This window comes from Panulirus ornatus, chromosome 28, assembly GCF_036320965.1.
Source record: "Panulirus ornatus isolate Po-2019 chromosome 28, ASM3632096v1, whole genome shotgun sequence".
In the NCBI taxonomy this organism is placed as follows: Eukaryota; Metazoa; Arthropoda; class Malacostraca; order Decapoda; family Palinuridae; genus Panulirus; species Panulirus ornatus.
This window is the reverse complement of record NC_092251.1, coordinates 8,874,027-8,934,974: the sequence shown is the minus strand read 5'-3', so window position 1 is coordinate 8,934,974 and position 60,948 is coordinate 8,874,027. Positions and strand designations below refer to the sequence as shown.

The 60,948-nt window shown below is 41.1% G+C and overlaps 2 protein-coding genes across 4 annotated transcripts; both read right to left on the bottom strand.

Moving 5' to 3' along the window:
* Positions 1–4,111: 4,111 nt before the first annotated feature.
* LOC139757827 (mitochondrial 2-oxodicarboxylate carrier) lies at positions 4,112–34,006 on the bottom strand. Of its 3 annotated transcripts, none has more exons than XM_071678714.1 (8): positions 33,905–34,006; positions 27,275–27,361; positions 22,697–22,902; positions 22,215–22,265; positions 17,203–17,294; positions 11,590–11,770; positions 9,712–9,893; positions 4,112–8,356 (listed from the first exon to the last, which is right to left on the bottom strand). In XM_071678714.1, exons 2-8 carry the CDS (start codon positions 27,339–27,341, stop codon positions 8,233–8,235), a joined length of 903 nt encoding a protein of 300 aa, XP_071534815.1. In that variant the 5' UTR covers positions 27,342–27,361; positions 33,905–34,006; the 3' UTR covers positions 4,112–8,232. The 3 variants fall into 3 exon arrangements, with proteins under 3 accessions (XP_071534815.1, XP_071534814.1, XP_071534816.1); XM_071678713.1 differs by lacking the exon at positions 33,905–34,006 and adding an exon at positions 33,694–33,751; XM_071678715.1 differs by lacking the exon at positions 33,905–34,006 and adding an exon at positions 29,673–29,809.
* A 1,875-nt stretch (positions 34,007–35,881) lies between these two features.
* On the bottom strand, positions 35,882–41,257 carry LOC139757825 (uncharacterized). Its single transcript, XM_071678711.1, has 3 exons — positions 41,176–41,257; positions 39,212–39,385; positions 35,882–38,435 (listed from the first exon to the last, which is right to left on the bottom strand). Exons 1-3 carry the CDS (start codon positions 41,249–41,251, stop codon positions 36,973–36,975), a joined length of 1,713 nt encoding a protein of 570 aa, XP_071534812.1. The 5' UTR covers positions 41,252–41,257; the 3' UTR covers positions 35,882–36,972.
* Between the last annotated feature and the right edge of the window lie 19,691 nt (positions 41,258–60,948).

Genomic DNA, 60,948 nt, shown 5'->3' with positions numbered 1-60,948 from the left:
TTCTACTTAAATGAAGCAGTGCTGAGAAAAAAACAACTGAACCCTTGAGATAAAACCTTTACTTGGCTCCTTACTCGGCCTGTTTTTTGAGTGATAACACATGAAGGGAAGATTTTCAGCTCTCTGGTCTGTCTAAAGAGATTCTTATGATATAGTGGTACAGAGCTGATCGGCATATTCTCACCTGGCTATCAACCTGTTTTTTTCCAAACCAAATTTAAAGGTGGCTCTGCAAGACATCCAAGCAGTCTTCTGAAGCATAGGACGAATACCAGGATCACGGTTCTAAACGTGATCCTGAATACATGTATAAATCCTACTCTTAGCACTCCTGAAATACACTCTCTAGGCCTTGCTGCCATAAGTTACATAAGTGAAAGAGCTTCTCATTCTATATACCTTAATGGTATCCATTAAATCAATCTTTTTATACACTCTCAACCTTGTTCAAATGATCTAAACAAACCACTTTAAACTTGACTGAAGACTGTTTATGTTTGTTAGATCCTTTGGATTAGGTAGACCCATTATCTGTTTATCACTATAATCACTTACTTTATTTCAAATCTAATAATAATTACTGAGAGAGATATAATATGAATTCTTAAGCACAACATACAATGAGCAAGGCACAGGAAAATCTGAGGGAGGGAGGGATAGATAAACATTATGACTGGGTGAAATGTAATACCGTAGAGTGGTTCGGGCATGTGGAAAGAATGCAAGATGGGGAGTTTACAAGGAGAGTGTAAGACAGTATGATTAGAGGAGTTGATGTTAGAGGAAGACCACTTGTGACATGAGAAATATGAGTAGAAGAGTACTGGAAGGAGAAATGTTGGAAGAATGCTTGGTGGCGGATTCATGTGAGAAACTGCAGAAGCTGGTGACGGAGTTTGGTAAAGTGTGTGGAAGAAGAAAGTTAAGAGTAAATGTCAATAAGAGCAAGGTTATTAGGTACAGTAGGGTTGAGGGTCAAGTCAATTGGGAGGTGAGTTTGAATGGTGAGAGGCTGGAGGAAGTGAAGTGTTTTAGATATCTGGGAGTGGATCTGTCAGCGGATGGAACCATGGAAGCGGAAGTGGATCATAGGGTGGGGGAGGGGGCGAAAATTTTGGGAGCCTTGAAAAATGTGTGGAAGTCGAGAACATTATCCCGGAAAGCAAAAATGGGTATGTTTGAAGGAATAGTAGTTCCAACAATGTTGTATGGTTGCGAGGCGTGGGCTATGGATAGAGTTGTGCGCAGGAGGATGGATGTGCTGGAAATGAGATGTTTGAGGACAATGTGTGGTGTGAGGTGGTTTGATCGAGTAAGTAACGTGAGGGTAAGAGAGATGTGTGGAAATAAAAAGAGCGTGGTTGAGAGAGCAGAAGAGGGTGTTTTGAAATGGTTTGGGCACATGGAGAGAATGAGTGAGGAAAGATTGACCAAGAGGATATATGTGTCGGAGGTGGAGGGAACGAGGAGAAGAGGGAGACCAAATTGGAGGTGGAAAGATGGAGTGAAAAGGATTTTGTGTGATCGGGGCCTGAACATGCAGGAGGGTGAAAGGAGGGCAAGGAATAGAGTGAATTGGAGCGATGTGGTATACAGGGGTTGACGTGAGGTCGGTGGATTGAATCAAGGCATGTGAAGCGTCTGGGGTAAACCATGGAAGGCTGTGTAGGTATGTATATTTGCGTGTGTGGACGTGTGTATGTACATGTGTATGGGGGGAGTTGGGCCATTTCTTTCGTCTGTTTCCTTGCGCTACCTCGCAAACGCGGGAGACAGCGACAAAGTATAAAAAAAAAAAAAAAAAAAATATATATATATATATATATATATATATATTTTATTTTGCTTTGTTGCTGTCTCCCGCGTTAGCGAGGTAGCGCAAGGAAACAGATGAAAGAATGGCCCAACCCACCCACATACACATGTATATACATACACGTCCACACACAGCACATACACATACCTATACATCTCAATGTACACATATATATACACACACAGACATATACATATATACCCATGTACATAATTCATACTGTCTGCCTTTATTCATTTCCATCGCCACCCCACCACACATGGAATAACAACACCCTCCCCCCCTTATGTGTGCGAGGTAATGCTAGGAAAAGACAACAAAGGCCCCATTCGTTCACACTCAGTCTCTAGCTGTCATGTAATAATGCACCGAAACCACAGGTCCCTTCCCACATCCAGGCCCCACAGAACTTTCCATGGTTTACCCCAGACACTTCACATGCCCTGGTTCAATCCATTGACAGCACGTCGACCCCGGTATACCACATAGTTCCAATTCACTCTATTCCTTGCACGCCTTTCACCCTCCTGCATGTTCAGGCCCCGGTCACTCAAAATCTTTTTCACTCCATCTTTCCACCTCCAATTTGGTCTCCCACTTCTCATCGTTCCCTCCACCTCTGACACATATATCCTCTCGGTCCATCTTTCCTCACTCATTCTCTCCATGTGACCAAACCATTTCAAAACACCCTCTTCTCTCTCAACCACACTCTTTTTATTTCCACACATCTCTCTTACCCTTACATTACTTACTCGATCAAACCACCTCACACCACATATTGTCCTCAAACATCTCATTTCCAGCACATCAACCCTCCTGCGCACAACTCTATCCATAGCCCACACCTCGCAACCATACAACATTGTTGGAACCACTATTCCTTCAAATATACCCATTTTTGCTTCCCGAGATAATGTTCTTGACTTCCAAACATTCTTCAAGGCTCCCAGAATTTTCGCCCCCTCCCCCACCCTATGATTCACTTACGCTTCCATTGTTCCATCTGCTGCCAGATCCACTCCCAGATATCTAAAACACTTTACTTCCTCCAGTTTTGCTCCATTCAAACTTACCTCCCAATTGACTTGACCCTCAACCCTACTGTACCTAATAACCTTGCTCTTATTCACATTTACTCTTAACTTTCTTCTTTCACACACTTTACCAAACTCAGTCACCAGCTTCTGCAGTTTCTCACATGAATCAGCCACCAGGACTGTATCATCAGCGAACAACAACTGACTCACTTCCCAAGCTCTCTCATCCACAACAGACTGCATACTTGCCCCTCTTTCCAAAACTCTTGCATTCACCTCCCTAACAACCCCATCCATAAACAAATTAAACAACCATGGAGACATCACACAACCCTGCCACAAACCTACATTCACTGAGAACCAATCACTTTCCTCTCTTCCTACACGTACACATGCCTTACATCCTTGATAACAACTTTTCACTGCTTCTAACAACTTGCCTCCCACACCATATATTCTTAATACCTTCCACAGAGCATCTCTATCAACTCTATCATATGCCTTCTCCAGATCCATAAATGCTACATACAAATCCATTTGCTTTTCTAAGTATTTCTCACATACATTCTTCAAAGCAAACACCTGATCCACACATCCTCTACCACTTCTGAAACCACACTGCTCTTCCCCAATCTGATGCTCTGTACATGCCTTCACCCTCTCAATCAATACCCTCCTATACAATTTACCAGGAATGCTCAACAAACTTATACCTCTGTAATTTGAGCACTCACTCTTATCTTCTTTGCCTCTGTACAATAGCACTATGCAAGCATTCCGCCAATCCTCAGGCACCTCACCATGAATCATACATACATTAAATAACCTTAACAACCAGTCAACAATACAGTCACCCCCTTTTTTCATAAATTCCACGGCAATACCATCCAAACCTGCTGCCTTGCCGGCTTTCATCTTCCGCAAAGCTTTTACTACCTCTTCTCTGTTTACCAAATCATTTTCCCTAACCCTCTCACTTTGCACACCACCTCGACCAAAACACCCTATATCTGCCACTCTATCATCAAACACATTCAACAAACCTTCAAAATACTCACTCCATCTCCTTCTCACATCACCACTACTTGTTATTACCTCCCCATTAGCCCCCTTCACTGAAGTTCCCATTTGCTCCCTTGTCTTACACACTTTATTTACCTCCTTCCAAAACATCTTTTTATTCTCCCTAAAATTTAATGATACTCTCTCACCCCAACTCTCATTTGCCCTCTTTTTCACCTTTTGCACCTTTCTCTTGACCTCCTGCCTCTTTCTTTTTTACATCTCCCACTCATTTGCATTTTTTCCCTGCAAAAATCGTCCAAATGCCTCTCTCTTCTCTTTCACTAATAATCTTACTTCTTCATCCCACCACTCACTACCCTTTCTAATCAACCCACCTCCCACGCTTCTCATGCCACAAGCATCTTTTGCGCTTCCCTAAATACATCCCATTCCTCCCCCACTCCCCTTACCTCCTTTGTTCTCACCTTTTTCCACTCTGTACTCAGTCTCTCCTGGTACTTCCTCACACAATGGAGGCATGTAAGGACAGGGGTAAGTGGAGACTTTTGCTGTGGTCACCCTCCTGATGGAAATTCCTGGAGGGAAGAGGTATCAGAGATAAAGATATATAGTGTAATAATTTCATGTTGTGAATAGCTTATGTGCTCTTACTTGTTAATGCAGATTCTGCACATTCTCACATTAGTAGCTGTGTGTGTTCTGAAAGAATTCATACTGCACTGTACTTTTTTAGAATTGGTTGCTGAGTGATCAGCCAAATGTGCAAACCAGATACTTAACATTCTATTATTCTCTATGTGCTATTGGATGAAATATGATACAAAAATGTGTGATATGATACAAAAATGCGTGATCAAGTAGTACTCAAGTGTATATACATTAGTTGTAATTTCAGTCGTTTTCAACATTCATACATCGTTATAGCTATAATGCTTAACATACATCTATTCCTTGATATCCACAGTTTTAGTAATTCACTGTTCCAACTACTTGCTCAAAATGTTTTGTATACCTCTTTACTACTTGTAGTAACACAGTTTCACTTACTATGACATCGTTCAGTGGTCTGCTTTCCACTTAACCAGTCTACTCCTGTAAGCATACATATATTACACTTCGACACCTACCAAATGGTTTTACCTGTGTAGAGAGCACTTTTTCTGTTACTCATGCCTCATGAAAGAAAAGTGTGTACTGTACCAGGCTACCCCTGCCTCCCTCCATCACAATCATTTTTACGGTCTAACAGAAATATCTTGCTGCAACATCTATTATCATATATATGCACATACAAGATTATTGCAATACTGTAATACTAGCAGACACTCATAAATATGCAAGCCTATACATTGTAAAGTGCAGTTTCTAATATTCTCTACTCACCAGAAAATAAACTCCCTTGTAGCCCTCTGCTGCTAATATAAAAAAGGTAAATATTAAGGTTATGAGTGTTTCATCTCTGTAGTCACCCCTTTCAGAGTTTGGCCTACACCAATTGGGCCTCCCTAGCTTCTTTTGGTCACAACGCAATTTACAGTCCAACAGAATTATCTACTACAGTATCTATGTGACTGTGCAATGTAGATTATCATATACACATATAACGTTGCAATTCCGAGCTAGCAGTAATCAGTAATGAATAAGTAGGCCTATATATTGTACAGTAGAGTACTTTATATTCTATGCACACCAGAAAATAAACTTCCATTATAACCTTATGCTATGTGTTCAACAGTCAAATACCAAATGTTAAGGAAGTTTTCCCTCGGTGTATTTCGACAAACAAATGTAAAATATATAAAGAGTGACAATAGTTAAACAATCTAAACATGAGGTGCATACACAAAAGCTTGATTAAGCCATAGTACTGTCAATATAACAGTGGCATACCGAACAAGTGAGAAACTGGCGTCCCTTACTCCTCATGAACCATGCAGTTTACTATACATATATAGAATAAATCACTTTAAGTATTTTTTCAGTGATCTCATGTGTCTGACCCAGTTACTCAATTGTTTGATTTGGTATTTAATTATTGTCAGTAAGGTACAGAAAATATGTCCATACACATTCCATGACAGTTAGAGAGTGAATATGAGCAGATGTAGCCTTTCTTCATTTGTTCCTGGCACTACCACTGCTGATGCAGGCAACCTTCAAGTATGAAAAAAAAGAAAAACATGTTCCAATAAATGAATATGCATGTATATCTAACTGGAGATGGAAGGATGGAGGAAAAAGATTTTGAGTGACTGGGGCCTGAACATACAGGAAGGTGAAAGGCATGCATTGGATAGAGTGAACTGAAACGATGTGGTACACTGGGGTTGACATGCTATTAATGGTCTGAACCAGGGCATTTGAAGCATCTGAAGTAAACCATGGAAAGGTGTGTGAGCTATGGTTTCACTGCATTACAAATGACATCTATAGAATGGATGTGAGCAGAAGTGAACTTTCTTTGTTCTTGGCGCTACCTCACTAATGCGGGAACAGTGACCAAGTAAAGAAAAACATGTATATTCAACTATGTTTCAGTAACTAACACTAGTGACCTATGAAACAGATGTGTCCATTTCAATTAGGAAACTGAAATGGACAAAGGTATATCAACTTGTCGCATCAATCAAAACTCCCTTGATTACTGCTGTCAGGTGTCTTATAAAATACAATATCATATTTAAAAAAAAAATCACTGAAGTCTCAATGCAACAGCTACAATTAATCTAATGTAAATTTTGACCAATATTAATTATCTAATTCAACATCCAAATAACTTGTATTGTGCTAAATTCTCTAAAATAAAATGATGCTGAAGTGACCACACTAAGCAAAGAATACAAGTAACTTCTAGAAACATTACACATTACCCTCTCCGCAATTCAACTAGAACTTGCTACTACCTTTCACAACCAAGTCCATCTGTGTCTGCATATCTGTTTTTACTGGTGAAAACTTTTGTTCACTTTTGTTCAGTTCATACAGTAAAGTACTGAACACTTATATATCATATTTACAATAAACACTTACAATAACAATAAACACTAAGTAATTTGGTGTTATAAATGTCACAAGCAAGAGAGAGAATTTGGTCAAAGGGTGGCTCGGCCAAAATTCAGAGTATAATACTGGGTAAGATATTGCACGTGATGGATATCATATTCAAATACAATATTGTCCGATCAATGTTTTGAATACTTAAATTAATAAAATACCTGAACTGTGCTGCATGTTTCTGGTCATTTTATTCACAGCCTTGTGTGAATATTAGGCAGGAAAATCTCTCTTGAGAATGTAATCCCTCTTTATCCCAATTAATCTAATCATATGGTAAAATGGGTTATATTACACAGTGCTTCAGCTAAATTGTGTTGTGCAGGAATGCATCTCCAACATTAAGGGGCGATGAGTCTGTAACTGACTGTTTAATCAAATCATAAAATACTTTAGCTCTTAGTTGGTCCCCATTCAACAATACTCCATGCGATATTTCTTCTACATAATATATTGGCCTCTGCAAACTCCATGGATGATCTCTTAACTTTAAACTGTTTTAAGTGAATCAAGAAACAAGAAAAAAAAAATATGATTTAGGAGGAGTCTTGAAAGACCTGGACTCTAACCTTACTTTCTCCACAAGCCTTTAATATTATTATATTATTGCTAGCTGTTTTGAGTACTCACGAGGTACCCATAAACATAACCCTTAAGAATATCATGGAATAGATGTACTGTATCAATAAATGCCCAAGTTATTCCTTTTACCTTTTCTCGTTTCATTTTTGGCTAAGTACATAGCACTGAGATACCTGATTTTATAGACACTTACTCCAAATAAAATACCTTTTTTAAGGTTAGCAAGCTAATTTTGTATTTCCACAATCTGTCCTCATTCATATACCATTCTTGAATGGATATTTTACATCCATTCATTATTTTCTCCTTTTCTAATTCTATTTCTTTTTATATCCATGGAACAGTGTATATATGGTATATGTGGAAATACTCTCATTAGCATCAAACCCTAACTGGACTAAAATTCACAAAACATTCATGATGGAAAAAATTTTGAAGTTAATCTTTATAAACTTTACAAAATTAAAGAATAGACTTATTAGAAGCAATATGTGTCTATAATAATGTCATATCCTCCTGAAAATAATGGCTGATGAACCCAATCCAGTACATGATAAAGGAAGATGATATGAACTGGTGATATCATGTCACTATAGAATTTCTAAGTCAACCTGTTAAATGAGCTTGTCTTATCTCTAGGTTGAATAGTATCTCCTCTTGCGTATCATCTGGAAAGATCTTGAAAGAAGCCTCAAATAATTTTTCATCTTCCTCTTAATCATCAGGAAATCTCTTTTTAAGATAATTATGAACATTTTCGTACACAATCATCATGATGCCAGCACCTGGTCCAAGCCTCAAAACCTTGGGCACCAAACCTTTATAGAGTGCGTAGAACCTGCAACAGACAGATTCAGGTTACTGATATCAGGCATTAAGCAAATATACCATATAAATTTCTTTATATCATATATCATTCATTTATTCATCTATTCATTATACTTGATCGCCGCTTCCCACATCCGCGAGGTAGTGCCACAAAACAGACAAAGAATGGCCCATCCACTCATATACACATATATATATACATAAATGCACATACATATACATAAACATATCAACATATGCATACACATACACAGACATATACATATATACACATGTACATATTCATACTTGCTTGCCTTCATCCATTCCTGGTGCTACCCCTCCCCAAAGGAAACAGCTTCACCAGGCCCCGTTTCAGCAAGGCAGTGCCAGGAAAACAGACAAAAAAGGCCACATTCATTCACACTCGGTCTCTAGCAGTCATGCACATGTATATGTTTGTATATGTTGATATGTGTATGCATATGTATATGTATGTATATGTATGTGTATGTGTGTGTATGTATACATGTATGTATACGGGTGAATGGGTCTTTCTTCATCTGTTTCCTGGTGCTACCTTGCTGATGAAGGAAATGGCAATCAAGTATAATAAAATAATAACTTCATTGAAATAAGAACATCATTGAAAAATTTCATTGAAGGGGGGTTCACTGTCTTTATTTCATAAACCCTCAGAGAAACTCCTGGCTGTGGTGAAAGTTTCCTTGAATTTAAATCTTCATTCTAAATACCATACTCAGTAGGTTTGCAATTTTCTCCATCGCTAAATTATCCAAATACCTGTAAAAGGTGTAACACTGACCACTCAGATTTTTTCTTTCATCTTTTTAGTAATGCACTTGTAAAGTTTGCTTCTTTCCCACCCCTATTCAAACTGTAAGGCATGCTTTTAAGATATGTAAAGATGCTTATTCAACAAGCAAACATAATATGCACTGAAAAATAGTCTTATAGGTGTCAGTTACCCATAAAACACAAAACAGGAATGTACTATCATAAGTGCCTTTGGCTACAGAGGTCCTTCAACAGCTCTTGAGCCTCATGGCCAATGTCCGATACTAAGAACAGTTGCCACTCATTAAACTTTCAACAAAAAGCAATTACATTTGATCCCATAAGTATAGAGTGAGCTCGGCAAAAGCAAAACACAAGAACTTCAGGAAGATTTAATCCAAGACGTTTTTACATGCTCAGATCACTGTAACGTTCTGTAAACTTTGCAGGAATTAGAGATAAGCTGTTTTTTGAGGTCCCACATTTTCTCATTATGGTTGATTTTCAAACCATCTGAGATAGTAAAGAGTAGCTTTAAACAAATTTGAGAAACAAAAATGACTTCAATATAAAAAAAATTTCACTCACCCTTCTTCTCTGTATACAAGTGCAATGGAACCAAATGTTGTACGATACTTGATCTCTCCCAAGACTGGCTGAGGCCCTTGGATGCGACTTTTAGCTACATCAAAGGGAATGTTGATCAAGCACCCAAGTACGCCTGCCACAAACCCAATGAAGAATTTCTGAATATTCTGTTTCCATAGTTCCTGCAAAGTAAGAAACAAATGATTCAACCCATTTTTTCAATGAAGAAAGTAAATGACTACATTCATTAAAATCAAAGTCCACAACAACAGCTGTAGCTTACTTTCCTCATTGATAAGCAGATGGAAGAAAAGAAATAAAATGAACAGGTTGATCGAATGACCTTTGCCATCCACAGAAGCATTATCTTGGAAGAAGTAATGGGTTGGGTTTTCTTCCAGAGGCAAATATCACACAAATCTAGCCTCATATAGCAGCTTTCATCAAAACTGTCAAAGGATTTGACAATTTTGAAAACATGAATCAAATCACCACTTAACCTTCTCATTTCTAAGCTAAATAAGTTTAAAATGCCGAACCATATCTCACAGAGTTTCTTTCTCAGGCCAAGAATCATCTATGTAGCTTGCCACCATACACTCTCTATTCTGCATGTCTTTTATCAAGTACAATGACCAAAACTGAACACAATATTCAAGATGAGAACACATCAGTGATTTGTAAAGAGAGTTAGTTTCATAGACTTGAATTTGAATGCCCAACCTACAAACCCTACAATTTTGTTTGCCATTTCACTGAATCTATGCAGTACTTACATATCTTTTATGTCATTGGAGATTATTGTACCTAAGATACTATTCCACATCTGCTTTTAGTAGCTCAACAAAATTCAAACTGTAGCTTGTCCTTTTGTTTTAACAGGCAATGTGCAAAATTTTGCACTTAAGAATATCAAAATTCATGTCACATCTGTACCCAATTATCACTTTGTCTATATCAGATTGCAGTCATTCATTTTCTGTTGCAGTCTTATTTCCCAACTCACATCATCTACAAATTTTGATATGATATGACACACACCATTATCCATGTCACTAATACATATGAAAAGGAGAATTGACCCCAACATCAATAACTGCAGCACACTGCCTATTGTATAACTATTTTGATGCTTAGCCATTTATTACTACCTTACTCTTATAGTCAGTTAACCAATTTTTTAACCAACTCCTCTATACACATGACTCAACTCTTACTAATTTTTGATGCACACCTTGATCAAATACCTCCCTAAAATCTAAACAGATGAAATCTACTTTTTTACTTTCATCATTTATGTTGATTATATCATAAAAGAAATCAAACATATCTGTTAGACAAGAATGATTCTGCAAAAAGTCATGCTGCGAACTGTTCATTAAGTGGTGATCTAGATGATTTACAATCCTTTATCAAGTATTTGTTTCTAACAGTCTGCCAATTAGGATGATAATTTCCAGGCAAAGTAAAAGTGCTTGGTGTGATGAGTTGTTAGCAGTGAGTTGCGTAAGGAGTCCTGCAACAGTAGGTATACTACAATGAAATTCTATATGGGACATACTGCATGACAGAGGGCTTTGATTTATTGGACATACACAAAATAATTGATAAAAAAATCCTAACTGTGAAAGAAAAGTAAACATGTCTACCATGTACAATGAAATATTTGGCTGTTTCTGTACGGGATTATAATGGTACATAAATTCATAGAGGCTGTATGATGCAAAGACTGAAAGGCAAACATAAAATGGATATTTTTCTTCCACAGCCATCTAAAATATTGTGCATAACTTACTGAAAAAAAAAGTCTTTCAAGATGTTACCCAACCTCACTCTTAATCAAAACATAAGATAAAAGTTACGATACTACCAGCATACCTTAGGCTGAGTTATTCTTGTGTTCACTGTATGAAAGAGACCAAAGTAAACCATGTTAAAAAGGCCATTTCTACCAATAGTGGCAGTAACTCCTTTATTAAGGCCTCTAAATCCTAAACCTTGAGTTCTGACAATCTCTCGAGCAACTGCCCAAGTGCTAGGAGAAATTTTGTGTTGTGATCTGGAAGAAAAGCATCACATTTTACTATCATTTTAAAAAACGGCAAAAATTTTCTCATCATATACACAAAAAATACTAATTATTTTACCTTATTACTGGACTGGTCTTATCAATTCTCAGTCAAATTATATTTCATCACCAATCATCCAACTTTTATCCAAACACTCTTCTCACAGTCTATTTACACATACAAACATCACACACTGTCATTCCTTCTTACCTCATGTCTTCACCTAAACTAAGTCCTCTCAACCTAATTAAAAAAAATTGTAATTCTTCTCACATCTGCATGATTATACCATATAGGCAGTTTACAACCCAAAGTCTAGCCTCATAATATCATACACTGCCATTACTAGTATCAACTAAACCTTCAATTTATCTATTCCCCAGATTCCATATGAACTTGTCATTAAATAAACCTCAACCACTTACATTTCATTACACATCTATGTTTTACTTATAAGAAAACGGTAAAAAAATTGAGCACTCACATCTGGTAGAAAATATTGTCCCTCTTTCCTTAAGAGTCCTTGGAACATTCTTGCCTCTCAAGATACAAATTTGCATCCATTCTAAGAACTTAAAAGAATGTTTTATCCAGAATATACAATACTTTTAAACTCCCTATTCTTTTTTTCTCCAGCCACTTCTGACATTCTAACTCCTTGAATATTAAGATTTTATGCCACAAGAGCTTTGCAAAGCTCTGGTATAATTGTCCAACAAGGAAATTCTGTGGAGATGCATGGCTTCATGAGCCCCTCTGGACATACTCCCTTTGAGTGGGCTTACCATTCTTCAAAAGGTTATACAGAAGTAGGATTATTGACAGTGGTTCAGAGATGGCAAATCAATAGGACAGAACTGAAGGGTCCTTGACTTTGCTTCTTTCTGAGCAATTTGAAGCTGGATTGAGGGGGGGGGTTCCATGTTTTGATAGAAACACCACAAATGTACAGTATTTGATAAATAGAGGTTCATGACATTCTATTCCTCTTTGGAGACAACAGATTACATTCTTACCTTAACAGCACTGAAAAATAGTTAATTCAAGTATTTTTCCAACACAGACTTTGTATCATTTAAGCAAAAACCCCATCAAGGTCAAGAATTATATTGTCAGGGATCAAACTGGGAACAGCTGCTTTCAAAAGGATATTGTCATTAAAAGTGAATCCCCTAGCAAGTCTCTTTGTCTCAAAGGATAATGTACTCTCACTAACTTATATTTTTCTGATTTTTCAATCCAAAGGCTGTAAGGGTCTGTTTGGGCTCATCTTTATCCCATGATAAAGATACTTTAGAGAGAGATAAACAAAATGACTCATTTTCAAAGTTTTTTTTTTTTTTTCATTGTCGCTGTCTCCCGCGTTTGCGAGGTAGCGCAAGGAAACAGATGAAAGAAATGGCCCAACCCACCCCCATACACATGTATATACATACGTTCACACACGCAAATATACATACCTACACAGCTTTCCATGGTTTACCCCAGACGCTTCACATGCCCTGATTCAATCCACTGACAGCACATCAACCCCGGTATACCACATCGATCCAATTCACTCTATTCCTTGCCCTCCTTTCACCCTCCTGCATGTTCAGGCCCCGATCACATAAAATCTTTTTCACTCCATCTTTCCACCTCCAATTTGGTCTCCCACTTCTCCTCGTTCCCTCCACCTCCGACACATATATCCTCTTGGTCAATCTTTCCTCACTCATTCTCTCCATGTGCCCAAACCATTTCAAAACACCCTCTTCTGCTCTCTCAACCATGCTCTTTTTATTTCCACACATATCTCTTACCCTTACGTTACTTACTCGATCAAACCACCTCACACCACACATTGTCCTCAAACATCTCATTTCCAGCACATCCATCCTCCTGCGCACAACTCTATCCATAGCCCACGCCTCGCAACCATACAACATTGTTGGAACCACTATTCCTTCAAACATACCCATTTTTGCTTTCCAAGATAATGTTCTCGACTTCCACACATTCTTCAAGGCTCCCAGGATTTTCACCCCCTCCCCCACCCTATGATCCACTTCCACTTCCATGGTTCCATCCGCTGCCAGATCCACTCCCAGATATCTAAAACACTTTACTTCCTCCAGTTTTGCTCCATTCAAACTTACCTCCCAATTGACTTGACCCTCAACCCTATTGTACCTAATAACCTTGCTCTTATTCACATTTACTCTTAACTTTCTTCTTTCACACACTTTACCAAACTCATTCACCAGCTTCTGCAGTTTCTCACATGAATCAGCCACCAGCGCTGTATCATCAGCGAACAACAACTGACTCACTTCCCAAGCTCTCTCATCCCTAACAGACTTCATACTTGCCCCTCTTTCCAAAACACTTGCATTTACCTGCCTAACAACCACATCCATAAACAAATTAAACAACCATGGAGACATCACACACCCCTGCCACAAACCTACATTCACTGAGAACCAATCACTTTCCTCTCTTCCTACACGTACACATGCCTTACATCCTCGATAAAAACTTTTCACTGCTTCTAACAACATGCCTCCCACACCATACATTCTTAATACCTTCCACAGAGCATCTCTATCAACTCTATCATATGCCTTCTCCAGATCCATAAATGCTACATACAAATCCATTTGCTTTTCTAAGTCTTTCTCACATACATTCTTCAAAGCAAACACCTGATCCACACATCCTCTACCACTTCTGAAACCACACTGCTCTTCCCCAATCTGATGCTCTGTACATGCCTTCACCCTCTCAATCAATACCCTCCCATATAATTTACCAGGAATACTCAACAAACTTATACCTCTGTAATTTGAGCACTCACTCTTATCCCCTTTGCCTTTGTACAATGGCACTATGCACGCATTCCGCCAATCCTCAGGCACCTCACCATGAGTCATACATACATTAAATAACCTTACCAACCAGTCAATAATACAGTCACCCCCTTTTTTAATAAATTCCACTGCAATACCATCCAAAACTGCTGCCTTGCCGGCTTTCATCTTCCGCAAAGCTTTTACTACCTCTTCTCTGTTTACCAAATCATTTTCCCTAACCCTCTCACTTTGCACACCACCTCGACCAAAACACCCTATATCTGCCACTCTATCATCAAACACATTCAACAAACCTTCAAAATACTCACTCCATCTCCTTCTCACATCACCACTACTTGTTATCTTCTCCCCCTTTGCACCCTTCACTGAAGTTCCCATTTGCTCCCTTGTCTTCGCACTTTATCTACCTCCTTCCAGAACATCTTTTTATTCTCCCTAAAATTTAATGATACTCTCTCACCCCAACTCTCATTTGCCCTCTTTTTCACCTCTTGCACCTTTCTCTTGACCTCCTGTCTCTTTCTTTTATACATCTCCCACTCATTTGCATTTTTTCCCTGCAAAAATCGTCCAAATGCCTCTCTCTTCTCTTTCACTAATAATCTTACTTCTTCATCCCACCACTCACTACCCTTTCTAATCAACCCACCTCCCACTCTTCCCATGCCACAAGCATCTTTTGCGCAATCCATCACTGATTCCCTAAATACATCCCATTCCTACCCCACTCCCCTTACTTCCATTGTTCTCACCTTTTTCCATTCTGTACTCAGTCTCTCCTGGTACTTCCTCACACAAGTCTCCTTCCCAAGCTCACTTACTCTCACCACCCTCTTCACCCCAACATTCACTCTTCTTTTCTGAAAACCCATACAAATCTTCACCTTAGCCTCCACAAGATAATGATCAGACATCCCTCCAGTTGCACCTCTCAGCACATTAACATCCAAAAGTCTCTCTTTCATGCGCCTGTCAATTAACACGTAATCCAATAACGCTCTCTGGCCATCTCTCATACTTACATACGTATACTTATGTATATCTCACTTTTTAAACCAGGTATTTCCAATCACCAGTCCTTTTTCAGCACATAAATCTACAAGCTCTTCACCATTTCCATTTACAACACTGAACACCCCATGTATACCAATTATTCCCTCAACTGCCACATTACTCACCTTTGCATTCAAATCACCCATCACTATAACCTGGTCTCATGCATCAAAACCACTAACACACTCATTCAGCTGCTCCCAAAACACTTGCCTCTCATGATCTTTCTTCTCATGCCCAGGTGCATATGCACCAATAATCACCCATCTCTCTCCATCAACTTTCAGTTTTACCCATATTAATCGAGAATTTACTTTCTTACATTCTATCACATACTCCCACAACTCCTGTTTCGGGAGTACTGCTACTCCTTCCCTTGCTCTTGTCTTCTCACTAACCCCTGACTTTACTCCCAAGACATTCCCAAACCACTCTTCCCCTTTACCCTTGAGCTTCATTTCACTCAGAGCCAAAACATCCAGGTTCCTTTCCTCAAACATACTACCTATCTCTCCTTTTTTCACATCTTGGTTACATCCACACACATTTAGACACCCCAGTCTGACCCTTCGAGGAGGATGAGCACTCCCCGCGTGAATCCTTCTTCTGTTTCCCATTTTAGGAAGTTAAAAAAATACAAGGAGGGGAGGATTTCTGGCCCCCCGCTCCCGTCATTTTCAAAGTATGGAAATAAATAGCCCCTTCAAGGGTAAAACAACCCTGGTGCAAGAAATTACTACAACTATGCTAGTTCCTCTATCCATATCTGGGTCCAGCTTCTCTTAAATGGAAAATACTGCCAAGAATGCCTCCTCCCAACACTGGTGAAAGTAGAAAATATCAACAGCCAACAATACTAAGGAGATGATTTCTTCTACAAAGTACTAAATCTCTCTATACACATCAAGTAAGTTCTTTCTGCAAGTTCAAAGCAGGGTGATAATACAGAACCCAACAACCTGTATCATATTTGAAAGGTGTTTATGGTTGTAATGCAAGATTATTTAGCTCAGGTGTGACAAGAGAAAGCAGACAGCCTTGAAAGCAGATGATAAGTAACACCTGTCCCCGGCAGCAAAAATGAATTCATTCTTCACATGCTTTCATTAGAAGTACAAATACATTCTACAAGCAGAATATCACAAAACTATTTCATCATTTTCTTTTTGATTGTGGATTTGTTATAAAGACATCAATCCTGGACAAATGTCCTCATCCTGGCCTGGCCTTTTGAGAAAAGAATAATAATCTCAGAGTACTTGAAGACATGGAAAACCTTTTTAAACTGGGGTATGTCATAGCTATATGGAAAAACCTGTGATAAGTCTACCTATCTGAAAACTTAACTTGCGGCAGAGCAAATGATTATAAAGGTTAAAGATGAATGGGCTTTGGAGCTACATGCACCTAAACAACATACAAAACAGGGGAAAAAGTTCAATATGGAGACAAATAAGGACTGTATAAAATTTCAAATAGTTTTACATTTAATCCATCTGTGCTTCATCATAACCTACCTGTTTGCTTGTTGTGCAACTTTTACCACCTCAAAAGGATTGACAAGAATAGCTTCGGTTGTCCCTGATCCTAAACCAGCCAAGAAGAATGTCTGGAAAATATAATCAATATTTTTCAGTTCAAAGATACAGCTTCATCTAAACCATTATGCATATAATAAAAAAAAGGAAATCATACAGGAGGGTATTAATTGAGAGGGTGAAGGCATGTACAGAGCATCAGATTGGGGAAGAGCAATGAGGTTTCAGAAATGGTAGAGGATGTGTGGATCAGGTGTTTGCTTTGAAGAATGTATGTGAGAAAAACTTAGAAAAACAAATGGATTTGTATGTAGCATTTATGGATCTGAAGAAGGCTTATGATAGAGTTGATAGAGATGCTCTGTGGAAAGTATTAAGAGTATATGGGGTGGGAGGCAAGTTGCTAGAAGCAGTGAAAAGTTTTTATCGAGGATGTAAGGCATGTGTACGAGAAAGAAAAGTGATTGGTTCCCAGTGAATGTCGGTTTGCAGCAGGGGTGCGTGATGTCTCCATGGTTATCTAATTTGTTTATGGATGGGGTTGTTAGGGAGGTGAATGCAAGAGGTTTGGAGAGAAGGGCAAGAATGCAGTCTGTTGTAGATGAGAGGGCTTGGGAAGTAAGTTGTTGATCACTGATGATACAGCGCTGGTGGCTGATTCGGGTGAGAAACTGCAGAAGTTGGTGGCTGAGTTTGGTAAAGTGTGTAAAAGAAGATAGCTGAGTGTGAAAGTGAATAAGAGCAAGGCTATTAGGCACAGTAGGGTTGAGGATGAGTCAATTGGGAGGTAAGTTTGAATGGAGAAAAACTGGAGGAAGTGAAGTGTTTTAGATATCTGGGAGAGGATTTGGCAGAAGATGGAACCATGGGAGCAGAAGTGAGTCACAGGGTGGGGGAGGGGGCGAAAGTTCTGAGAGCGTTGAAAAATGTGTGGAAAAGGAGAACATTATCTCCATCTTTCCACCTCCAATTTGGTCTCCCTCTTCTCCTTGTTCCCTCCACCTCTGCCACATATATCCTCTTTGTCAATCTTTCCTCACTCATTTTCTCCACAGGACCAAACCATTTGAAAACACCCTCTTCTGCTCTCTCAACCACACTCTTTTTATTATCACACATCTCTCTTACCCTTACATTACTTACCCGATCAAACCACCTCACACCACATATTGTCCTCAAACATCTCATTTCCAGCACATCCACCCTCCTCTGCACAACTCTATCCATAGCCCACGCCTTGCAACCATATAACATTGTTGGAACCACTATTCCTTCAAACATACCCATTTTTGCTTTCCGAGATAGTGTTCTTGAATTCCAAACATTCTTCAAGGCTCCCAGAACTTTTGCCCCCTCCCCCACCCTATGATTCACTTCTGCTTCCATGGTTCCATGCGCTGCCAAATCCACTCCCAGATATCTAAAACACTTCACTTCCTCCAGTTTTTCTCCATTCAAACTTACCTCCCAATTGACTTGTCCCTCAACCCTACTGTACCTAAGAACCTTGCTCTTATTCACATTTACTCTCAGCTTTCTTCTTTCACATACTTTACCAAACTCAGTCAAAAGCTTCTGCAGTTTCTCACACGAATCAGCCACCAGCGCTGTATCATCAGCAAACAACAACTGACTCACTTTCCAAGCACTCTCATCCACAACATACTGCATACTTGCCCATCTTTCCAAAACTATTGCATTCACCTCCCTAACAACCCCATCCATAAACAAATTAAACAACCATAGAGATATCATGCACCCCTGATGCAAACCAACATTCACTGAGAACCAATCACTTTCAGCTCTTCCTACACGTACACATGCCTTACATCCTCGATAAAAACTTTTCGCTGCTTCTAACAATTTGCCTCCCACACCATATATTCTTAATACCTTCCACAGAGCGTCTCTTTCACCTCTACCATATGCCTTCTCCAGATCCATAAATGCTACATACAAATCCATTTGCTTTTCTAAGTCTTTCTCACATACATTCTTCACAGCAAACACCTGATCCACACATCCTCTACCACTTCTGAAACCACACTGCTCTTCCCCAATCTGATGCTCTGTACATACATTCACCCTCTCAATCAATACCCTCCCATATAATTTACCAGGAATACTCAACAAACTTATACCTCTGTAATTTGAGCACTCACTCTTATCCCCTTTGCCTTTGTACAATGGCACTATGCAAGCATTCCACCAATCCTCAGGCCCTCACCATGAGTCATACATACATTAAATAATCTTACCAACCAGTCAACAATACAGTCACCCCCTTTTTTCATAAATTCCACTGCAATACCATCCAAACCCGCTGCCTTGCTGGCTTTCATCTTCCCCAAAGCTTTTACTACCTCTACTCTGTCTACCAAATCATTCTCCATAACCCTCTCACTTTGCACACCACCTCGACCAAAACACCCTATATCTGCCACTCTATCATCAAACACATTCAACAAACCTTCAAAATACTCACTCCATCTCCTTCTCACATCACCACTACTTGTTATCACCTCCCCATTAGCCCCCTTCACTGATGTTCCCATTTGTTCCCTTGTCTTATGCACTTTATCTACCTCCTTCCAAAACATCTTTTTATTCTCCCTAAAATTTGATGATACTCTCTCACCCCAACTCTCATTTGCCCTCTTTTTCACCTCTTGCACCTTTCTCTTGACCTCCTGCCTCTTTATTTTATACATCTCCCACTCATTTGCATTATTTCCCTGCAAAAATCATCCAAATGCCTCTCTCTTCTCTTTCACTAATAATATTACTTCTTCATCCCACCACTCACTACCCTTTCTAAGCAGCCCACCTCCCACACTTCTCATGCCACAAGCATCTTTTGCACAAGCCATCACTACTTCCCTAAATACATCCCATTCCTCCCCCACTTCCCTTACGTCCTTTGTTCTCACCTTCTTCCATTCTGCACTCAGTCTCTCCTGGTACTTCCTCACACAAGTCTCCTTCCCAAGCTCACTTACTCTCACCAACCCTTCTTCTATTTCCTCTTTTACAGAGTTACAATACAAGATAGTATAATCACATATTTTCCTTTTTATATCATGAACTCTCCTTTCAATTCCACGAGATGGATTACAAAAATACAGCCTCTTAATAACTTATGCATATACTCAATCCCTGATCAGTGAATCAAAGTGAAACATAGCCTTAAATGTTTGTATAACCCTCTTTCTTTCAATTCATACAGTAATGTGACTCACTGATTCATTAAGCAAGTCTAAAGTCTCCATTCACAATAAGTCTTTACACAAAATGCTTCAAAATGCATCCTCTTCTAAATAATTCTTCACAAAATACTTCCAGATGCATCCTATTCTAAATCATTCTTTTGGCAAACTCATATGACATATTCTTAGCCTTAATCACTGCTCTCACTGCATGTATCTATTTTCTCTATGGCTGACCAACGTCCTTGTACTTTCAAATTTACTATTGTTCTGTAAATCTTACTGTATCCTGACATCTGCTGTATTTCTTTGTGATCACATCATCTTAAAAAAAAGACTTTCATAAAAGAGTGTCTTCCTCATAAAATCTTCACATCAAGTATCCTTCTCCCATCTTCATTCTAATCCTAGCTATACTACATAGTTATCCATCTCTAATTATTTCTAACCTAACCTGACTTATATAAACTTACCAAATGTTGTAAAAATCATAATGGGTGCCAGATACGGTCCACAGAATAAGTGGATTATTCATAGAGTGCAATTACCATAAATCACTTGGGAAGCCCTCAAGAAAATGGATAACATAGGTAGAATGCCAGAAACTTGACAAAAAATAGACATAATCAGCCACAAGAATGTGTGGCAATATGAAAACAACAGTCATAATCCTCTCATCAGTACATAGCACTTTTTAATAAGATTAACAGTCCAAACAGAACACTTTGCCTGCTATGTAATTCTTAAAATCAATTTTACTTCATACTATATGAATAGTATCACATTATGGATACTATAATTGAAGATCAGTTTGAAATGAGTGAGCTGCCACTACTACTAGTGAAAGGAAAGGGGCAGACAGAGAAAGCTAGTGCATACCTCCAGTTTCACAGAATGTCTGACGGTCTTAACCCTCTAATTATACATATTATTTCATTGTTTGTGAGACAAACCAGCATAGGAGATAAAAAAGGCCAACCTAAATCTTATTTTCTTTCTTTATACTTGCTCACTCTTATCTACCTCAGCAAGGTATAGCCAGGCGCTAAGCCTATGAGGAAAAATCCTCATTTGGCTCCAGTTAATACAAGCAGGAGTGAAGTATTTCTAGCTCCTACTCCTGTTCCTATATATCAATACTGTATCTAATCCATCCCTCGCTCCTTTCCTAAACAGGGTAATGGCTGATGTTTCTGTTTATTGAAAATATACAATAAAATATATGACACATCAAAAGGTAAAGGAATCACAGTATCTCTTTTCTTTCTTTCATACCCATTCGCCCTTTCCTACCTCAGTGAAGTAGTGTCAACAACAGATGACTAAGCCTTAGAGAAAAATATCCTCACTTGATTTCTACTTTTCGAAACTGACAATACAGGAGGGGAAAATTTCTAGCCCCCTTTTCCACTCTGAAATACCTTCTACGAGGCTCAGAAGATATGAAGGTAGCATTCTCTCTCCGCTATCCCAGGGATATATATCTCTGTGTAGCGGAATTATCTTTCTGTGCTAATGAAACTATAACATACTGAGCTGTTCAGACAAGAAGCTGGTATCAAGTGTTCAATACACTGTTTTCAGCACATACTGGATGACTCTACAAATTTCAACTGATATCTATTAAACTTTGGGGCAAGGAACACAAACTATTATCTTCTGAATGATGAACTGTAAGAAAAAAATTTACTAAACAGTTTTAAGATAAACTAATACATTTCCTCATTACTCAAACTTTTTCCCTGAAAATACTTTATTAATCTTAGCAAACAATATAGTACTTACAGATGGTGTCTGAGTGCCACACAACTGTTTGTAGATCTCAAATGTAAGAAACTGGAAGAAAATAAGATTTATTACCAGCAGTTAAATAATTTCCACAAACATACACAAGGTGACATACACAAAGTGCACAGATATATACGCCTAGTAAAATTTGTTATCCACAAAATAAGATTTAACAAGATTAGAATGTTATTGTCACACTTGCAAAATATTTTTTTTTATAATAAGGGTATAAACTGTAACTGTTATAATTTCAAAATAAGTTTTTTCTTAAATATATTTTCACAAAAATGCTCAAAAATATAACGAAAAAATGGTACATTAAAGAGGAAATGGAAAAAAGACAAACTCCAATAAATCAGTTAATCATAAAAAGGTAGTATTACTCATATATGTTATACGAGCTGGCAACACACACACTATCTACAACTCATTATCAAACATGTACAGTCATTAATTTTTTGTCAAAACAAAAATGTTACCTTGACAGCTCGTTTTGGAGTTTCAACCAAAACAGGTGGCAAAACACCTTTATACAGAGATAAAAGTCCTTCATTTCTGGCCATCTTGCGCATGCAATCAAACACTGATGTATAGTAGTTTGGGTCACCCGGAACACCTGAGGTCTGAATCTGGAACCTTGTTTTGACAACGTCCAGGGGATGCATAATGCATATTTCTGTGAAACCTGCATATGAAAAAACCAATAGAGTACAGCCCTTATATATAATCCATAAAAAAATAAAAGCCTGTAAGCTACTATTTGATATAAAACCTAAATATCAAGGATACTTTCTCCTGCTGTGAATGGTCATTTAAAGAGTGAGCCTTCCTGACAGTTTCCTTTCAAAAATTTATGGATGAAATATCACACAAGTGTTACCCTAGAAGCATGGTAATTGAAATACTTTTATCTCTTGCAAGCTAGGTCATTCTGCCATTCACATAAACAAAGTACATCCTAATATTCGTTAACACTAATGCCTCCAGACAGATATCTACCTTGACAAGCTGGGGAATACCTTCACACAAGACAAACCTCAAAGGAAAGTTCTTCCAGTGGAGAACTGAAGAAACACTGGAAAATTATTCTCCTGAGAAAAGAATCCCCAGAACCACACAGTATTACTGATGAAAGTAGACAACAGGTACTTTACTGATTTTCAATGCAACATTTTAGTAGAATGACAAGGTAGAAACCACTTTCTCCCAACACTGGTCTAGAGTAAGACTTTGGTCCAAATATGCTCACGATTTCCATCACATCCTAGTCCAGGGGCCTCAGCTTAACTTCTCTATACTGTACCAATTTAGTATCTATATGACTTAAGAAAGTACTGGGGGTACAAAGGATTTGTAATTTCCTGGGAAGGACAAAGGACCTACATATATAAATGAAAAAGATCCCTTAAGCAAACTTGGTGAAATCCCAAAAGCTCTAAGAGAAACATTGGGCACAAGGCATGAAGCTCTCTAGCTGAACTTACTAGAATGAATGAATAGGGTTCCTGTTAAGCTAATTTCCTTCTAGTACAAAACTGTGGCTTTCATTAGTCTTAACCAATTAAGAGAATAAAAAGGGGTTTCAGACTAAAGGTTCCCTTCTGAGCTGTGGGAAAGAAAAGCAATCACTTTCTTAAAGGAAGGCTCAAAGAACCTAAATAACTCAAAGGCACTTTATATGAATGGATATAAAGTGCAGGAACTTATGTATTTACTCCAGAAATCTTCATGAATGAGGTCTACTTGTGAGTGCAGATAAAGCCCATAACCATAGAGTGATCATCTTGAATATCAAAGAAAGCATCCTTAAGACAACTGATCAGAATCCTGAACTGAACAGAAAATAATGCATTTTGATCCTACACAAGGGTGTCATTGATGCAAGTCACTTTCAGTAACCACAAGTAACTAAAAACTAATCATTCTTGTTCTAACTGAAATATGACCATGGTCACTTTGTCCTGATAAACATAATCTTTACAGAACCGTGACCCATTATTAGTAGAGCAATATACACAAAACAAAATAATTATCAAATATAAAGGAAAACTGTTATTTTCACCCTCAACTACAGTGACAATATATTTTTCATTGCGGAGAAACAAAAGACATAGTTATGTCTACTGAAATAGTCATCTTTTCTTTTCATTAAAATTAAGGGTAATTCTTTATTTTTTTTTTTTTTTTTTTTGCTTTGTCGCTGTCTCCTGCGTTTGCGAGGTAGCGCAAGGAAACAGACGAAAGAAATGGCCCAACCCACCCCCATACACATGTATATACATACGTCCACACACGCAAATATACATACCTACACAGCTTTCCATGGTTTACCCCAGACGCTTCACATGCCCTGATTCAATCCACTGACAGCACGTCAACCCGGTATACCACATCGCTCCAATTCACTCTATTCCTTGCCCTCCTTTCACCCTCCTGCATGTTCAGGCCCCGATCACACAAAATCTTTTTCACTCCATCTTTCCACCTCCAATTTGGTCTCCCTCTTCTCCTCGTTCCCTCCACCTCCGACACATATATCCTCTTGGTCAATCTTTCCTCACTCATTCTCTCCATGTGCCCAAACCATTTCAAAACACCCTCTTCTGCTCTCTCAACCACACTCTTTTTATTTCCACACATCTCTCTTACCCTTACGTTACTTACTCGATCAAACCACCTCACACCACACATTGTCCTCAAACATCTCATTTCCAGCACATCCATCCTCCTGCGCACAACTCTATCCATAGCCCATGCCTCGCAACCATACAACATTGTTGGAACCACTATTCCTTCAAACATACCCATTTTTGCTTTCCGAGATAATGTTCTCGATTTCCACACATTCTTCAAGGCTCCCAGAATTTTCGCCCCCTCCCCCACCCTATGATCCACTTCCGCTTCCATGGTTCCATCCGCTGCCAGATCCACTCCCAGATATCTAAAACACTTCACTTCCTCCAGTTTTTCTCCATTCAAACTCACCTCCCAATTGACTTGACCCTCAACCCTACTGTACCTAATAACCTTGCTCTTATTCACATTTACTCTTAACTTTCTTCTTTCACACACTTTACCAAACTCAGTCACCAGCTTCTGCAGTTTCTCACATGAATCAGCCACCAGCGCTGTATCATCAGCGAACAACAACTGACTCACTTCCCAAGCTCTCTCATCCCCAACAGACTTCATACTTGCCCCTCTTTCCAAAACTCTTGCATTCACCTCCCTAACAACCCCATCCATAAACAAATTAAACAACCATGGAGACATCACACACCCATGCCGCAAACCTACATTCACTGAGAACCAATCACTTTCCTCTCTTCCTACACGTACACATGCCTTACATCCTCGATAAAAACTTTTCACTGCTTCTAACAACTTGCCTCCCACACCATATATTCTTAATACCTTCCACAGAGCATCTCTATCAACTCTATCATATGCCTTCTCCAGATCCATAAATGCTACATACAAATCCATTTGCTTTTCTAAGTATTTCTCACATACATTCTTCAAAGCAAACACCTGATCCACACATCCTCTACCACTTCTGAAACCACACTGCTCTTCCCCAATCTGATGCTCTGTACATGCCTTCACCCTCTCAATCAATACCCTCCCATATAATTTACCAGGAATACTCAACAAACTTATACCTCTGTAATTTGAGCACTCACTCTTATCCCCTTTGCCTTTGTACAATGGCACTATGCACACATTCCGCCAATCCTCAGGCACCTCACCGTGAGTCATACATACATTAAATAACCTTACCAACCAGTCAACAATACAGTCACCCCCTTTTTTAATAAATTCCACTGCAATACCATCCAAAACTGCTGCCTTGCCGGCTTTCATCTTCCGCAAAGCTTTTACTACCTCTTCTCCGTTTATCAAATCATTTTCCCTAACCCTCTCACTTTGCACACCACCTCGACCAAAACACCCTATATCTGCCACTCTATCATCAAACACATTCAACAAACCTTCAAAATACTCACTCCATCTCCTTCTCACATCACCACTACTTGTTATCACCTCCCCATTTGCGCCCTTCACTGAAGTTCCCATTTGCTCCCTTGTCTTACGCACTTTATTTACCTCCTTCCAGAACATCTTTTTATTCTCCCTAAAATTTAATGATACTCTCTCACCCCAACTCTCATTTGCCCTTTTTTTCACCTCTTGCACCTTTCTCTTGACCTCCTGTCTCTTTCTTTTATACGTCTCCCACTCAATTTCATTTTTTCCCTGCAAAAATCGTCCAAATGCCTCTCTCTTCTCTTTCACTTATACTCTTACTTCTTCATCCCACCACTCACTACCCTTTCTAATCTACCCACCTCCCACTCTTCTCATGCCACAAGCATCTTTTGCGCAATCCATCACTGATTCCCTAAATACATCCCATTCCTCCCCCACTCCCCTTACTTCCATTGTTCTCACCTTTTTCCATTCTGTACTCAGTCTCTCCTGGTACTTCCTCACACAAGTCTCCTTCCTAAGCTCACTTACTCTCACCACCCTCTTCACCCCAACATTCACTCTTTTTTTCTGAAAACCCATACAAATCTTCACCTTAGCCTCCACAAGATAATGATCAGACATCCCTCCAGTTGCACCTCTCAGCACATTAACATCCAAAAGTCTCTCTTTCGCGCGCCTGTCAATTAACACGTAATCCAATAACGCTCTCTGGCCATCTCTCCTACTTACATAAGTATACTTATGTATATCTCGCTTTTTAAACCAGGTATTCCCAATCATCAGTCCTTTTTCAGCACATAAATCTACAAGCTCTTCACCATTTCCATTTACAACACTGAACACCCCATGTATACCAATTATTCCCTCAACTGCCACATTACTCACCTTTGCATTCAAATCACCCATCACTATAACCCGGTCTCGTGCATCAAAACCACTAACACACTCATTCAGCTGCTCCCAAAACACTTGCCTCTCATGATCTTAATTATGAAGTCTGTTGTTGTGATGATAAGCTCTTGAAACCATGACTAAAAACAAATATTGCTGATGATTAGATTTACCTGCAGATCCTCCTGCTGCCAAATTAATGGCTACAGTCTTGAGGTTTAGGGAGCTCTTCTTTGACATCTTGCTAGTAGCTTCAAACTCTGAAAAAAGTAAATATATCTGAAGTATAATCAAAATGTTAATTCATTCATAACATTATCCATTTATGCTACAACCTCACCTTGCAATGGGTTAACATATCTGGACACCCTGTTACAAGTCGAAATATACTTAGCTGTGCTAATGAAACAAGGGAGGTTATGGTCATGAATAAAATTTTTCTCAATCTAATCCTTATGGATGGGATATGCCTGAAACAAATTAGTTTACCACTTATAAACAACACTCTGACATGAAGTGGTGATTTACAGGACATTCAATGAAAATCTATGGAACAGGTACTGTAAAAAGTAGTGATGACAGTTTGTGCTGCTGCTGAAGTAGGATGGAGAGAAGTAAGGTGCACTAAGACTGTCTACATCAACCCTGAATTATCTGATTCTGTAACTGTTACAATACCAGGTGATGCAGATGAAGTCTAATTTGATACTGAAAAAGTTGTGACAAGAGTGCACCTCTACAGTAATATAATGTATAATAACCTATGAAAACCTGAGTTAAGTTCCCCAAGCAGCCAAGATTTATAGTAGAAATATGCCATCTTTAATGTGGCCTGCTACTAGGAATGACTGTTTGAGGGGAGGCTAAATGGTACCACTAACTGCTTGGTGTGTCATGTTTACATTTCTGCAAGATGGCAAAACATCCAACGATGCGTGTCTCTTGTTTAACATTGTAAATTAAAATAAATCTTGCTGCTTAAGATAGATTGGTGAGGATTTCATACATTCTGTTAGTTTATGAAAGTTTCACTTAATTTCAATAAGTCTACAATGATTTTCTCAGACAATCCCAACATAACTGCGATATTACCTTGCAACAGAAAAATGACATAAATCACACAAAAACAGTCTAACTTCTACTAAGTGTAATTACCTATTTGTACTATACAGGGAGGGAGTTTGTTACTCTTGGGCCCCATCTCTTGAACACTATCATACAATCCCTTGAACTTATGTATGCTGTTTGCATTAACCATGCCCTAAGTCAATCTGTTCCATTCATCCACCACTCTTATGCTACAAAAGTATTTTCAACTCTCTTATTTACAAGTTTCTTAACTAATCTCCTGTTACGTGCTCCAGCTGCTCTAACCCTACATCTCTTGAAGTGCAGTTCACTTTTGGTCACTTTTAAAAATCTAAAGGTCACCCCTCTGTTTTCTCTTTTCCAAGGCAGGTAAATCTAATGCCCCAGCCTTTCCACATGGCATGGGTCTCAAAAATTCTGATAACATCTTTGTTGCTCTCTTCTGGACCTTTTCTATGCATTCTCTGTGCTTCTTTAAGGATGATGAGCAAACAAGAGAAGCGTATTCTGGTTTTGGCCTTACGTAGGATACGAATGGATTGCTATATATTTGTTTATCAATATACTTGAAAGTTATTCTGATATCTGCCAGCAGACAGTATATCTCCTTAACTGTCCTTTGAATATGGGACTTCCAAAGTCCCTCTCACACACACGATCCTGAAGCTTATTTCCTACTAAGAAATAGTCATACTGAGGCCATCTTTCATTATGTCCCATCCTCATTACTTTACATTTGCTCAGGATAAATTTTATCAACCACATTTCAGGCCACCTTTGGAGTGTTGTTTAGGTCTCCTAAGCTAATGAAATCTTCCTTGCTTTTTGCTTTCCTCATGACCTTTGCATCATCTGCTGTTAACATATTCAGGTAGGAATTCACACCTTCAGAAAAGTCATTAATAAAGATCGAGAAACGTTCTGGTCCCAGAACCGAACTCCGTGGCATTCCATTGTATGGAATGAGTTGGTACCTTTAGCGGCCCATTCCATACAGAAGCAAAGTGGCAGGCCTAAACCAACAGTTTACCAATAATTAAGATGTTCTGATGGAAAGTAATTACTTTTTTTCATACATATCTGCCATTTCCAGCATTATCAAGGCAACATTAAGAGCAGAGGATTGAGCCTAGGAGGGAAAATCCTCACTTGGCCCCCCTTCTTTGTTCTTTCTTTTGGAAAAGTAAAAACTGAAGGGGAGGATTTCCAGCCCCCGCTCCCTCCCCTTTTAGTTGCCTTTTATGCCATGCAGGGAATACATGGGAAGTAATCTTTCTCCCCTATCCCCAGGGATAAGAAAGTAATCATATGACAACAAATAATATGAACATGGGAAGGGCTATAAAGCTCAGAAGTGCAAAGGAGAGTAAAAGTAAGATTTTCATGAGTTAACCTACTTTTACAATGATCAAACCCATATTTTCTCTTGAGCTTTATAGCCCTTCCCATAATCGTATTATCTATTATCATATGACTACTTACCATCATAATATATCAGTATACTTCTAAACTGCTTCTATGAGGTGTTGAGTCCAATGACTGATAACTGAGTGTGAATGAATGTGGTCTTCTTTGTCTCTTTTCTTGGCACTACCTTGCTGACACAGGGGGCAGTGATGCTGTTTCCTGTGGGGTAAGGTGGCTCTGGAAATAGAAGAAGGCAAGCAAGCATGAATATGCACATGTGTATATATATATATATATATATATATGTCTGTGTATGTGTATTTATTTGAGATGTTTGAGGAGAATATGTGGTGTGAGGTGGTTTGGTCAAGTAAGTAAAGAAAGAGTATGAGAGATGTGTGGTAATAAAAAGAGTGTGGTTGAGAGAGCAGAAGAGGGTGTTTTGAAATGGTTTGGTCACATGGAGAGAATGTGTGAGGAAAGATTGACAAAGAGGATAAATATGTCAGAAGTGGAGAGAACGAGAAGTGGGAGACCAAATTGGAGGTGGAAAGATGGAGTGAAAAAGATTTTGAGTGATCGGGGCCTGAACATGCAGGAGGGTGAAAGGCATGCAAGGAATAGAGTGAATTGGAACAATGTGGTGTACCGGGGTCGACATGCTGTCAATGGATTGAACCAGGGCATGAGAAGTGTCCGGGGTAAACCATGGAAAGTTGTGTGGGGTCTGGATGTGGAAAGGGAGCTGTGGTTTCGGTGCATTATATGTGACACCTAGAAACTGAGTCTGAACGAATCTGGCCTTTGTTGTCTTTTCCTAGCGCTACCTCGCGCACATGCGGGGGAGGAGGTTGTCATTTCATGTGTGGTGGGGTGGTGCCGGGAATGAATATGGGCAGACAGAATGAATCATGTACATGTGTATATATGTATATGTCTGTGTGTGTGTATATATATGTATACACCGAGATGTATAGGTATGTATATGTGCGCGTCTGGACGTGTATGGATATACATGTGTATGTGGGTGGGTTGGGCCATTCTTCTGTTTCCTTGCACTACCTTGCTAACGTGGGAGACAGCGACAAAGTATAATAAAAAAAATGTGTATCTATAAGTATGTATAGGTGTATATGCTGATACATATACATGTATATATATGCATGTGAATAAGAGCAAGGTTATTAGGTACAGTAGGGTTGAGCGTCAAGTCAATTAGGAGGTAAGTTTGAATGGAGAAAAACTGGAGGAAGTAAAGTGGGAGTGGATCTGGCAGCAGATGGAACCATGGAAGCGGAAGTGAATCATAGGGTGGGGGAGGGGGCGAAAATCCTGGGAGCCTTGAAGAATGTGTGGAAGTCGAGAACATTATCTTGGAAAGCAAAAATGGGTATGTTTAAAGGAATAGTGGTTCCAACAATGTTGTACGGTTGCGAGGCGTGGGCTATGGATAGAGTTGTGCGCAGAGGGTGGATGTGCTGGAAATGAGATGTTTGAGGACAATGTGTGGTGTGAGGTGGTTTGATCGAGTAAGTAATGTAAGGGTAAGAGAGATGTGTGGAAATAAAAAGAGCGTGGTTGAGAGAGCAGAAGGGGGTGTTTTGAAATGGTTTGGGCACATGGAGAGAATGAGTGAGGAAAGATTGACCGAGAGGATATATGTGTCGGAGGTGGAGGGAACGAGGAGAAGTGGGAGACCAAATTGGAGGTGGAAAGATGGAGTGAAAAAGATTTTGAGTGATCGGGGCCTGAACATGCAGGAGGGTGAAAGGAGGGCAAGGAATAGAGTGAATTGGATCGATGTGGTATACCGGGGTTGACGTGCTGTCAGTGGATTGAATCAGGGCATGTGAAGCGTCTGGGGTAAACCATGGAAAGTTGTGTGGGGCCTGGATGTGGAAAGGGAGCTGTGGTTTCGGGCATTATTGCATGACAGCTAGAGACTGAGTGTGAACGAATGGGGCCTTTGTTGTCTTTTCCCAGCGCTACCTCGCACACATGAGGGGGGAGGGGGATGGTATTCCATGTGTGGCGAGGTGGCGATGGGAATGAATAAAGGCAGACAGTGTGAATTGTGTGCATGGGTATATATGTATGTGTGTGTGTGTATATATATGTGTACATTGAGATGTATAGGTATGTATATTTGCGTGTGTGGACGTGTATGTATATACATGTGTATGGGGGTGGGTTAGGCCATTTCTTTCGTCTGTTTCCTTGCGCTACCTCACAAACACGGGAGACAGCGGCAAAAAAAAAAAATATATATATATATATTCATATATATATGTGTGTGTGTGTGTGTGTGTGTATATGAGCTGATGGGTTGTTCTGCATCTGTTTCCTGACACTACCTCACTGATGCGGGAAAGAGCAATCAAGTATGATGAAAAAAAAATAATATTATGTATCAATCTGAGCCAGGAGCCCATTTTATCAACAAACACCTTGGGGTGGATGAACAGCTGGGTTCACTGTGAACCAACTGCTGGAACTAGGGTTCAAACTCGAGTGGTCTGCTCTGGGCAGCCCATGAACATGTCAAGGTCAGGTAAGCTACACACTACAACCCGGAAGTGAATGTTAAAATGTATCTCATCAGATAAGGCAAATTAGCTTCATATGTTCTATCTATAAAAGTTTACACCTACTATCATAATGATCAACCTCACATTTTCCCTCAACTTTTTAGCCCTCCTGAATATCATATATCAGTATATAAAAAAAAAATGTTCCAAATCAAGCAGTTACAGTGTGATTCACTTCAATTAAGTGTAAGGAATGTGTTGATACCACTCTGCCTAAATCTCCACTGATAATGAGTGGACAGGCTAAAGTGATGTGCATCTGTAACTGTTGTGGCAATTTACCTACCTGTTCATCCTTGCAATAAACTAGTTTTGGAAACTGGGTGATAACATCCTGCAATGTTTGCACAGTATTTCCAGGATAAAACAAAAGTCTTGGAGGTAATTTGTGCAATTACGAGATACAGTAATTGTAGTGAGGGTTATGCATATTAAGGAAAATGTGGGGTTAACTAATGTAAAAGTAGGTAAAACATAAGTGAAATATGGATAGAATCTATGGAAACCTTATCTACCCTCTCCTAGTAGTCAAGACGTACAGTAAATAATATCCCATTAAACTGGCATACTGCTGGCCGTGCATATAATGGTTGCTTGGGGAGGAAGCTGGATGGTGGCACAAATGGTGCTCAGGCAGTCGTACATTTTGTTGACACTCTTCACCAATGACACAATATGCAATCACTGATATTATTTGTATGACTTGAACAGTGATATAGATCTCAACTGCTAGGGAGGTTATGTGAGGTTTTCATGGGTTCTGCAGATTCTTACATAAATCTTTCATGAACTTTTATATAAACTAACCTTACATTTTCCCTGGTGATCATAATACTCATCACTAAATCATGCTCTGCATCTCATGGCATTTTTAAACACTACACTAGTAATGCAGAACAAAACCGTTCGATATAAAAAGCTAGTTTCAGTCTGGGTACAGAGACAGAATATCAAAAACATTCACCATTTACTTATGCTACTTTATTGTTGGGTTTATTTGAACTAACGTCCAATTTAGGTTAGGTTAATGTAAGGTAAGGTTACACTGAAGTCAATCTGGGCTGGGGAACAATTTCCCCTTCAGGTTTGATAAGTTCACTTGTTTAATCATTTCAACGACACACTTTCCCTGCACTAATAGAGAGCAAAGGGTAAAAGGTCTTCGATAACACCGCCTAAACTCGGTGACATTAAGGTAATTCATCGTGTCAATCACCAAAATAGAAATCTTAATCTAGTATAAGGTTAATATAAAAAAAAATGTCGTATGACCTGCTACTACCATTAAATTGATAATATATGCATCTATGCTTCATGGCTAATTCATACATGATCAGGCTGCCGGGAGCACCAGGTAACATAAAAAGTAGATTACAAGACTTTAAGAGCGGGCAACAATACCCTCAAGTGTCAGTCACACCTGGTATATAAGAGGACCAACGTTAAACTATAGCCATTACAACTCAGCCAGTAATCCCAAAGGAAATTGGAAGTAAAACCTTGACTACCTTCACGTTAGGAAATACATCACATCCACATTCACCGTCCATCTCCCTCATTTGAAACCTCCTCACAACAATGACGTGTTTACTTTTTACCATAATCTAAAGATAAAATCGTACTGACTACCATTCATACTAAATCTTATAACATACACATTCAATACAATGAATTTACTAGTAATTATAAGAAAAAAACAAGTTTAAGGACTGTAAATACCTAAATAGATCAGGATCTCAAAGCCAAGTCGTGCCTTCACACAGACATCTGGACGCAGTCACAGCTGATCGCCACTGCAGTAACATTAAACACCATGACCAGGGGCCGAGATGCCAACCTTCACTTGCAACTACACTTCTTGCATGTAATGCATGGATGTTCGATGATATTCCTGACTATTCGTACTCTCCATTTGTATAACTAAGCCAAGAGAAAGTAAAGGATGCGTCAGTACTTCATGAGATAGCAAAGAAAACATTAGTTTTCATTCGTGATGCCATATCAATCTAGTTTTCATATAGAGCTAGTTTTGTTATTTTCTTTACCATGAGATGATAAATCTGTTACTCAGTTATTTTTCTGTTGTATTTTTCTTGTTAAGTAGGCGTTTATTTTTTTTTCTCAATGAAATTACAGCTATACACTGTGACACCCAAGCCATGCTAATTATAGTTATATAACGCCCATAGACACCGCCCCAAGCTAATATCTTCTTACAAAACGCCTGAAGGACGCCCATTTAACTCTGATCTTTCGTTTATATACTACATCAGTATTCCTTTGTCATTATGATTTTCTCTGTATTCTGAATCTGTCCTCATATCTTGCAGGGAGAAGCTATATGTTAACAAGTTTCCTTGCCACACTGCATTCTTGTATATTATTTACTGAACCGGTAAAGCTCAAATGAGGCTATTTACATATCCATGTATAGCCACATGCAAATAATATTAATGTCATGCAAGTAACTCGTCGTATTGTGGAGGGGATTCCTTCCCTTTTGCGAGTAATCATCTGAAATCTGAATGGGTCACTAGAGAACGGGATTCCATTGACTAACACCCATGCAGGGATGGTCTGGACGATTCTTATTAAAGATACACGATATAGGAACTCATTTGGCACAGCAATGCAGTATTCAACTTACACGTATGCCAGGGTAGCAACCCAGGTCATGCTGGAGAACGGTATGAAGCCGCTCCAGTCAGTTACGAGCCTCAGCCAGTCTTTTACCCTCAGGTGAGGTTTGTTTATAAGCATCCTCCGTCTAGAAAATATTTACGAAAGATTAAACGCCATACTGTTTCATTCTCCCCGTGAACTTTTCGAATCCTTGCCCAGTTAAAGCATGAAAGTAAAGTAATACGTTGTTTAATTAGAAACTGATTTATCAAAGGTGTAACAGGATTTGAGAAGTAAGAACAAAGTAAACGTAAGCACGGTATACAGCAGTTGTAGCTGTTATACATAATATTGCTGTTTATTGAATGTTGGAAAAATGGGGTTGCTGACGACTATATATGAGATGTACTACGCTGGACTGTGGCAGTCGCCGGCTGCGACCGAGTCAACAACTGACCACAAATTGAAAAAGTTCACGACTTATCTTGAGAAGTTTTCCTTGTGAATATTTCCTAAGTTGTCGCATCATCTCTGGGTTCTCCCGACCAGGGGATTGGACCAGTTCTTTAGATAATAATGATAATAATAAAAATAATAGTAATAATAATAATAATAATAATAATAATAATAATAATAATAGCTGTGGTATCTCTAGTAACCACCACAAAACAAATTAGATAAGGCACATTGCCCTGGTCCTGTGAATCAAAAGACTACCTCTACAACTGTATGTCACAACTGTATATATGCAGAGTTTACCAGCACGCCTCAACATCATTTCACCCTTCAAAGCTAAACTCTGCTGAAGGTCCCAAAATTAAACAAGGAAAACGCCAACATCAGTAGATCAGGTATTTCTGTTTCTCTGATAATAGGAGACCTTGAGCCAGATGGCTTGAGAGGAACCTTTTGGGGCTGGACTGCTGGAAAGGACCATTGAAATTGGACTACTGGGACTAGACTGTAGTGATGGACCAGGAGGGACTTACCTGAGCCTGCACCAGGAATTTTAACCCCTTCATCTGGTCACCTTTAAGTTAGGACAAAACTTTTTCGTTTAATGACAATCATACAGTCATGCCAAAGGTAACTTTTACTTGCAGAAGAGTTCGGTAACATGGGGATCATCCTTGTAATGAAACAAGCTTTATGTACACAAATCACTGTCCACATTAATAAACCATAATAAAAACCCCTCTATGCAAAGCACTGTCCACTCGCCTACATTAATAAACCAGAATAAAAACTCTTCTACATAAACCACTGTCCACTCGCCCATATTAATAAACCAGAATAAAAACTCTACACATTGTCCACTCGCCCATATTAATAAACCAGAATAAAAACTCCTCTACATAAATCACTGTCCACTTGCCCATATTATTAAACCATTAGAAAAGCATGTATCTACATAGATCACTGTCCACATCATTAACCCATATTCCATGATACACATAAATCAGCGTTCTATCGTCCACATCAATAAACCATAATAAATCATGCATTTACGTAAAAACAATGTTCCCTCGTTTACATAAACAACCCATAATTATGGAAAATGCTGATCACTATCCTGTCACACTAGTTACTTAGATGGCGAGTTAATACGAGGAAAACAGATCTATAAGAGTAAGAAACAGGTTTCCTTTAAATACACTATCGATAGTGAATGGCATGTTATAGCAGAGCTAAATTACCAGCTTGGATATAGAAGAATTCGAGACTAAATTACAAGTCCCTAAAGACATGACCGTCCGTGTTGAAAGGAACTCAAAATGTTTGTCGAGCTTCAGGCTTCTGTTGAAAATGAAAGTTAAATCAATTACTTTTGAGCAGCCGTCGAACTTTAAATCAAATGACACACAGAACATAATACATAAGTTCAGAGACGCAGTTATATCAAGAGAAACAAACAAATAGAAGGGAACTGTGAATATCAGGGGAGGCTTCGCCTGTGTAGTTTCCATCTACCATTTATTGAGGAACGCATCTGGTGATGCACTTCACCATCTACCATCTATTGAGGAACGCATCTGGTGATGCACTTCACCATCTACCATCTATTGAGGAACGCATCTGGTGATGCACTTCTCCATCTTCACTTGGTAGATGTTGCTTGAGCCTCAATAGACAGACGCTGAGTTAACTATCAGCGAAGGAGTCTTCTAGTTTTTTTTCTCTAGCGACGTTCTTCGTCGACTCCTGACGATGTGGCGTTTCAGAAAATAACCATTCACAAACCGTGCCGTGCAGGATGCACATTCAAATTCCTTCTTTCGACCGTGAAATCTTACATGTTTCACCAACGCTAACTCCGACGGATAATTGTGACTGCAGATAAAGCACTGAAAAGGAAGGTCACGTTGAACTTTAAGCAGATGATCGTCGAGGTAACCTTTGCTTGCGAACACCCAGCCGCATCCAACACACTCTGGAGGCATCTTAATATTCTTACTCATTCGGTGGCGCTGGATAGTATCCCTGTTAGAGAACGTACGATCACAACAGCAGCAGGGCAGACTGCGGCTTTTCCCGTGTATTCTCTCATGCTTATTGCGATATTTTCGAGAGGCATAGGAGTGACTGCAAAAATAGCATTTGAAGATCCTTTCGTCAGCATTTTTGCTGAACTGAGCGAGATGTTTTTGAAGGGCGGTCTTGCTCTTATACCGAAATCCACATTCATGACACTCAAAAGAACCTGGATGGTTTTTGTTTTCTCCCCTAGAGACCACCGAAAGGTCTTTGTTTTCCTGTGTGTTTGCTAATGAAAGGTTGTCGTTTTCCTTGTTCTCTGCCATGGGAAGGTCTTCGTTTTCTTCTGTGTGGACAACTAAAAGACCTTTGTGTTGCTGTCTTTGGAGCACCGTAAGATTTTCGACTTTTCCTTTGTGGGTAAGATCCTTTTGAGGTTGACTGTGAACCATTGGAAATATTTTAGCTTCTAGTTTGTGTTTCCTCGAAGGTTTTCTGTTGTCTCTTCTGTGCATCACTTGAACGTCGTTGACTTTTCCTCTGCCAAACAGTTTCCTGTTTTCTCTGTGAGCAACACGGCTTTCACACGTGTTCTTTATGTGATGAACATGGTTGGAATAATATTTAGGTCTATATTCTGTTGATATATCTGGTCGAAAACTATCTCTGAAGTTAGCTTTCTCATCAACAAGTCTATATTCTTTACAACCATGAGACTCTTGGAGAGCGGGACTCATATCATATACTTTATGAGGCAACGCTTTTCTCAGTTTTGTAAGATTTCGAGACTCTGCCAGTGTGTGGGATCTGGTATCGAGATGCTGCGTCGCATCATCTGAGTCCTCTGAGTCATTCCACCCAGGGTGAACGGGATATGGCAGAATCACAGGTTGGTGCCTCCCCCTGTCAAGCCTAGGAGTGTATGCACACCTGATGGGTGTACGACTGGTCACCCGTGTGTCCATCATAAGTGCCTTGCGATGACGCCCGTTCCTGAAGCTGGTGGATCCTTGAGAGAGTTGTCCTGGGCAACCAGTTGTTGCCACATTTGCCTCAGCCACACGTTGGCCTCTGCTGATGTGACTGTAATGGGTACTAAGACTGTCGACTTGGTTCTCCGTGAGTTCATCATTTCCGTCACGCTCAGTTTTACCTGGAGGGTGAAGGAATATTTGATGGTGTGGAACTAACACGAAATATATATATTCATGAGTGTGTACATGAAGAATTAAAACGTACAGAATACTGCTTAGTGTGCAAAACATTGTTCGATGAAGACATAAGGCACGGGTCTGCCTCAGAAAATACAGAAGCACAGTTTTCAAAGTATGTAAATCATCGGTTTCTGCAAAGGTCCTCTGAAGATTAATCTTGGGTTTGGGGGCATGTAAATTTCTTTCTATTGTGAAATTTCTGATTATCATGTTCTTTACCAATTTCACACACGCTTGGCTACTGCAGCATCGTAAAAGGGTTTATGATCGACTAAAAGATGGAGAAAGACTGCAGAAATTACAAATTTCCAGTCAGTCACAGATGGGATATTAAAAGAAACAGATGACGTTCGTAGAGAGGTTCAGAAATGAAATTGGATCTAGTAAGTCAAAGCACACCGAGGAACCAATCTAGTCATAAAGACATCAAACATAAGCAATTCAATTAAAAAAATCACTTTAGAAGCCATGAAATTTCTAAAAGGCAAAAAGTTAAATATATAACAACTACGTGCTAATGACATTGATGCCACTTGAAATCTACACCAGTTTGCAAATGTGTGGAAGTCCGCAACAGTAGAGACATGATTGTAGTACGTAATCACTTGTGCTATCTAAAAATGAGTACGCATGCTGACCCCATTGCATTCTCTGACTACGAGTTCCCGAATATACACACAGAAAAAGATAACTATTCCATTAACCCTAGGATTACCTTCACTCGTTCGATGTTCATCCTCCTGTACCTGGATACTGCAGGAGGCTTCATTATCTGTAAGCTTTTCTTCTGTGGGTGAACCTCCTTCATCGTCCACGGGGCACCAGCGGGATGTGCTTGCGCTGTCTGGAGCTAGTGGACGCCTCACATCTGTGCTGACGGTCGTCTCATCTGTGGATAAAACACATTAATGTCACTTTGGGTCTTGCGAACAAATTTACGATAAAGCAATGCAGTAAAGACAAGATATCTAACCACTAGACAACATAGAGGCAGAAAGTTTCTCGATCTAAACTTATTTTTCGGTGCTGTCAGAGAGACAGTTCATATAATACTTTGTTGAAGGAGACGCTCCCAAGACATTACTTAGCATTCGCCTCTAAATTCACCTCTCCACACGAATGCCCTGCACACATACGATCGTCCAAAATTCTCTGCAAGAGGCCTGTACTGCTGTCAACCATATCCTATATAAGACCACAGTAAACACACACAGACCACAGTCGGTGGGCGAATAGCAATTGCTGTTATCTCGTTGCTCAAGATCAGTGAAATCAACTTGTTGCTCCCCTAAATTTAGGTCCCAGTTTTTAAGTTTATTTTCCTATCAAAGCTCTATTCTATATCAGGACATCTTTCATAGTGGAACATTTTCCCCGGCAGGTCCTTCCTTCTCTCCAGTACTTAAGAGCAAACACCCATGATTGCCCCAAGAAATTTGCTCCTTTGAATCCCTTTTTTGTAAAACAATGTGAATTGCAACATTGCATGCGAGCTGCCTGTCATCATGATCTTTATTACTTATCCCCACACACATAAGTAAGCCCTTCAGGAATTTTGTCCCAACTGTGAAAATGTTCTCAACAAATGTCCTGCATTTTATTATCGTATAAAACCGATCTTGCACTTCTGAAAAAAATTGCTCTGTAGTTGATCTTGCTTTTTACATTCTAAGTGCTATATCCTAAGACAGTGTCCTTCGAATATTAAAAGGCCCTATAACTTGAGATTATCAATTTCTTAAAACACTTAGTAAGAGTCCTATACCTTGGGTCCTTCCTCTTTAAAACGCTGCGTGGTGTAGCCTATCATGTGTTTCAACACTAAATGATCTAACTTGTTTCTGAAACACATTTCTATAACCTAGCTCGTGTTTCAATACCACAAAATACCGCACATCATTTTTAATACTGCATGACACCATGAGTCTTCACATGATATGAGAGAAAGCCTATCTCTCGTTTTGAACCATCAAATGACTTATATCCTAACTTGTGCTGATTTTCTACGCTGACACTGATACTGGATAAAATCCATTCGTAACTTTAATTATACTGACTTTTTGAGATTTCTAAAGCCAAATACATATGCTTAAGTACAATTTCGAGGAACGTAAAATTTATAGTACTATAAGTCCAGCGATTTGTAGCCGGAATCACATGTACAATATGTTAGATGTACAACGATTTAACCCGGTCACATATGCAATATAATAGGAATGCTGTAGTTAGTGGATGATATATTTAAGCAAATGTTGGTCTTGCAACAAAGGTTTATGCTCAGTACCCCATACTACCGCTCAGATGTGTTGTACATCCAACGAAAAGGCTGGTTAAATAATAGGGTCGATTTGCCCCAAGTCAGTGTGGGTCGAGAAATTCCTTGCTATTATATTGGAAAGCAGTATGACCGTACTATGCTCTTTTCTAGAAGGCAAGCTCGCCAATGACAAGTGAAAAACAAGTTTTGAATGATATTTATCATACTGCCCCTATTCATTACTGAAAACTCAATTCAGTCGATAAATCTCTCAATTTAAATATCCATCAGCCATGGACCCTTATCGGGAATGGCGGCCAGCATACGAAAATGCCCTTATATCGCAAGAATGGAGTCCTCGTGAGACTGGAGGCGTATCTTAGGAATGCACACATATTGTAGAAACAATGACATAGACTTACCACACTCCACAGTCTCCAGGTCTGGCATACTGGTGTCGTCAGCGTCGAATGCCCTCCTGCGTACGATGTGGCGCATCAACTGTTTAAATGGAGGCTTAAAGAGCAGCAAGCTATGTTTACGTTCATATGTGGATATATTTTTTCAAATAATCTTTAAATCAGTAAGACTGAACCTATCAACATACATTACCATAGTAGAAAAATGAAATATATGGCTCTGTTATTCATATAAAGTATCCTCAGATGCATTTGTGTCTATCAAATATGATATTATTTTCATCGGTTTGATTGTGAAAGTAAAACGCCCCCTTCTGACTTTGAAATAAGTCTTGAATATATTCTAGATAATTCTCTTTGAAGAAATTGAACATGATCTGTTTATGCAGAATATTTCCATAATTCATTTGTGTCTGAATGAAAATGTATCATATTCTCAGACATGTGAAACGACCCGATACAGGCGGGTTCCTCCAGAAATGGCATATCAGACCCAACTAACTGGATTGGGTATCAAAAAAATTCATCCATATTCAGTGATGCAGTTCACATGCTCATGAAAATTGCATATGGCTGCATATGACGATATCAAGCTCTTACATATACTATTGACTGGATAAATCCTGCTTATCACATGCATAGGATTGTATTCATGTGGTGATTTATCAAATTCCAGGGATAAGTCGTCTACTTCATGAGATTTCTAATCACCTCGAAAAATGAAAACTCCTTCACAGAACTGAATGACACGTCCATGATTATATGTGATTATCAAGTATTTCTGATCACCTGAAACCAAGACGCTGGTTTGGTGAATTAGTTTGTTAATGATGTACTTTGTCGAAGAGGATGTTTGGAGAGAGAGAGAGAAAGATGAATTAACGCTATAAAAGAAAACGGAGAAAAACTTAAACAATAGTTTTCTATATTTTTTGCATCAGTAACTTCTCAAATTTATTCACTTTAACCTGGTGTTCACATTTCAGCTTCAGAAAACATTTCTGCTAACAGTGACAATTTGGAAAAGAAATCACTTAATATATGTTTAATTCTCTCTGCCCTACTCAGGTGTAATGAGTATAGCATAGGCTTCATAATCTTTTTTTAACCTCGATTATTCGTGTTTATCGTACTTATAGGCTTCTTCTTACCCTACTTCTACACTTCAAGTATTGATTTTATTTAGAATTAAGTAATTCATCACATTCTACATGACACACACGTCCACTTACCATTCCACTATGCTACAGTCGGCTTATGCAAGTAAACACATACCCGAGAAAGGGCTGTTAATTGAAAAGAGATCAGTCCCAAGTCTAATATTGGCGAATCTTTACATGCACATTCGTACACTTCTACAAGGGCGTATGTGGTCATAGAGTTATCTTTATTTAAAGCAGATGTTTGACATATTTCGGTTGGTAGACTATAACTTGCCCCTGGTGGGCTTAGATAACTCCTGGCAGCTGACAATTCCAAAGCCTAGACAACCAACCAACCTCTCATTCTTTCGTTCCTCTCCCTCCCTCTCTTCCACCTCTCTCTCTCTCTCTCTCTCTCTCTCTCTCTCTCTCTCTCTCTCTCTCTCTCTCTCTCTCTCTCTCTCTCTCTCTCTCTCTCTCTCAGCTTCACCCTCCTGTGCCCCATTTCCCCCCTTTCCCTCACCGGCCGCCCAGTGATCATAGCCCACGGCCCGCTGCTCTCCGCACAACCAATTCTGATCACGAGTGGATAGCGCGTCTATGAGGATAAATTGTGCGTTGGGGACCCCAGATGGCGGCGGAATTGCTCGCTATAGGCACGACGCGATGAGGCTGGCGCGATGGTACCTGGCTGTATGGGACACACTCTACGTTACGTCACGCTGCTGGTCCTTGAATATATGGGAATGTACATTACGTCACGCTACTGGTCCTTGAATATATGGGAGTGTACGTTACGTCACGCTACTGGTCCTTGAATATATGGGAGTGTACGTTACGTCACGCTACTGGTCCTTGAATATATGGGGGTGTACGTTACGTCACGCTACTGGTCCTTGAATATATGGGAGTGTACGTTACCTCACGCTACTGGTCCTTGAATATATGGGAATGTACGTTACTTCACGCTACTGGTCCTTGGGAGTGTACTTTGCCTCCCAATAACTTCGTGTACAAATCCCAAGAAACAGTTCGTTGATTCTGACCAAATACATAGTAAGTACAGTGAGAATATGACCAGAATTTTGATCATGGTGGATATTTTTCATACTGGGAGATTTCGGTTCTATAGAAGCGAAAGTGAGCAAATTGGGGCTCACATGGAGGTGAAGATACACTGAGTTACAGTGTTCAAGACTTGCCCGCTCAAAACGGACGTGATTCACAAGGACTGGGAAGTGGAGAGTGAAGATATAATATACGGTGCTCTAGCTGGGGAAAAATTACTTTGACTTCAGAGTGGAATATGGATATAATGAAGGAAACAGGACGGCAGAAATAACAGAACTCCACCATAATAAGCAGACAAGATTAAGGGGGAATTGGGAAGAAATACGACGGTGAGAACAACGCTTCTTAATGATAAGATCTGTGGCTGTAATTCTAAGGCTTTGGAGCCGAGAAGGATAATAACAGTATGTAAAGTCTGCAGCAGGTGTCCTCGATCCTTTTCCTGAACCCTTTGGACCTACTAGGGATCGCCTGCCTGCTCGGTGGACCATGCTCTTACTCATATCACAACATACGAAGTCACTCGAAGCCTAAGGGGAGAGGGTATACAACAGGCTATGCTAAACGAACGTAGTGAGTGTATCACGAATGACTTCAATCTAGAAGATTCAGTGATGATTCTGAAGATAAAAAGAAATTGTAAGAAGACATATCAAATAATGAAAGACTTGACACTTGTTTTCTTTCTACGATCAGAACTACCGTAGAATATTATAAGCCGATTGAACAATATGGCACATCGACGGTGGTAGACTGCTCCAGCAACTGAGCGACATTGCGTCTTTGATCGCTTTTCGTAAGTGTTGAGAAACCTAGACACACAGGTATTATAGAGATGGGGGAATGAGAATTCTCAGAGGGAGAGGACCGACCTCTTCGCGAAGCACTTTCTACTGGCCTTCTCATAAAATGTGCCGAGTTCCTTCTCTATGACCATACACTGAGGAAGCGCTGTCGTAGACGAGGTAAACAAGAAGGACTCGTTCTGCACCTCGTCAATCAATTCATCTACTTGCTATAGGAAAGGGTCACTTCTGAGTGAGTGACATGATTGCGCTACAACCTCGATTGTAGACACAAATGAAGACATCAGTATCAATTTTTCAACATGTTAAAACTATGGTGTGATGGATATTTATTTGAGTTTATGATAGACTTATTCCTTGAATGTCTTGGAAAATGGTCCATGGGCTGTATATTACGAACCCCTGGGCTCAAAGCTAAGACCATTGTTACCCATAGATTACTGGTACGACTTGGCAGATGGACTCAAGTCCATCATGAGTAAGTGGACAGCTGATGAATGAAATTAGGAGCTCGTGGGCGAGTGTAAATCACCTACAGTGAAACCTGGATAAGATGTTACAGTAGTTAGATGAATGGTTGATATTTCTCAACGGAAACAGACGTGAAGTTATGAAGATGAGAAGGAATGACAAGGGACCATCTCTTGGTCTATACACTCCTCATGAGTGTAAGGTCTACACCCGAAGCCAAACGTATCAAAACCAATCTAAGACTTATGACTAAGGCATATATGGTATAGAAATGGCACACAGCCAAACCCGTGAATATCAAATACAGTAAATCTAAAAGATAAAATGAACTTAAAACGTAATATAGTACAGAAATGGCACACAGCCAAACCCATGAATATCACATACAATAAATCTAAAGGCTAGTCAGTGAAACAAAGCAGAATTTATTCTGTATATATGTATATGTTGTGTTCGAGGTCTCAAAACGGTGTAAAGGAAATATAATTGTTACTTTCAAGTTTCAATTTCATCTAGATTCGGACTTGCCCAATATTTCTTTACATTTCACTGAAAGTCCCATTAACTGATACAATGTAAGCTATTCAATATACCGTCATTGTACAGTAAGTCATTCAACACCAAATTCCCTATCAAATTTAAAGCTTTGATCTGTAATTACTTCAGATGAACCTCTTTAACCTCCACGTGGATTCCCTTGTTCTCAGTAAAATCAGGTACTTAAGATCTAGTGGAAACTCCGAGGGAGACAAGCAGTTCCCCGTTTCCTCCTCTCTGGTTTGAGAGCGTTTGCCTTTCCACTAGTCGCAACTTTTGGTTTTGGACAATTTCACTTAACACTGAGTCTACAAAACCTGCAGTGCAATCATATAATAATTCATCAATCTTATTCTAAAATCGTATATAGATTATTCTTAATCTAATGGTTGAGCGAGTTAATACTTCTCAGTTTCAAGCGTAGCCCGACTGAGAGTCAACGAAAATCTATGTTTTGCTTAACTGACGCATAGGGGGTTAGGGGGAGTGGTGGACGACGCTTTACTTAGCTGTCTATGGCCATCCTGAAGCAGCTAGACAAGCGGTGACATATCTCCTGGCACCACAGTATTTCACCCCACGTGAGCAAAGACAATATCAATGATACAGTCCTTGTTCATCTTGGGGGAAAAGAATATCCAAAGTGGGGCAGACGCGCGCGCCCTTCATCCCTGGGATTATGGTTCGCTAAGCCGCTAACAATTGTCCCTTTGCTGGACCCCCGCCCCGGCTTTACCTCGCAACGCCAATTATTCTTCGTTACCCTTCCGTTTTTAATGTGGCCTGTGTACTATATCCTGTGATTCGCACCTCCACAATATGGTGTATATCTCCTTTACACTATCATCACACCAACACAAGATAGGCTGCAACACGACGAATATGTATAGATGTGGGGTCTCTTATGCTAATATATATAACTTCTATGCGTCCCAGTTTATAGTAAAATGGATCGTCTTTCTATGCTAGGACGGATTACGTATAGGTTAAAAGTCGAACCAAATCTAACGTAACCTAATCTAAACGTGGAATATTGGACGTAGGTGATCCTTAAAACTCATGTGTTGATAGAGTGCACTGAAGTCCTGTCGCATCTCCGACAGTGGTCTTTGGGTCTACTGTAAGACGACGGGTGGTAAGAGAAGGCGTCTGGTGTTAAATGTGTGTGTGTGTGTGTGTGTGTGTGTGTGTGTGTGTGTGTGTGTGTGTGTGTGTGTTTGGCTCATGAGTTCAGGTGCTTCTTGAGTGCATGTGTCCCCCCTTCTCCCCCTGTGAGCCTTATCCTCCCACAGCTAATCAAAGATTCACCCATGATCGACCTCATCCCTTCCACACACACAGTCCTCGACACTTGGAACATGTGTCACCAGCGTTTTCACAGACGGACAAAGCTTGGGGTTGTTCTGCCTTGTATCGTGAGTGATTTACGAACTGTCGCTTGTTCTGGTATAGAACGTGTGCCGGGGATGAGTGAGTACAGAATACTGGATGTGAAGCCGTCAGATGACAGGAATGGGAATATGGCTCGTATAGGTGTGGTCAGCCAACTGATGATTTGCACACTGGTCTCACTTCACGTCCTTCTGTATCTATCGTCATTGCAGTGGCTGTCTTGTTCCCTACCTCTGTCAAGCATCTTACAATTACTTTTCGCCTCTCATATACGAGTGGGTGGCTGGAGCGTCATCCACAAATGAGCATTCGCTCTCAGAATAACACATCTCTTGAGAACGCGTGACTCACGCGACTCTCTCTCGAGTCACAAATTCACGAATATAAAGTAATCAAAGTATGTCCAAATTACTTTTCTTTGGCGTCGAGTCTCAAGGGCACCACCGGCCGAAGAGGGTTAAGTAATTCTTGGGGGGCCCCCTTGACTGCCATCTGGCAGCTGGTTCCCACATCACCTCCACTAACACTGCTCCTTGACTTGGCTCTTTATCTGTCCATTTTCTGCAAATTTCATGATCTCGGAGTCAGTGTCTCCACTGTGGAACACCATCTCTTTCCTTCGTCACCTGACCACCTCCTCTCTCAAAACCCAACTGTTCAAGGCTACCTCTATTCACTGCTGAATATCTACGTCATTGACCAATTGTTCTGCTCTAGGAGTTGTATTCGTCCTTCCTGTAGTGCAAGAACACCTTTTACTCGCCTCACAGATCCCGAGTCTCTGACCTTTGAAGCCATCTACCTCAATATTTCTTTACCCTCATAACTCCCACCATCTTTCGTGTATCAAAACCCGACCTTCTCAGTTCCAGTGGACCGGGCCACTTGTAAACCCACGCCATTAGCAGGAACATGTACTGCTCGGCAGGCTACTGCGTCACATGATTGCTGTGTGGCCGTTGGCAACTCAAGGGTGGGCTAGTTTCATATTTGTTTCTTTCCCTACACCTCGAAGCTTTGGGAATCTCCAGACCTTCACTTCTTTCCTAACAGTTATGCACCAGGCTCTTTTTAGGTGGCAAGTTTTCCACTTCCTCGAAAGACCGTAGCTTGAAACGACCAAACATAAACTAATGAAGATGAGGTAGAAGGAAAGGAGGTCTATTTATGATCATCATCAAACAGGAGACAACTTACAGTAGTCTTTGCGAAAGGAACTTGTGGGTTAAGAGAGCATCCAGCCAACCTATCACGGGAACACCACACAGGGAGAAATAACAAGCGACTGTCAAAATTCCCTGCAGTGGGATATCCAGAGGAACATGTACACGACGTAACCAGATCAGAGTTAGGGCAAACATCACCACTTTAGTCGTTTCTCCTGGAGGGAGACTTGCATCTGCAAATCCAACGAGGAGGATAACATCTGTGTCCGAAATTTAAGAGATGAGTTAGGAGGAAGGAACAGCAGCCAGTGAATTGCCACTGGTGGACGAGCGAAGGAAGAAGAATCGGAGACGTGATCATAAAGCCTTCAGGATCCTTAATCGACTTGACAAGATGAATATTGATCATCCATTTAAATGATGGACATAGGCGTGGAAGAGCACATGCTGAAAGCATTCCAGAGGCAAGCTAGGATAGATACGAGGATATTGTCCTTTGTTAGCAGAATAAAGGGAAGAAATGACGACACCCTGAGAACATAAAGTCTTAAGATGCTTTAAGGATTATTTGATTATAAGGAAAGTTTTAGATATGGGTCCTCACGAGCATAATGCTCCCTCCCCATACGCTATGAGAGGGGGATTACAAATGAGTAATTAGGGAGAACTGTACCTATGTAGGTATAGATTACATCAGCCCAGACACACTGTGGACGGTACCGATGCAGGTACACAGTGGACGGTACTGAAACAGGTACACAATGGACGGTACTGATGCAGGTACACAGTGGACGGTACTGAAACAGGTACACAATAGACGGTACTGTAGCAGGTACACAGTGGACGGTACTGAAACAGGTACACAGTGGACGGTACTGATGCAGGTACACAGTGGACGGTACTGAAACAGGTACACAGTGGACGGTACTGAAACAGGTACACAATGGACGGTACTGAGGCAGATACACAATGGACGGTACTGATGCAGGTACACAGTGGACGGTACTGAAACAGGTACACAATAGACGGTACTGTAGCAGGTACACAGTGGACGGTACTGAAACAGGTACACAGTGGACGGTACTGATGCAGGTACACAGTGGACGGTACTGAAACAGGTACACAGTGGACGGTACTGAAACAGGTACACAATGGACGGTACTGAGGCAGATACACAGCGGATGGTACTGAAGCAGGTACACAGTGGACGGTACTGAAACAGGTACACAATGGACGGTACTGATGCAGGTACACAGTGGATGGTACTGAAACAGGTACACAATGGACGGTACTGAAGTAAGTACACAGTGGACGGTCCTGAAACGGGTACACCCTGCCCAGCCCTGACAGGTGCTCTGTCAATGGTGGTCTACACTTTCTGACAGATTCTTCACAACAAACACGACAGCACCTGGCATGCGACAGACTCAGTTCTGGAGGAGCCTAAGTAACATAAGTTGCAAGGACGACAGTGCCCCGTGCTTACTTAAGAAGGTCCCCTCTGTCAATAAGAAAACGAATAAAATATTTCAAAACAATTATCAAAAGATGATGAAAAGATATATAACTTCAGATGGCATGCAGCGTCGAAAAGCACCTTGATGATGTATACTAGTTCGTAGGTCTGTTTATTTACGAAGGGGAATGAGGCTTCGATTATAACTTAAAGATCATTTATAAATGAATCCTTAAATACATCTTTTGATAAAGATGGTTATTTGTTATTTACTATGGAAGGTTCTGATGTAAACCAGTTCGTAAGTCTATTCATACGAGAGGAAGCGATGCCTCTTATGACAGATAATCTATGCAAAAATCTTTTAAATTAATTTATTGGTAAAGATGCATTCTTGTTGTTTGCCGTAAAAGTTTGTGATATAAACCAGGTCGTAAGTCTATTAATTTACGAGAGGGAATGAGGCCTTTATCATAAATCATTTATGAATAAGGTTTTTGATAAATCTTTCGGTAATGATATATATTTTCGTTTTTATCTGCTATAAAAGTTTGAGAAAAGTGAGTCAAACTCTACCAGTCATAACAAAGTTTTGAAAATCAAAACAAGAAAGAATATATATTTTCTTAGGAGACTGTGAGGGGGGGAGGTTCTGTCTTCTGAAAATGCGAGGCCTTCAAAGATCCCTAATTCTGCACTGGACGGGTCCCTAATCTGGTCCACTAACTTATCCCTAACCTGACTGACTGACGTACCTCTACCTGATCCCTAACTTACCCCCGACCTGACCACTAACTTACGCCTTACCTGAACAACTGATTTATCCCTGACCTGGGCCACTAACTTACCCCTAACGTACCCCAAACCTTACCATTAACTTACCCCTAACCCTACCATTAACTTACCCCTGACCTAAACAACAAACTTACCCCTTACCTTTAGCCACTAATCTACCCCTGGCTGAGCCATTAAGAGATCTTGACTGAGCCACTAACTTACCCGTAACTTGACCCCCCTAACTTATCCATGACCTAACCTCGATCTTTGGCACTGGAACACAGTGTCATCACACAAATGCAGTCTCTCGAAACAAATGGCGTCACCAAGCTTTTCCGATCTCTGTCATGACTGTGTTATGATGTCTGTGGACAGAAGACAGCCATAGAGATCACCAGACAGACACAGCAAGACACAGACATATCACTGAGACACTGTTAAAGGGTACAGTGACAGAAGGCACTGCTCACCCTGTGGCTCACGATCAATGCCACACATCATCTTAAACTGATGCCATCACTGGTGTTCGGGGGGGAAAGCTGGAGATAAACGTTTTCTTATTTTTCTTAGTTATTTTTCAAGAGAAAATTGTTCCTGGCAGAGTAATGGGTAAATATATCATGAAAGAAGTATGGCTGGCGACGGCTCACTGGCCTCTCGTATATAATAAGTGGCTCTGGCGGGTTATGATATTTAAAAGTGTGCCCCCTCAAGCGGGTTATGATATTTAAAAGTGTGCCTCCCTCAAGCGGGTTATGATATTTAAAAGTGTGCCCACCTCAAGCGGGTTATGATAGATATTTAAAAGTGTGCCCCCCTCAAGCGGGTTATGATATCTAAAAGTGTGCCCCCTCAAGCGGGTTATGATATTTGAATGTGTGCTTCCCGATCATGGATGCTTCCCTCTTAAGGACCTACGTATACCAACAGGTAAGTACAACATATCTTACAAGGATGTTAACTCGCCTCTCAACATTCTTCCCGTTTTCTTTCCCCCCCCCTCTTCTTCCTCTCCTTTTCCCCCGCCTCCATCTCTTCCCGTTTTTTCTCCTTCATTCCCACAGGAAACCCTTGATATATGTAGGCTGGAGACGGGCTGGTAAAACAGAGGGTTTCTCCCCATCCACGGCAGAAAAATAGCAACGAAAGAACACCTTTTTTTTTTAAAAAGTATAGAGAGATAATATACCGATAGGGAAATCATATAGGAAATTTTCAACTTTTTTAGAAGCCATTACGATATAAACACAATCGCTAAATACACTCGGGGGAGAGAGAAAAAAGAGAGATTGGATCGGCTATTTGTAAAAAATACAGGACTCTTGGAATACATGCATTGGACTAGCATTTTGAACTGGCTTATGATAAGTATGAATTTTTCAGTTATTCATAAATGATAGAAATTCATGTTCCGTTGTTCATTTATCGTACCCCTCTTACTTGCAGGTTATCAAACCAGACGTGGTGGCCGTCAACGTCTTGTCTTAGGACGTCCTGGGAAACATGAGGAGAGAGGGAGGCCGGTACAGGTTCTGGACCGTGGGGTAGGGATGATAGATATAAGTCCCGGGCCAGAGGGAGGGATGGTAATGGTCCATGGGGAGGGACGGGACAGATCCTGGGCTATTGGGATGGTGACGGTACGTATCCCACGGCAGGGTGAGGGATGGGACGTACATGTAGTAGGTCCCGGGACGGGAGGATGGACGGTACAGGTCCCGGGCCAGCGTAAGAGAGGGAGGGAGGAAAGGAAGGTCCACAGACTCTGGCCACGTGTGTAGGGGCAGGAGGAGGAGGAGGCGGAGGAGGAGGAAGCGACGGTGGTCCAAGGCGAGCCCTCCGCCTCTGGGCCCCAGCGGGGTTCCTCTGCCCCGCGGGCAGCGGCCGACATGCACGTCGTTAGCTAAGACCCTCCAGAATCGAAGATAAAATCTTCAAATTGAGGAGGAAAATACAGCTAGCCAGAACTGTTTACTATTGAGCGGCGAGCTGGGGGGCCTTGATGGGGTGGGGTGAGGTGGGTGTAGCAGTACTGGTGGATTGTTGCTGTTATTGTGGTCGCGAGGCCTAATTGGCTGAGGGCTCTGTCTTATTTTCTCTCTCTCTCTCTCTCTCTCTCTCTCTCTCTCTCTCTCTCTCTCTCTCTCTCTCTCTCTCTCTCTCTCTCTCTCTTAAATATGGGCGTGCCTTGTGGGTGTGGCCATAGCCAGGGAAGGGTGGGGTCACACTCATGTCCCTATGAGAAGATCGTCGGTTTCTATGTGGTATCAGTGATGATGAGATAAGAATGGAATAATGATAATGATAACAATGTTACTTTCACTCATCAGTCCTTCAACCAGACCTGATTGGGTGCTAGTTTTGACCCAGCCTTACGACCAGACCCGACCAGTTTCTACCTTGAAACTAACCCTACGACCAGACCAGACCAGCTTCTACCATGACCTAGCCCTACGATCAGACTAGACCAGTTTCTACCATGACCTAGCCCTACGACCAGACTAGACCAGTTTCTACCATGACCCAGCCCTACGACCAGAACAGACCAGTTTCTACCATGACCCAGCCCTACGACCAGACCAGACCAGTTTCTACCATGACCTAGCCCTACGATCAGACCAGACCAGTTTCTACCATGAACCAGCCCTAGGATCAGACCCGACCAGTTTCTAGCTTGACCCAGCCTTACGACCAGACCTAACAACCAGTTGCGACCTTGACCCCAGTCCTCTAACCTAGCACTCTGACCAGATCTGACCTGTTGCTACCTTATATTAGCCTTCCAACCAGACTTAACCTGTATTGTTTGCCTCCCTCGTCCCAGTGAAACCTGAATTACTCAGTCCTGGACTCAAATCTCTAGGTCAGACCTGACCTGTAATTGCTCCTTGAACACCTCCTGACCCAACGTAAACTAGGGCAGGCCTAATGACCTTCCTCATAGGTCAATGGCCGTAAAAACCCAACAAACAACAACGACGTAAACTGACTGACTGATACATTCCCCTTCCCCCACCTTTTTTTGACTTCATCAATCTTTCATTCATTTGTTTTAAGTCACGGGGAGTCGTAGGGGGCAATGAGGAAGGCGATTACGAGGGTGTAATTTGCAAGAGAGAGAGAGAGAGAGAGAGAGAGAGAGAGAGAGAGAGAGAGAGAGAGAGAGAGAGAGAGAGAGAGAGAGAGAGAGAGAGAGAGAGGGAGGGAGAGCAGGGAAAGGGAGGCTGGAGGTTGGCAATTAAGACTGAAAAATCTGTCCCGCCGTTCGCAAAGCCTGGCAGCTCACTATGGAGACCAGCTTGGGGGCACGTTTTCCTCCCGAAGTCGCCGCTCATAATCGGTAATTAAGGCTTTTCTGGAGGTTTGAGGAGGGGAAGAATACAGTCTTTATGGAATTAGTGGATAATGAGTTCTTCCCCCGGAGCGTCGAACCGACTTGTTATGATAATCCAAGATGGGAAAATAGGACACAGTGACGAATTCGGTAACAAAAGTTCCATTCCTGTTAAGAATCCCAACTACACACACACACACACACACACACACACACACACACACACACACACACACACACATATATATATATATTTTTTTTTTTTTTTTTTTGCTTTGTCGCTGTCTCCCGCGTTTGCGAGGTAGCGCAAGGAAACAGACGAAAGAAATGGCCCAACCCACCCCCATACACATGTATATACATACGTCCACACACGCAAATATACATACCTACACAGCTTTCCATGGTTTACCCCCGACGCTTCACATGCCCTGATTCAATCCACTGACAGCACGTCAACCCCGGTATACCACATCGCTCCAATTCACTCTATTCCTTGCCCTCCTTTCACCCTCCTGCATGTTCAGGCCCCGATCACACAAAATCTTTTTCACTCCATCTTTCCACCTCCAATTTGGTCTCTCTCTCTCTCTCTCTCTCTCTCTCTCTCTCTCTCTCTCTCTATATATATATATATATATATATATATATATATATATATATATATAGGGAACGTGAACCTCACATATGAGATCACTGTACATGTCGTGGAAGTGCCTAAGATGGAGGCAGTGTCTACTGCAGTTCGTCTATATTTACGATGTACTGTTGGTTCTCACTGAAGTGCTTAGGGACCATGGACACTCCCTGTCTCTCTCATGGCCTGATGCATAACGTCATGACTTGGGATGACCATCCTTCCCATGGCGTTGAGTCGTGCGAGAGGAGTGAGGAGCAAGTAGGATGAGGATTGGGTGAGGTGAGGCACTGTCTCGAGTGAGGATAGGGCTCCATGAGGAGAGAGAGAGAGAAAAATGGACATCTTGGTCATTGAAAACGTAAAAGAAATATTGGAGAGAGAGAGAGAGAGAGAGAGAGAGAGAGAGAGAGAGAGAGAGAGAGAGAGAGAGAGAGAGAGAGAGAGAGAGAGAGAGAGAGAGAGAGAGAGAGAGAGAGAGAGAGAGAGAGAGAGAGAGTGTGTATATACCTGAAGCAGAGACAAGGATGGAAGGGAGCAACATGAGTTTCCATCAGTGAAACGAATAAATGCAAAATATAGACGAAGAAAACACAGAAAACGATGTCAATTATCGGCAAAATAAAGATACCTATGGGAGTCAGAGGGACAAAGAACCTAATCAGAGATGTACAGAGCGAGGTGTGTGGATGAGGATAGAAAATAATAAAAGAGTGACGCGGACTGTGCATTAATGCAATATACGGAGGGAGAACAAACACTGAGGCATTTAGAAAAGGATAAAATATGGTGTTTGGGGGCCAATAAAGGGGCTATCGGGGCTAGCTGGCAGAGTGGGGGAGGTGATGATCCTCTACCCTGTGGGATCGGGGGTAGGGGAAGGAGGTTTGGGATGTGTGTATGTGGGAGAGGAGGGAGTGGTGGATGGGGTGTTTGGATGGTGGTGGTGGGGTTGGGCTGGGCTTGTGAAAAATGCTTCTCCGAAACCCAATTTGTTTACTAGAGTCAAACTAATGCTCTTGATCTCCTCTCATTCCTCTCGCCTATTCCTTGACACCTAAATTAAATTTTCTCCATTGAAGGCATGTAATTCATGGTGGCAGGAGGGTTTTTTTTTTTTTCCCCTTTTCCCCACCACCCCTTGCAGCATTATTGGAGGCGCTTGGGTCATATTGGTGGGTGCCTCCCAAAATTCACCCGTGTCTTGAGGAATTTCCTCGAGATATTAATCGAAACTTCTTCTTCCTTCTCCTTCCCCCACAACCCCGACATGTCAGAAGGATTAATATGGATTAATTTCTCGCCGAGACTGATCGCCAATATGCAAAACCTAAAAGAATATTAGTTTTTGATAGATTATTTCTTCTTTTTTTTTGATTCATCTGACTGTGTGTGCGAGTGAAGGCGAGGAAGTACATGTGCCACATCGACTGAGGAGGAGCTGGGCCCTTCTAACTGTTGTCTGCTCAGGAGAGTAATTCTCCTGACCTTCTCCACATACACACACACCACCCCATAAGGACCCCTTCCTTTGAAACCATTTACCTCAATGGTTATATAACTCGAATGGGTATATGTATAGCCTACAATATCTATCTATCAATCTATAATCTTATCTATCATATAATCACAAGACCCGTTTCTCTAAAAGAGCTCCTGCAGCAGCTTCGAGGCTGCGCTACTTCCAGTAGCAGGGAAGTATTGGACTCTTTTGGAGTGAGAAGTTCCTCAGTGATACCGTTCTCCCTTCTGGCACCAGATGATGACCCAGCCTCAGCGAAGATGACTTTTCATATGCAGGGCATATATCTATCTATCTATCTATCTATCTATCTATCTATCTATCTATCTATCTATCTATCTATCTATCTATCTATCTATCTATCTATCTATCTATCTATCTATATATATATATATATATATATATATATATATATATATATATATATATATATATATATATATATATATATGACCTGGAAGCCATTCCCCTCTGGTTGGCTGTCAAAACCTTCACAGCAGAGGTCGCACTAAGGACCCTCTACGCCAATTCAGTATCGTTCCTTAATCTCCTATGGGCCTTCATCAATGACCTGGGCTGTCAACACCACATCATTAACACACCAGCTGGGGGGGGGGGGGGTGATCCCGTTGCACTCCAGCTGACCTGAATCATTCAAAGTCAGTCAGTTGACCCGCTCCCCTGCAGGTGGGAACATCCCCTGTCATGTGGCTCTGGATCGTTCCTTCTTCTCAGGGATGAATTCTGCAGTGCTCCGCATTTGCCCGTCTTTTGCAGCAGCTGTGGTAACTTGTCCACTTCCTCAAGCACAACACAATCCCGGCAGCTGCCTCTCTCTTTCCAGACAATGACACCTCAGCAACGCCTTCTTCAGACTGCTACACCGACAACACTGCGAGAGAACGTCTTCTGCTACGCTACTTTGGAGCCTCAGCAACACTAATTCTCTCCCTCAGATGCACCACGAGACCCGGCAGCGACTCATTTCTTCAACGGGGCTAGTGCTTCCTACGCCTACATCAGCGCTAAGGTACGTCTACCACGCCACACTTGCTTCAACTTCTCCCACATCAGGACCTCTCGTCACCTCCCCTCCTCATTCCTTCACCAACATCAAATATTACAAAAACAATCAGCCTACCTCAAACACAGTGGATAAGATACCCTCTGCACCCACTCTCATGTCATTTTCCACCATCGATGTCATTCTCACCATCATGATCACCTCACTCTCACTCTCGTGGTCATTTTCCTTGCCACTCTCATCATCCTGACCTCCTCACTGTCACTCTCGCCTTCATGACCACCTCAGTGTCACAGATATTCTCATATTTTTATCATCTACCTGTTTCCCAACAGCCCGTCCCCCACCACCACCACCGCCGCCACTCCCCTTGACAGAGAGTCCTCCCCCAACCACCACAACACAATCCTGTAGCCCTCCTCCCCACCTCCCTCCTACTCCTCCAGCGTCAGAACGTGTTTAAGAGGAGTCTTCCCTCGTCCTCCTTAAGAGTATCAGTGCCACTTTGCCCACCACTCCACGGCGACCCCACAATAGACACTGATCGATGTTAACCTTAGTCGTCTAACCTCACGAGCTGCGAGAGACGTGTCAATGTCGATCTCTTGTTGTGTGAGGATTCGTTGGGTTGATCCTGGCCTTTGTGTGTACTGGCCAAGTGTAGATGTCTGGAGGCAAGGTGTAGGTGTCTGGGGGCCAATATAGGTGTCTGGAGGCCAATATAGGTGTCTGGAGGCCTAGATGTAGATGTCTGGAGGCCAAGTGTAGGTGTCTGGAGGCCAGGTGTAGGTGGTATGTCTCACTATCAGGTGTAGGTGGCATATATCAAGGGCAGATGCACGAAGCATGCTTTACTGTCTGGCGCAGTTCGTATATCAGACACTGTGCAGATAACTGTGTTCTGGCAGATGGTGAAATTAGTTGGTGGAGAGGATCGCCGGGTGAAGGTGAAATGTTACGATATTAGAGTCAGAGATATGTTGAGTTATGTAAATAATGTTCCTGAATACCAAACGTTGGTGGCACGCTTTCATACTTGTGTAGGCGGTATATTTGTCTATTTCTTGATGTGGTATAACTGTATATTTGTGTAAGTTATATACCTGAATTATTAGTACATAGGGCATGCTTGACTATTTGTGCAAGTGGGAGTTTTGTATGGCTGTGTTGATGGCAGTACATGGATATCTGTGTGGTTGTTGTATCTGCAGGTCGTGCCTCTGTTGAAGGAAGGACACAGTGAAAATGCGCTGGCTGATCTGCGCACTTACATCCCTGACAACCGTGATTTCTAAAGCACTGGAGTAGATAGCAAGAAAGTGAATGGATGATGATATGGAGAGGAGAAACTGCCCGAGCGTGGGTCCAAAGACAAGTGTTCTCGCGTAATACATAAATGTTCAGCACTTTTCTGTAAGAGAGTGAGGCTCCGGCTTAGAGAAAAGGAATGAGTGAACAGACTTGGTGTGTTCTTGGCCCTGCCAGAAGGCATCTGAACTTGTTCTCCACAGGTAAAAGAAGCAGACGCCTCCTCGAAAAAACCAGAAGAGAGTAGAGAACACAGATTTATATTTGCCAACTGGAATGGAGTAACCAGTGGCGTACCGCAGGAGCCAGGTCTTAGGACCGCTTTTATTTCATGATCTGCCACGTAAACGACGTGCTGGAAAGACTTGGTCCAAACTTGAATGTATTTGTAAAGAAAAAAAAGTGTTGAAATCATGAGTGAAGTGCGTAATGTCCAGAACTGTGCTGACTAACGAAGAGATCGAGACAACAATCGAGCGTGGGCAGACACACTGATGATAGAGTTCAACGCGACTTAGCTAAGCAGGATGATAAAGATGAATAAAGTGAAGAATGATAGAATCATGAATATCATCCCGCAGGAGATAACACCACAGGAATGCATATGCGAGAGGACTTTGGAAGGTGACAGAGTGTCCAGCCTTATCGCTACATAAGCGGAACAGTTGAAGGGGGAAAAAAATCTGTTGGATGCTAACAAAACTGCATTGATATATACTGATAAGGCACTATCTATTATGGAATTAACAGCATCTTTTCGTACGTTAGCGAGAACATATTAAGATTGGTCACCCTCTTTGAAGAAACATACAGATCTGATAGAGAAGGTTCAAACGAAGGACAAGAAGACTGGTGCATGAAGTGTGAGGACCGGGAAACAGAGGAAGCTTAGCGGTCGTAAATTTGCCCATATTGGAAGAGCGAAGGAAGAGAGGTTGAAGGGGGGGAGGACAATGGTCATAACTCTCAAGTTTCTGATTGAAATTGACGATATTGAGAGTTGAAAACTTTCCGAGAACACCAGACAGAGATCAACGAGAGACCATAGTGAGAGACCAAGGAAAAAATAAGTTTGAAAAACGTGAAAAAAAGAAAAAAAAGTGGTACCTACAAAATGACAGACTGGAGGGTGACCTTGAGCAAAAGCGAGATGAGAAAAACTTGAATTTCTTTCGTTTCTTGATCACATAAGTTCTGCGGCATAAAGCGATTGCAGTTAGAAAAACAGGCAATGAAGAAAATCAACAGACGACCCCGTAACTAACGCATTGTGGGAAGTAAGTAACAAGTATCAGACCGTAAAGGGAAACCTAGGGCTCGACGTTTTTGGCCAAACTCATCACTCGATTTCTGCCTGAGGGAGGGATCATGACTGAGGGAGGGAATTGCGAGGTTAGATCGACAGGTAAGATTGCTCTCCAGCCCACGGACTGCAAGACATACAGGGAGGGATCTAAGACGTATGCTGGACCCAAGTTGGAATATACCTCAGCACTCATGTCTCCTTCCTAACCCGAGGAAATCCCTGGAACTGCTGGAATGAAACGAAGGGTCGTGTTGGGAAGCACTGAAATGAGTGAGTTAAGAGCGACGTCGAGCTGGTCGATGTGACGAAGAAGGAAAAGTACAGGAGACACGAAAGCCAACCATAATTTCCTTAAGCAGCCCATCATATCAATATAAACCCTCTCTCTGACGTGCAAATGAGGTCCTAAATATATAGAGGACTTAATAGAAAGCTACACGAGTCAGAAAGGACCTGAGGAATGAAATCTATGATCTCAAGTGACAGAACAGTGGACGCGCGGTACAAACAACGCAGAGATGGACTGAATAGAGATCGAACTCTGCAATTCAAAGCGCCAGAAGGATGGAAATCCAGGGTTTAGGGACGGGGAACTTGACGAGTGCAAGGCTCCATTCGCATAAAGGAACGCGAGACAGTATAAAAACTCCTCCCCCGGTACACTGCAAGTAGGTAATCAGACACACAAGTTCAGAAGCGAAAGGTGGGTTATATAATGTCTGTGTCTAAAAAGATCTTAATGAATATTGAAAGGGCAGGAGTTTATAGGTGGGGAAAAATATAACTTTAGTTATGAGGAGAATGACTATGTAGATCGAGGAGGACAAGGTAGATAAGGATGGATTGGAAAAGAGAAGGGAGACGTCACTAAAAGTCATATGGAAGATGGTGGTAGACAGTGAGGAGCAGGTCGTGAGTCAGGCTCACAAGAGCAAGGGATAGGACGAGGGAGGAGTTTGATTCAGAGGTCGAGGTGAGGTGAAGTGAGCGGAGGCCAGACTGTGATTGGGGAGTTAACACCCGAGAGGCAGATATGGGTAAGAATAGTTAGTTATTACAGAGAGAAACACAGAGAAAAAAAATGCCACTTTGTTGAACATTTCACTTTAAGGTTTCCTGAAGGTGATTCCTCTCGCAGATGGGGATGAAAGAAGGCATGGAGACAGGAGGCATCTGGAAGGATGTGGAGCTGGGGCCTCTGGTGTCTCCAGCGAAGACCAACTTAACAGATCCCTGAAGCCTAGTTAGACGAATACGTTGGCGGTCGGTTGTGGTTCGCGCCGTTCACGGTAGTGGTGTGTGTGTGTGTGTGTGTGTGTGTGTGTGTGTGTGTGTGTGTGACTATGCCGCTGCTGGCCCTGGCGCCTCAACTTTAACAGTTTGTGTTGGTACACTAGCATTAAGTAGGTTTACGGCCTGCTTCTCCAATGATAAAGACGGCCCCACCACCTACCTCCCAACACACACACACCCTCCTCTCCTCTTCCTCCCTCCCTCCTTCCAAGCTACCGAGGCTAACACAAACTGGTGTGCGGACACCTCGCTAACAAATGCCATGAAGCAAGTTTGCTGTTATGTCTGCTACATAAAGGAGATCATTCTTGTCATACATACAGGAGGCTCTGGGCAAGGTGACGTTTATGGTAATGCTGCTTCATCCAGCACATGAGCAAGTATGGTGAGGCAAAGTTGGCCCCGAGAGAAGCAGCTAGGAGCGCCGGACGTCTAAGGAGACGTGTCGCACGACGAGGGTATAAGCGTCGGACGTCTACTGAGACGTGTCGTATACGCGGAGGGGTAGGCGTCGGACGTCTACGGAGGCGTGTT

Excerpts from the sequence above, each read along its gene's own strand:
- LOC139757827 (XM_071678714.1), bottom strand. The coding sequence starts at position 27,341 with ATGTCAAAGAAGAGCTCCCTAAACCTCAAGACTGTAGCCATTAATTTG. Across the intron at positions 22,266-22,696 it reads CTCCAAAACGAGCTGTCAAG|TTTCTTACATTTGAGATCTA; the intron begins GTAACATTTTTG and ends ATTTTCTTCCAG. Across the intron at positions 9,894-11,589 it reads CAAGAATAACTCAGCCTAAG|GAACTATGGAAACAGAATAT; the intron begins GTATGCTGGTAG and ends CTTACTTTGCAG.
- LOC139757825 (XM_071678711.1), bottom strand. The coding sequence starts at position 41,251 with ATGCGCCACATCGTACGCAGGAGGGCATTCGACGCTGACGACACCAGT. Across the intron at positions 39,386-41,175 it reads CCTGGAGACTGTGGAGTGTG|ATGAGACGACCGTCAGCACA; the intron begins GTAAGTCTATGT and ends TTTTATCCACAG. Across the intron at positions 38,436-39,211 it reads TGAACATCGAACGAGTGAAG|GTAAAACTGAGCGTGACGGA; the intron begins GTAATCCTAGGG and ends TTCACCCTCCAG.